We start from the raw sequence: 69,851 nt of genomic DNA, 5'->3' as shown, positions 1-69,851 counted from the left end.
GGATGACACACAGGCCACATTTTTCTCCCCTCACAGCAGGAAAATGAATCTCACCAAGTGTTGCCGACACCATCCTACCAGGTTCAGCATCCATCGTGGACCAGGGCCGCTGACAGAGCACAGGCCCATCCCTCAGCCCGGCTCTGAGCCCGGGGGAGAGGGTGGAGACATTTAGCCTCCCTCCTTCCCTGGTGCTGCTCCTCCTCTCCCCCTAGACCCACCCCCTCCACCCAGTGGCCCCTGCAGCACCCCAGCCTCCATCTTGACGGCACGTGGAAGCAGATGCTCCACGACAGAGGAAAGATGGGCTGTGATCAGAGGAGAGGTGGTGAGAAGGCATTGGATTCCCACCTGACACGGTCTGAAAGCATGATGAAGGGCAGTCATTTCATTGAAACACCTGAAGGTCAAGTCTGCGCAGGATTGAGGCAGCTGGGAAGATGGGATAGTGGTCGGGAGACCTGGATTGGCATCCCAGCTCCTTTATCAATGTACTCTAGGAATTTGGGGGAATCATTCCGTTGCTCTGGGTCTTCTTTTCTTCCAAAATTGAAATCAATTCCTTCCAGTGCTGGTAATGCGTCATGCGCTGGGAATTTAAAGATATGCTACTGATATTCCACCATCTATTGAGCGCTTACTATGTGCCTTAGGCTGTATGGAAAAGATCATTGATCGTCACATGAACCTTGGGAAGAGGCCCGCTTCAGCCCACTTTTACAGACTGAGTAACTGAGATACTGATTTGAAGTGACTTGCAAAAAGTAAATGGCCGAACCAAGATTCAAACCCACCTTGTTAATTCCAAAATCCTTTCATCTTACTAAATGATGTGACTATCCCAGGGTGCAGAGACTCTTGGAGGCCTGGACTTTAGGGAATCTAGAGGAATAAATAATTGAAAGGAGGGATTTGAGAACCTCAAGAGAGCCGTTTGGGAAAGCACTTCCATTCCTGGCCTCAGCTGACACCTAACATAACTCCATCTTTCATCAGGCCCTAGTCCTTCCTCATCCCTCTGCATCATAGTCATCCTTGCACAACCCAATCTTCTTGGACCACTCTGTATAAGTCTCCACTGATGCACGTTGACCTTGGGATACAGTCCAAAGTCTTAGTACGAATGTGCCTGCCTTCCCAGTTTGCTCACGAGCTCAGGGGGAGAACCCTTGTGGGTTTCTCAGATCCTCGGACCCTCTCTTGCTTCTGAGTCTTTGCTAGATTCTGGGTTTCTTCTCTTGCCAGCACGAGTCCTCCTTATGTTATTTCCAGAAGAAGGTTTTGACCTTCCTAATACCTTTTCTATCTCTTTGGCCAATTGGACTTTGTTCCATCCCATCCTCCTACCCCAACTCGCCTGGGGAAACCATCCAGGTGAGACGGTAGAACCTCTTTTCACCGGAGACTGAATCACAGGTAGGGGTGAGCCTGAGTAGTCGAAGGTCGGATTCTTCCAATCTGCTCTTTGAAGACAATGCCTGTCAGGCCTGCATAGTGGCTGTGGCTTGTGGGTGGGCCGGGGAATGTGGGAGTTGCCCACTGTGTAGGTTGGGGACCAGCTGGGGCTGCCTTCCAGCCTCCATGGGCCCCCAGTAGAGAAGAATCAAAGCTGCTGCCCCTTCCTCCCCTTCTAGCAGACAGCCCCAGAGTTCAGAGCATCCCAAAGAGAGTCACGTGCCAATTCATTTCCATTTAATCTGGGAATCCTTTGTGGGCCAGCTGGGGCTGGAGACTTGGTCCCATTTTATTTTGGTTGTGACCTCCACTCCCTGCTGAGATGAGTGGCCTCAGTGACTATAGAAATGCCCCCTTTAGGTGTGACCCAGGGAGAGGTTTCTGCTGGGACCCTGGAGGGTGAAGGAGGGGTGAGTAGGGCCTGGAGTGACGACTTAAACTCTTTCCCATACCTACCTCAAGTTCATGTACCATTTTAGGAGGTCGCGGACTCCCTGAGCCCATCCACAAACTCCCAGCTAAGAAGCCGGCTCTCAGGCTTGAATTCAGACTCCATACCTGGTCCACCTCCCCTGAACCGGGCCCTTCCTTCCCAGCACCCCTTGTCCCCTGGGAGTCTCCCACCCTGCACGCCCCACTGCTGCTGGGGCTGACCTCACTGGGATCCTGGGTCCTTGCTCTTGGCGGTGGGCCCTCCTTACCTGGGAGTATCCCCAGCTGCCTCCCATACCCACGGCAGCTGCAGGGTGAAGCTGCCCCTGGATGAAGCTGGGATGCTGGATTGGAGGCTGGGAGGACCCCTGGAGCTTGGTGCATTGGGTTCCATTTCTATACTGCGAGGGAGATGCTCCTGGTGGTGGACACCAGCCTGAGACAGAGCCTCATCTGACAGCCTCCCTCCCTCGTCTGGGTGTCACGTGCAATAATTCATTTAATCCTCGCGAGAACTCTATGAAGTAGGTTCTGTTTAATCGATAGGCAAGAAACTGCATCAGGGAGCAGTCAGTTCCACTGCCTTCCATGCTAGGCCAGATTGGTACCCCCAAGTTACCCGGGGCGCCGTTTCTCCCCAGCCAGCCTCAGCGGGGCTCTCTCCACCCACAGATGTTTCAGTCTTCTCTCCAGGATCTCTGTCCCTTTCCTCCCAGAAATCTTCTTGGCTTCCATGCAAAGAAAGTCAGCCCAGGAACCAGGGCCCACCTTCTGAATGAAGGCTTCTGGTTCTACCTCACCAGGCATGGGCCCAAAATAAATCATTTCATTAGCGTTAATAACGTAGTCCCTTTAACTGCAAAGTGTTTCCAAATAGAAGGCCCTCTAATCCGCTATAATGAACAGATAAGAATCTTTGTAATTAACTCAGGGATGGCTTGCATGTAAATGGATCCTATTCAGAGAGCTGGGAGACTATTTAGTTATTGTTTGAAGCATGGGGTAAATATGCTCCTGACCTCTCCCTCCAACCAGCTCCTATACAACAACCACCCCTGAAGGTTACCTGTAGGATGGGCAGCCACCCCTGTCTACAGACATCCCATGGGTATACTGGAGACTGTCTTTATTCCTACCTCTCCATCTTGGGTCCACCCATCCTTCACGCACTGCTCTGGACCTGGCCCCCACCCTTGTGACCTCCGCCTTCCCTCCTGGCAGGGTGGAGGGGCTGTGCGGGCTCTGCCCCATCATGTGATCAAAGCACTAGCTGCCTCTGGTTATTACTGCACTGGAGCTACTGGCTCCAACTGCCAGTGTGCATGCGTGGTGTGTGTGTGTGTGTTTAAGGTGCATGACCCCGCTTTTGTACGACTGTGAGGTTGGCAGGTGTGTGAATGAGTAGGGATGCTCGGAGAGTGTGCATTTGTGATGCGTGCTCTGTGTGCGTGTAGGGAGTGTGTGCACGTGTGCTCTATGTGCCCCGCCCACAAGAACCCAGTTCCTTCTAACAAAGGCAGCACTTTAATCGCTGGATGCATCTGGTGCTTTGCTGTGTCTGTTCCCGGAGCAGGGTTTGCTGGGGTAGAGGGTCATCCCGTGGCTCTGGCATCTCTGGAGATTTCCTCGAGATGCTGCAGCTGCTGGAGTGTTCCTTCCTCCCCGTCTTTCCCTCTCTTCCCTCCCTGGGGGATGTGGTCCCTGCCTGGTGGGCGAACCACAGTCCAACTCCCCTTCTCTGGGTCCGCCCCTCCCCTTGATAGAGAGCCATCTCACGGGGGATCTGGAATCTGGAACGGAGCCCGGAGGGGGCGGGGAGCAGACGGCGGAAGAAGGACCCTGTGGGCAAGTGTGTGTGAGGGAGGAGGCCCTGGAAGAGCATCCTGGCTTCTGTCAGTGCTGACAAATTGCATCCCATCCGGGGAAGGGTGGGCTGCACTCACTCTGCCCCTCGGAGGGGCAGACAGTGTGTGTTGAGGTGGCAGTAGGGAGTGAAAGATAAGAAGGGGCAGAGCGGGGGAGGCAGGCAGGCCCCTTCACGTGCTACCTCCCACCATCGGCATCCCGCTACCCTCCCTCCCCCCCGACAGGTCTGGCGTGGGGCTCTGCAGGTGAGTTCCATTTCAGGGCCAGGGCTGGGCTGCTGGCTTCGCTATAGAGTAGGAGCACAGGGGTCCACTCCCAGGACACTGCTCACTTTTCCTTTGCTCCCAGTCTTAACTGGCAGGAACCTTCCTGATGGGAGAAGCTACAGGAAGCAGCCGCAGAGCCCCTGCCCCGGTACTAATCATAGGAGGCCTGTTGGGAGCTTTTGCAAAGGAGGAGAAAGTTATTCTAGAACTACAGAAGGTCGGGAGAGAAAGGGCACCTCCAGCTCCTCTATGAAGCCCAAAGAGGGCTGGGAGGGCTGCCTGAGGTCACACAGAAAGATGGCAGTAGACCCAGGGCCCAAGCCCTTCTGACTTCGCTCTTCTGGGGGCCCCATGGTGGCCTGTCCCACGGGACTGAGAGCTCCACCAGGGACTGAGGCCCCCTCTGAGCCCCGGGGAGGGGTTGGCAGGCACTGGGAATCCTGTGTTTGAATCCACTTGACAGATGGGCTCACGGTTGGGCTCCTGGTGGGGGCGCAGAGGGTCAGCCTGGGGAGGGTCCTCAGAGAGCATGTAGTCCAGACGCCTCGTCTCACAGGGGAGGGCCAGAGACTCGTGCAAGGTCACACTGCAGTGGGGGTGGGGTGGGGGGCACCCAGCGGGCTGGAGGCCAAGCAGCTCTCTCTTAAGCAGCCCAGGACGTCTCCAGGGTCACCCGAGGGAGAGTCCCTTCCTCCCCCTCCCTACGCCCACTCCTCTCAGCCAGGCCCCTGCAGGGCTCCATCCCCCAGCTGCTGGGGTAAATCCATCCCACCTCCTCATCCTCACATGTTTGTTTCTGACTTCCCAGCCATCTGGTAGACCCTTCCTGATGCCTCCACTCAACGCCACCTACAGCCCTGGTCCAGGCTGCCTTTCTGGATCAACTTCCCAGCTGCCACATTGACTTTATTTCTTCTGCTCTGTGGGCTAAGTGCAGGCATAGATTACTTTACGCTTATTAGCACCTGTTTGTGTGTTTCGCTGAATGCATAGTGGCATGTCTCCAGGTGTGTCAGTCTCCCTCCTCAGACTGGGGGCTGCCCTAGCACAGGGTCCGTTCACTTCCCTCAGACTGGGAGCTCCCTTGTGAACTCACAAGCTCTGTCTTAACCCCGAGACTCACTGCCTCTCTGGTGCACACAGGGCTGGTTGCCATTTCCTTCCCCCAAGCGCCTTCATTATGGTCCCCCCCACATTCACAACCAGGCAAATCCCAAACCCACAGGAGCAGCTGCCAGGGGCAGCATCAAGTAGAGGATGTCAGAGAACCGCTGAGGACCATTGAAGCTGTTACTCCACCTCCTGCCCGCAGCATCTGTCTCTCTAAGAGGGTGGAGGATGGAAGGTGTAAACTAGCAGGGCTGGGTGGTGCCCTGGGCTTCACACCTCCAGACCTGAGGACCATCAAGACTGAAGGCACTGGTGGGGCCATCTGGCCCTGCGTTCTAGTTGAGAGTCCTGGCTTTTTCCAGACACGGGCAGTGCCAGGCTCGCGGCCACACAACTAGTCAATGGAAGAGAGAGAACTCCCACCAAGCCCCTGGACTCCCAGCCCAGTGCCCTTCACACTGCAGTAGAGTGATTCTCTGAACTCCCGGTTCCCACGGAGCAGGGCAGTGTGGGGCGGAGGGAAGACGGGAAACTTGAGCCAATGTAACCTGGGTATGAATCCTGGTACTACTATTTGTTTGCTGTGTGGCATGAGACAAGTCATATAACTTCTGAGCCTCAGTTTTGTTATCTATAAAATGGATATAATGATAGCACTTATCTTACTTGGTTATTGTGAAGACTCAATGGAATGATGGATATAAAGTAGTTAGTTAGCATGGAGTGAGCTCTCAGGAAATGTTAGAGATGGCTATTTAATTCTCCTGCTTGCTCTGTGCTTGGCACTCCGACAGTTCTATGACAAGGATTTTCTTTTTAATTAATTAATTTATTTTTGGCTGTGTTGGGCCTTCTTTGCTGTGCACTGAGCTTTCTCTTGTTGCGGAGAGCAGGGGCTACTCTTCGTTGTGGTGCACTGGCTTCGCAGTGCAGTGGCTTCTCTTGCTGTGGAGCATGGGCTCTAGGTGTGTGGGCTTCAGTAGCTGTGGCACGTGAGCTCAATAGTTGTGGCGCCTGGGCTTAGTTGCTCCATGGTGTGTGGTATCTTCCCAGACCAGGGCTCAAACACCCATGTCCCCTGCATTGGCAGGTGGATACCGTGCCACTAAGGAAGTCCCTATGACAGGGATTTAAAAAACATTCACCATGCTACTGTGGCTGGGGTGGGGGCATAAGGGATGGCCTCAGCTTCCCGGTTTCTCTTGCTTATACTCCAGAGGCTGAAGGGACGGCCAGTATCCCAAGGGAAAGGGCAGGTGCAACCCACACCCACTTCCCCGTCTGCGCTGCCCACTCTCCTAACAAGCCAAGCTCAGCCCCTTGCTCAGGAAAGCCCTGCTGGTTCTCTGCTCCAAGGGTGACCACAAGAAAGTTGGATGGCTGTCTGTTGTGCCCGTCAGCTGGGGGTGGAGCTCCTAGTAGGGGAGGGGGCACGTTCCCTCTAAAAATGGGAAAGAGGCTGTAGCGCTCAGCATGTTCCGTCTGCCCGCCAACACGATCCATGATCTATACCTTAAATGGGGGCCCCACAGTTTTGCCTCCTTCACTTGAGTACATCAAACGCTTAGGGCCCCTCTGTGTGCCCATCCCACCTCCAAACCTCTCCAACATCATTTCCCTTCAGTCGCTATTATCAGTTGCTTCAGGATGTAGCAGAAAGAGGGTAGGTGTGTAGCTGCCTGAAGGTTACTTCTAAGCTGGAGACCCTGGACAAGCTGCCTTCACTCTCTGTGTGCCTGTCTCCTCATCTATGAAAGAGGAGTTAGTAGTTCCTATCTTCCTGGACTTTTGTGCAGCACAGGTGCTGAAACAGCAGAGTCCCTTCAGGGAGGTCAGTGGATGCTGTGTAGTAGTGGCAACTTCCATGTTTGCACAAATGGAGAAATGAGGGCCCAGAGCTGGTCATGTACTGGCTGACGGTCACACAGCAAATGCACCGTCAGACCCCAGGAGTCCCTCCCAACCTGTCTTAGAAAGTTTTATCCCTTTAAATGAGAGTTTCCTTTCTTGGCCCATATATTGTATTTTCCAGGTTCTCAGTTGGGCTCCAAGTCTCCCCCCTTCTCCCTGAACTGTTCTTTTAAGGGGGGCACCGTGCCTGGCACGTAGTAGGTGCTTGTGAATATTTGTTGAAGGCAGGCTTGGAGGCGGGTCCCGGGTGCGCAGTGGGGAGCGGGCAGTGTGGGGGTGGGGCGGGGAGCCCAGCACTGACTGGCGGGGGGGCGGGGGGCAGGCTCGAGGTGGTTTCTCTGCAACCCCGCTCTGCCTTCGCCCACCCCTGCTGTCTGAGAAATCTCATTTTGCCAGCAAGCTGATTCATGGGCCTGGTTTCCCGGTGCTCCCTGAGCAGCTTTCTGTCAATAACTATTCTTTACAAGGTCCCTTGATTCGTTTCTGGGGTTGAAGACAAATTTGTAAAGAGGAGTTCCGTGCCAGGGCCATTCCGGCGGGGGTGTTAACTTAATGTCCCGCCTCGTTCCCTCCAAGTTTCCTGCCGCTTGAACCACGTGAGGGTCAGGACTCACCATTTTCTAGCAATTGCTTCTGAGTCCTCGCCTTCGGGCAGGGGGTAAGGAATGAAGAGAAAGGGACAGAAATTACAAGTCAGTGTGGCAGGCAGGGCTCTGGCTCTGTGTTGTGTGTTGCTGTGTGACTGTTGGCCAACCACTCCCCCTCTCTGGGTCCACGTTTTCCGGTTTGTGAAAGAATAGATGCTGACAAACACCGTTAAGATTGCTTCCGCTGTCTTCCCTGGGGAAGCGTGTTTTCTGAGGTTCCTTTGGGAAGGAAATCTCAGTGTCAGCAGGATCTCATGTCCTCCCCTCATCCCCATGTGGGATAACGCAGTCGGCAAATCCTGCAGGGAATGCCACTGTGTCCACCAGCTCTTTGTTGCCACTGCCTTTCTGCTGCAGCGTACTCCTAACCGGTCCCCTTGCCCCTCCAACCCTTCTTTCCTTCACCCAGCAAGAGGGAAATGATCTGAACCTCAAGTCAAGGCTGACTCCCCAATTCATTTCGAACACGCCATTCTCCCTCTGGCCTCCACTCTTGGCGTATATGTTTTGTGTGTTTCCCCATCACCAGAGACCCATAGCTCAGGCACAGGGAGAGCATGTGCGGAGACAAAGCAGCAAAAGAAAGCCCCGGGGTGTCAAGCATGCAGCCTCTGGGCTTCCACAACCACTCTTCTCCCTTCCTGGAATGTCCTTGGCCTTGTCCTCAGCAAATTCAGTTTGGGTATGTCTCCCCCTTCCTTCTTTGCACCCCGCCAACCCAGGGCAAAGCTCCATCATCAATCATCCCAGGCGACCGTGGCCAGCCGCCGTGTGCATCTTCCCCTTGGGGCTGGGGCTTCTTGTGGACAAGCCCATGGTTTTGCCTCCTCTCTTCCTGGCAGGGCCCAGCACATAGTAGGAGCTTCATGCGTTGAATAAACAAATTGGATCCACGTTCCAGCTCTCACATCAGCTCCCCTCCTGTGCACACACACATCCGGGCTGGGGTGTTCATCCTTCCTTGATGCACACCCGTGTCCTCCTCATCTCTCTCTGGAACTCTGTGCTGATAAGTGGTGAGGTGGCAGAGTATAGAAAATCCCCAAGTGGGGGATAACGGGAAAGCCATTGATAATTTGTGTCTGGACTTGAGTTAGCAGATATTTGTGGAGCACTTGCCAATCCTGCCCGCCCCATGGGACCTTCTAGGAGGGCACTGTCAGGACACATTTGAACAGCAGGTACCTGATGCCCTGGCCACTCCAGGAGAGCCCTCATGCTCTGCCCCGCACAGCTTTCTGGCAGCTCCCTGCTTCCTTGTCGCGGAGCTACACCTGCTCTTTGTTGCCAGCACATCTTGGGCAGAGCTGACCTATCTCTAGTCTTCCTTTCAGGCTCATGTCTTACCTGAACATTAAGACCTGCATGTAGCAAACTCCGTTCACTGAGCATCTCTGTGTGCCAGGGTCTGGGCCGGGAGCTTTGTCTGCTGCCAGGCACCTCGCATAGCACTTTACAGACATGATCTCATCTAACCCACACAGCAACCCTGGGGCTGCCCCAATCTGTTGAGCAGAGGATCGTGGCAGGCAGGCTGCCTTCCACGGTGAGCAACAGCCATTTGGGGCAGGTGCCAGTGTAGCACTAGTCCCGCCCCTGGTCCCTTCTGGGACAGATACTGGTTGCTGGAGCCACCTGTCCAGGGTGCTGGAGGCTGACCAGGCAGCCTCAGTTGGACTCTTCCTTCCCCCAGGCCTCCTGTGGTCCCCAGGGCTGCTGCCTTCACTGGGGAGAGGTCTCCCAGGGCTGTGGGGGGCCTTGAAGGGCTAGGAGCCAGTTCATGGGCGGGGAGGGGCTCACCCAACAGCCATTGCTCTCTCCTGCCTGGCTTTCTGACCTGGAGACCCCCAGACTGTCCGCACCAGTCCCTGGAGAGGAGAGGCCTCCCTGGGAGGTGGTGATGGTGACGAGGAGGGATGCCCTCTGAAAGGCGGACTGAAGGCAGAGGAGGACACTGGAGTGAGCTCAGGGGTGCACACAGCCCTCTCACCGCTCTCCTTATTTTTCTGCACCTTCCTACTCCTCTCCTAGGGGAAGCATCTCTTTATAAGGGCACAGTTCTGGGTCAGCGAGTCCTCCATCCCCTGACATGTGCATCCCCCCAGCGCCACACGGTCTAAAGGGACCTGGATGTTGGAGGAGGAAGAGCAGGACCGCAGGTGGTTCAGCCATGTTTCCATCTCATGTCATTTAGTATGACCTCCGCGTGTGTGTGTGCGCGCCTGTGCCCGCGTGCAAGGAAGAGACACAGAGCCGGCCGCCGTGTACTGTCTGTTCTCTGGGAGCTGCCGCCCCCACCCCCAGTCTGGTCGCTTCCATTTATTTCAGAAAAATCCGACACAGTGGTGGGTAGAACCCGAGAGGAGGGCGGCTGTGGGATGGGGTAGGGGAGCTGCCAGCTCCCTTCTGCCGTGCTCTTCCCACGGTCCTTCCCAGCACTGCCTAGTGCCCTCGCCCCTCCCACCGGGTTCCACCTGGTGGGGGGTGGGGGGCGGCCCCTGCAGAGAGGAAGGAGCCGCCAGCGGAGCGGGAGGGGCGGCTAAGGCGTAGGGTTGACCTCGCTGAGGGACGGGCAGGAGGCACCCAGGGCTCCCGGGCGCCCAGACCACAGTGCTCTGGGGTGGACCGAAGACTCCTCCCCCTTGAGGGCCTGCCCACAGCCCTTGGGGGCACAGGATGGAGTCCTGAGATCTCAGAGAGGTGCCTGGCTTGGCCACAGACGGCTCTTTAGAGTCAGCTCCCAGGTTCTGGGAAGGGATGGGGGGGGGCACCCAGAAGCCAGAAGATGCTACAAATATCCCCTGCCCCCCCAAATGTTTTGTCCACAGCAAGATCCTTGGCAAGGCAGGCAGCCTCCGCCTTCCCACCCTGCAGGACAGAAATCCCTGAATAGTGGTTTGAGAAAAGTCTTTGTGCAGCTTGTGACACAAGACCCCCCAGAGCTCCCCCACACAGGGGGAAGCAGGGGACACAGGGGACGGGGTGGGGCATCGTGTGGGCCCTCGGCCCAAGCTTGGCCTCCTTGCCCCCCCTCTTGGGGCGGCAGGTTGTCTAAGACGGGAGGAGGGCTGCAAAGGGTAGAACGAGGGCCGGGATTGCTTTCCTCTTAGCAAGCTCCAGGAGGAAGGCGCCTCCTCCCTTGGGGGCAGAGGAGGGTAAGGTGTGAGGCGAGGAGGATGCGGCCGGCTGGGAGGAGCAAAGCTGCAGGGGCTGGAGTATAAAATCCACGTCAGCAGGCCCCCTTCGAGTGTGAGCAGGGTCCCGGCTGTGTCCCACACAGAGCCCACCCCACGGGGGGCGGGGTGGCTCCTCTATGCAGTCTCTTTGATTCTGCGCATGTAATTGTGCAGGTCGGGGGGTGGAGCGGGCCGCGGGGTACCCGCCACATCCGGGCAGCCCCACCCCAGGTCCTCTTCGTCCTCCTCGTCCTCTTCGCCGGCAGGCACCGCGTCGTATGCCAGCTCCTCCGAGGGCAGCGTGGTGAAGGTGGTAAACTTGACCCGCTTGCGCTTGGAGGTGGGCGAGCTGGCGGGGTCCTCGGCCTGGTCCCGGGCCGAGCCTCCGGAGGAGCCGTCGCCCCGCCCGTGCACCTGGCTCTGGACGCTGGTCTGCGAGCTGCCGCTGCTGTGATGGTCGCCGTGGCAGCAGGCGGGCACGGTCTCCATCGGGTTGCTGGCTGGGGGCGACAGCTCCCCCTGCACCCGCAGTGGCTGCCCGTTGCCTAGGAACACCCAGTGGTGAGAGTGGTCCATGCTGGTCTGGCCCTCGGGCGGGATGCGCTTGTGCCGGTAGCGCAGCACGAAGACGATGCAGTTGATGAGAAAGACGAGGATGGCGAGGCAGAAGACGCCCAGCAGCGCGTACATGCCGATCTCCAGGTCCGTCAGCCCCCGCGGCATCTGCAGGAAGCCGGTGGGCAGCGGCAGGAAATCTTCTGTGGGTGGCACGGCCGGGCTGGCAGTGCCTGGGTGCGCGGCCTCGGGTGGGGGTCCTGCAGTGCCCGGCGGGCCGGCTCCCCGGGCCTCGTCCTCACCCCCGCCGGGCCCTGGCTGGCTGGGGCCAGGGTAGTCGTAGGTGGGGTCCTCTTCATCCCGCCCAAAGTGTACCCGCAGGCCCACGGGGGTCGTGGCCAGCACGCTCTTGCGCTTGGTTTTCTGGCAGCTCTCGGCGATGGTGAGTTCTGCACGGAGCAGCTCCCCGGCCCCCTCGGCCTCAGCCACCACCAGCGGGAAGGCCCGGTCCTGGGTCACTGTGGCCACGTGCTCGTCCAGACTGCTCACCAGCAGCCCGTAGTCCCGGGGGCTGTAGAGGGAGAGTGGGGCCGTGGTACCATCGCTGTAGGAGAGCCAGAGGCTCAGGAGGGCTTCCTGGAGGAGGAGAAGAGGACAGGAGTCAGAGAACTATTCCGGCTGGCTTCCCTGCTAGATCCTGAGCTCCGTGAGGGCCAGGGCCAAGGCGCTCTGGCTCCCTGCTGTGTTCCCAGTGCTGGAACAGTGCCTGGCAGGTGGAGGGTGCTCGGGAATGGTTATTTGGGTGGGAATTCTCCTCTGGAGGTGGTGGGAAGGGTACGCGGCAGGTTATGGGCCCGTACTGCCCTGAGAATGTCCTTGCCCATGTTGCCCTTCTCCCCTGGATGAGCCGATGGTAAATTCTGCCTTGAGCCTAAGTCACATCCCCTCTGCTGCAGGAGTCACACCGTGTCTCCACGCCTGATCACCCCCGGCAGACACATGGAGACTGAGAACACAGACACACTCAACCCCAGCCTTGCCCTCTGTTTGTTAAACCGCGTGAGAATTGACCTCCTTGTAGATGAAGAAGCAGGGCTCAGAGGCAAGCAACTGGCCTGGGGTCATGAAGCAAGTTGGGGCAGAGGACTCCTGTGTCCTGACTTCTGGCTCAGTGCTCAGCGCCCACCTTCTCCCTCCCTGTGCCCCCACCTGTAACTTTTCCACCTCTGTCCCATAGCCAGTGCCCTGATGTATCTGTGGGGGGCTGCAGTTGGGGGTCCAGAGATGGATGCGGGTAATTCCTGGGGGTGGAGGCAGCGATGACGGGCCCTCTGAGAATCGAGAAGGGGGAACCTTCAGCAGGAACATCTCACAGTGGCAGGTGCAGGAAGTGAGACCTCGGCCAGACTCCCGTGCAGATGGCAGGGGGGTGGGGTGGGGCAGGCATGCGGGGCACAGAGGGGAGCTAGGTGTCCCACTGTCAAAGCCCTAATTTAGTGGATGGACGGCCAGAGCCTGCAAGTCCTCCTTCCACACCCCAAGCCCCCAGGCCGGCCCCCTGGGCATCCAGTTACCTGCTTGAGGAAGCTGAGGGTCTGCTGGGCAGCCGTGGTGGCCAGGATGGTGTGGCTGCTCCCGGGGCTGGGCCGCAGGGAGAGGGCGAGGCTGGCCACCACCTGGGCCTGCAGCTGTGTGATGCTGACCTTCTCCTCTGTCACTGTCAGCAGCGTCTCCCCGAGCACAGACTCCGTCAGGGGGGACACCACCTGAGGCATAGCAGGGCGGGGGTGGGTGAGAGCCTGGAAAGCAGGACCACCTCCCCGCCAAATCCCCAACCAGCGAGGAATCCGGGTGCTGCTGCAAAAGAAGCCCGTGGGTGGAGCAGATCGGGAGGCAGGACTCCTGGGCTCTGCCTTAGGTCTGCAACCAGGAACCAGGGTCCAGAGGTCCAGCAAGGGTCAAGGGCTTACAGGAGTCGGGCAGGAACACAGATGAGTGAGGTGGGTTGATTTTAAAGAAAACAACAGCCCCCCGTGGAGTGACAAATAGCAATTGATGATCAGCTTCAATGTCACGGAGACAAAAGGGAGCAGTGGGGACTGGGGCAAATGGGAGAACTTGCGCTCATGTGAAAAAGGCACCAGTATTGACTCCAGCTGACGAATGCCAGGTAGGAATGCAGACCCAGTGTCATCAGAGTCATACTTTCTAAAACCAGAAATTTATATTTCTGAAAAATGAGAAACCTCCCAATTTTTAAATGGTGGATCAGTTGTTTTACAAACAAAATATGTCTGCAGGCAGATTTCAGCCCATGGGTTAAATAGTTATAATTTCTTAGATGGATGGTGTCTACCCAGGCATCAAGGAGGAAGGTCAAAGTTGAGTTCCTAGCTCCCCCGCATTCCCTTTCCTGGCCTCCAGGCTGGCTAGGCCCTGCCACCTGCTCCCCATCCTCATCCACATCTGTTCTCAGGCACCACACCGAGCCATGCAAGCTTGTTAGAGGCTGATGAGGGTCGGAGAGAGAAACTTCCCCAAGGGGAACTTGAAGGACCTTGACCTTTGATGGTACAATTGTAAGCAAAAGGGCAGGTGGGGGAAGAAAGTGTGTTTTGGGGTCTGTCTGGGGCTGCTCACTGAGGCCAAGGCCCTGGAAATCCTGTCTTAGGAACGTCTGTGTCAAGCCTGCCGGCACGGCCCCCTGTACTTACCTTGAAGGGGGTGGTGCCCGGCTCCAGCCCGGCCAGCGTGCTGCTGTCTACCATGCGTGCCACTCGGGGGTCACCCACCCGCATGAAGTCGCTGACCAGGTCGGTGACCTCCACCAGCCAGTCTGGGCCCAGCATGGTGACCACCTGGTCGGTGCCCTCTGACGATGTCGTGTGGAACTGGGTGAAAACCTGCAGGGTGGCGTGCTGGTACTGCAGGGTGCAGCCGCGGCTCGCGCTCTGCCGCCGCTCCTCCTCCTCCTCGTCCTCGTCCTCACTCTCCCGGGCTGATCTGGGTGGGGGAGGCCTGGGGTCAGGGCTCCCCACGCCGGCTCTGCCCTGTGCAAATCCTTCCTCCCCAGCTCCCGTGGGTGGCAGCCTTTCCCTGGCCCATCTCTGTCTCTCTGACAAGCTTGGAGCCTGAAGTCTCAGGCTTTCCTCTCCTAGGAAGGTACCTTCTTGACCCTCCCACCCCCCGGGGTCCCTCTCCACCCCTGCTTGGCCGCACCTACACCTGTGAATAGCTGGCATTGAATTCTAGCAAATACTGCCTCTTTCTCAGCACTAAGCACGTGCTGGGCCCTGGACTCAGCTCTAAATTGGAGCAAAGGAAATCATTGCTCGAGTGCCAGGAGGCTTAGCTCCATCGTGTCCTACAGCTGTGTGGCAGGCAGAGCTTGGATATTTAGCCGATGAGATTTCCAAGCAGGATGTGGGAGGTGTGTCCTGGCCTCCTCTGGCTGCTCAGAGTAAAATGCAAGAGGAGAGACATAAACGGAGGGAGGAACTGGCAAACAAAAGGAAACCAGGACTTGACAATTTGGGAAATTCTCAGCCTATCCAGGTTGCCAAAAATGCAAAAATCAGGAGATTCGCCCGGGAAAACAGGCTGTGGAGAGAGAGAAGGGTGTAGCCAGTGCTTGGCTAGTGCTTCAGAAGGATTAAACCACCAGAATATTCAATCACATAGAGGGCTCTTCTACCTGTGTTAACTAATCCTCACAGCAACCCTTTGAGCTAAATGTTAATGTGTCCATTTTAGAGATGAGGAAACTGAGGCACAGTAGCCTGAGTTTCCCCAGCCAGCAAAGACCAGAGTCAGGATTTCACCTCAAGCCATCTGGCTTCAGCGTTCACTACATCCTCACTACTCAAAGCAGCATCCGTGTCAGCCGGGAGTTGGTCTGAGATGCAGACTCACAGGCATTCCCAGTTTCACGGACTCAGAAGCTGCATTTTAACAGCATCCTCGGGCAATTTGCGCGCAAGTTCAAGAGGCTCTGGTCTATGCTGGCTTGCTTTTCCAAATCTCTGCAGAGTTGAACTAAGCCCAACTCTCACTAGGCTGCCTGCTTCTCTCCCCAGCCTCACCCCTCCCACTCTTAGCTGCCTGCCACTCTGCCTCTCTTCTCTTCCCTGCTGGCTTCTCTCTCCAGCAGCGATGAGTGGGTGAGTGGAGTGTGCTGAGTACAGATGGACCTGCCCCACAGATGGGCACCCAGGTGTGTGAGCCTGTATCCCAGCAAGGGAGCACAATGTGAGTCACCATGTGCCTTGCTGACGTACTCACAAGTGTGCCCCTGGTGTACCCAGGCTGGTGCACACCTGCACAGGTGTGTGTGTGCCTGTGTTGGTGTTTCTGCTCCATTCTGTCTGCTGTTGGACTGCTCTCGCCCTGTCTCTCTGGCCAACTCCTTTCCACTCATCCTTTAAGACTTAGCTCTGAAGTTACTTCTTCCAGGGAGCCTGCTTTGAATTTTCCTGGAGGAAGAGGTGGTTCTTTCCTTTGTGACACTTGATTCCCTGCACTCAGGGCTTCCCGCATGCACCGCTCAGTGGCAGATATGAGACAGCTTCCTTGACGGACCCAGAGCTTGGCTGGGTCAGGCTCTGGCCGCACTGACCCCCTGCGTCAAGCACCCGTCAGTGCCTGGCACACAGTAGCTGCTCAATAAAAGTTTGTCGATGGCATAACGGACCTGCAGACTGTGTACACCTAGGGCCTTATCCACACATGCAGATCAGACTGTGTGTTAGGGCTGTGTCACCCGTGAGTATCGCCAGCATCCGCCGTGTTTGGAGGGGCCGTACCTCCGGTCGGGAAGGATAGGTACCCTCCAGCCCTTCACTTGGCTGAGGCGGGCATCCGAGAGCTCGATGTGTAGGGGCAGCTTGGGCACCCAGACTGTCATTTCCAGGGGGGCATTGAGGACGTCGTAGCGGAAGGTGACCCTGGCGTTCATGGAACCGCGAGATTCCTTTCCACTAACAAACACGTAGTCACAGCTGCTGGATACCTGGGGATGAAGGGAAGAGCTTGGTTGGCCTGTGTTGCCCTACAGGTCATCCTGTGGGGCAGTGCAGGGGACTTCAGTCTGACAAGGAAGGCCAGAAAGCCACTGGATAAAGAAAGTGCCAGTCACAGGAGGCTGAAGGGGAGGGGCCGGGTGGGAGAGGGCCCCTGATTTAATTCCTCTGGGAGGTGTCAGCTTCCACTCCATTTCTCCATAGATCATCTCTTGGTGGCTCCTGTGGGAGGGTTTTTCTCCCTGGCAAGAAGCCATTGTGCCAATATGTTTGTAAGGGGCTGCTTTTGATGTCCCGGGTCACACCTTGGGGGTGTCTTCAGGCTGAGGGTCCCCAGTGCTGGCTCCCCTCCGCAGCATGACCACCTGGGCTCTGGCGTAGGTGCCTGACAGGTAAAGTCCTCCACATACAGAGGACTAGCCTGTCCTGAGCAGGACACTGGGGTGTGACTGGGTGGGGAGGAGGTCGAGGTGGAGGGGTGGGGGAGAGAGGTGCAGGCCCACGGCTCCTCCAAGATGCCTCTGGCACAGTGGCTCCAGGCAGATGGGCAGCTGGTTAATTTCAGGGACGGGGGCTGCTCCAGCCAGGGGTGGAGGTGAGGGAAAGGGAGAGGAAATTCCAGGACCAGAAAACCCCAGGCACAGACAGGTGGATACCTGCCACCGATGGGTGGAGCTTTTGCAAATGCACGCCCACCTGGACCCCACCTTGCATTCTTAGAGGTTCCCTGGATGAGCACATGTTCGCTGAGCACATCGTGGTGGAAAGTGGTGCCCACTCACAGAGGTGTCCCTGCCAGCCCTTCAGGGAGATGCAATGGGTGTACGTGTACGTGCCCACAGATGCACCAGGCATACCTGGCGTGAATCCTGCGTGCAGTGCATTTAGGTGCTCCGACTGGGACACGCCCCGGCGTGCACATCCTAGCATTTGGAGGAGGGTCTGTCAGGTGGCCTGTGGGCTGCTGACACCCGGAAGGCTCTGGTTGGGGTGGGGAGGGGGCTGGGACTGTGGCTTATCTGTGCAGATGAGCCCCTGATGGTTCCTTTGAGCTCTCTTCATCATCTCAGGGGGTGGGTGGACAGGAGTGGGACGGCAGCTCCGCCAGAAGTGCTCCTTTCCCACTTCAAAAGGCAGAGCATTCCAGCTGAAGGCTGGCAAATCCCATTTAGAATGTTGGCAAACTCCAGAAAGGACCTGCGTGCGTTTCACGGAGAACGGAAACGAATTCCATTTAGAATCTTCGATAATTCCCTTTGGTATCTGAGCCGCAGTGACTGTTCTGGTCTGCTCTGGGGTGGGGGTGGGAGCGTCTGGGTGGCAGAGGAAGGTGCTGGGTGAGGGCCCTTGGGGGCAGGCCCGTTTCTCCCCATCCCAGCCTACCAGCAGGGGCAAGCCCTACGGGCCTCTGCAAGTCTTCTAGTCCTTAGGAGGCCATGGGGGTGTGGTACCAAGCTATCTGCTCTGGCTCATTTAGGGGCATTCTTCCTGCATGATGGGATGGAGGAGATGAATCTCGGGCAGCCCAGACCTGGAGGGATCCAGGGCAGAGCATGGAGAGAGACAGAGCACACACTCCCAGGGAGGGAGAAAGACATCCACATCCCCACTCCCCCCGCTGAAGGATCTGCAGGAACAGGAACCAGATTCTGTTGCCCAATCATTTGATTTTGGCACCTGCTGGAGGCTGGCGTGGCAAACAGCTCACCCATCTCACAGGTACCAGGGCTGGATGCCCTCCCACATCACTGCCTGCTCCACTGCCTCCTCCCCGCATCTCACCTCTGAGCACTGTCCAAAGCCAGGGGAAGTCTGGAGGCCCTTCTGGGGAGGTGGCAAACTGGGCCCATCGAGTCAGATCAGTGTCCTGGGCAGCCATGGAAGACCTGCTGCCCAGAGTGGGTCCCTGGGGAGGAGCTCAGGGCGGGGCCTTTGGGAGTTGAAGGGGTGGGCTGGGTGTTCCTAGAGTGGGTCCTTTTACCCAACCTTCACTCCTGGCCTAACTCATGTGCTCTGGAGGCTGCCTTCCTGGGCTGCATCTCCTCCATCCGGTCACCAACACCCAGGTCCAGGGCATGACTCTGAGATCCCCTGGGACCCCCACCCCTATGGCCTTGCCTGGTGTCTGTCACACAGCAAGGGCTCAATAACTATTTAGGGATTGAATTCAAGTTGTCAGCGCTGCTTTCTTCCTTCAGGCTGTCAAAAGGTCTCTTCCACATTCCTGCAGGAAGCCCTCCAGGACCTCTCCTTGCTCAGGCCAGACACGGGATACTTTTCCCCCCACCCCCTGCCACTTTCCCTTCCTTTTGCCTGGGATGTGAATTCCCCGCTGGTTTGGGGTCCCACCCCCCCTGAAGGCCTGAGGCCTTCTTCCCAGGGGCCCCCACCTCCAGGAAGCCCACCTTGATGATGTCCTCATTGTCAGATTCGCATTCCACCAGGGCAGAGACATCTAGGACAAGGCCGGTTACCTCGATGGCGATGACCTTGACAGGAATGGCCACCGTCCGGCCAGTCAGGATGGCTGTGTTGATGATCTCTGTGTCCTGCAGGGAGGAGAGGAGGGCGGGGCTCGGCTGAGCTGCTTGAGGTCTCCTGCTCTCCCAGGACCACCAGCCAAGGCTCCTGGCTGCCCCCACTCCTCAGATGCATGTCCTTCCCATGAGGACACCTGTACACATGGGCAGAGAGATGCATCTACCCAGCCTCACATGCCTTCTCAGATGCTCTGCTCACTTGGACTCCCATGGTAGCCTTCAGGGTCTATCCAGTCTGCTGCCAGAAAACAACGCTTCCCCAATCACTGCGCACCCCCCCCCCCCCAATCTTCTCTCAACATCTTCTGTGCTCCTCTGGACTCAGAGTAATGTCCAGCACATTTGCCTGGCTATTCCACGTGCCCCTGGGCTGGTCCCAGAAAATCATTCCATTGCACTCTTCCTAAACCTGTTCCTTCTTTGAACAAATGATTCCCATTCCCATCACTGCACCTTTGCCCATGGGATCCCCTGCCTAGAGCACCCTCCTCATCTTCTATGACTGTCTGAGTCCCTCCACCATGGGACCTTCAAGGCTCCACTGCATGGTCACCTCCTCCAGGAAGCCCCCCTTGAGTGGCCCCTCCATGATGACTTCTCCCACCTCTGTGCCCCTCAGCAGCCGCTGTCCCACTCCAGCACCAGGCGCAGAGCTCGCCTGCCTCCTGCGAGCGCACTCACCATGGCCAGGGGCAGGATGGCCTGCACATCGCGCTGGATGACGGTGAGCTCGGTGACTGCCCGCTCCAGGTCAGGCAGGGCACCGTGGCCACGGTAGTCGATATGCCACATGATCCTGCGCTTGACCGACTGGCTGGTGAAATTCTCCATCTCAAAGTCCAGCTGCAGGATCTCCAGGGGCCCCTGGCCCTCCCTGCGCGGTGTGGGAGGGAAGGAAGAGCCCAGGAGGAAGGGCTGGGAGCAGCTCAGGAACTCTGAAACCCTCACTGGGGACCCTTGCCCTCCTGGGTGGCCTGTCCCTGGGGCCATCTGGGCCTTCCCCAGCCTGGACTCCAGGGTCCCCAGAAACTAAGCCCCAGCCCTTCTGCCGGCCTGGCCTCCTCCATCAGGAATTCCCCCACCCCTCCCCGGTGTTGTCCTGCAAAGAGGTGGGCAGAGGAGCCACCTTGGCTCACCAGGGGGGCAGCGGCGTCCCCTGGGCCCAGGACACATCCACGGTGGCTGTGGAATGCTTTGCCCCGGTCAGCAGCTCGGAGGTCACGTGCCACTGGCCACTCCGCGACTTGGTTCCTAGAAGGGTCACGCCCTTCTTGGCCTTCACCCTGGGACAAATCAGGAAGAAAAAGAGGGAGAGGGTAAGCCTAGGGTCCAAGGGCTGCCCACCTGCCTACCATCCTTAGGCTGGGGCTGGGAGGAGGGGGAGCAGGTAAGTAAGTTACCCTGTGTTCTAGACTCAAAACTTGAAGCCAATTTGGGGAATCTGGTATCGTGTAGCTTCAACCTCTGGCCCTTACTGGAAGCTGTAGTCCCTTCTGTTATATCTCTGCCTGGTCTTGCCTAATTTCTACTTGCATACTTTAGTGACAGGGGACTCACTACTTCTGCACACATCCCATTACATTTTCAGAAAGTCCCTGAAAGGAGAAAACTCTTCCCTGTATTTAGCTGAAATAGAACAGCTATTAGCAATAAAAAAAACAAAACAAAACAAAGAAAACAAAACCAACCAAACAAACAAACCAGCTGTGGATTCTTTTGGGGGCAAGGGAGTACAACTCTCCTCCACCTGAATAGACACCTGGGGAGGTGAGCAGGTGTTCTCTGAGTCTTCTTTTCTCCAGATCTAAAACCTTCAGTTCCTCCAATTAGTGCTTTTTGCCATGGTTTCAAGTCACCCATATCCTAGTCACCCTCCTCTGGACATTTTGAATACATAAGGTGTACTGTCTTATACTAAATACAACACTTCAGCTGTGCTCTAATTAACACTAACTAAAGTAGAGCAATTATCACCTCCCTAATTCTACATGCTCTACTCCTATTAATGCAGCCTAAGATTTCTGATGACTGATTTAACTCATATTCACATTCAGGTATTAATCACTGAATTAGGTATAACTCTCTCCAGGAATATTTGAACTTTTAGGTAGTACATTCAGGAGAGAAGTCAATACCTAAAGAAATTGGAGGTTAATGGTGCTGTTTCAGACCCCATATATAGTGCTTGGGTTGGTGGGGGAGCATTTTGATTGGGTCTTTCTTATATTCTCAGAGCCACCAAACATGGCTCAAATGACGGATTCCTCCTGTGAGACATCATTATATTTTGTGGGGATGTGATATAATTGAAGGCATTTCTGAATCTGTGAACTGTATCCTCAGGGTATAGAAAGAGCTGGGACTCCTGAAAATTTGTCTCCCAATTCCAGGATTAGCCAAATATCCTGACACATGGACACTCTCCTGTTCATCTTTTGGCTCCCAGCCAAGTGGCTGCCCTCTGATCTCCATGTCTGCTCTTTGGCCTCAGTCTCCTCATCTGTAAAATGGAAGAGTTGCACCCACTAACGTCTAAGGGCCCTTCCAGCCCCAATTCTATCATTCTGGATATCCATGCTTGTGAAAACAGATATTTCCTCTTTACCATGAAACCATTTCTGTGAGATAGGGAGGTCAGGGCTGACATTTTTGTGGCCATTAGGCAGATGAGAACACTGAGGCTCAGATAAGTGAGCTGTCTTCCTGGAGTTGCTCAAGTTATTCCTGGTAGACTGGGATTCGGATGCTGGATGGGTAGGTCTGGGCAAGTCCTCTACAAGGGGTCGGGTGTGCATCTGACCTTGGAAGGGAAGCCAGACCCCAGCCCATCCCCCACTACCTGAGAGTGAAGTGCTCCACGCTGGGGCTGGAGGGAGAGGAGGAGTTGGGGGCCAGATAGAGGAGGATGCTGAGCACCTCCCCCGGCTTGAGGGGCCGGTCAGGCAGGCGGATCATCAGGTTGCTGTCCAGCCTGTGCTCCTGCAGGGTCCTCCTGGGGGGCGGGCGGAACAGGCTGATGCTTCCGATGCGCAGCAGGGGGTGCTGGGTCGGGCTCTCGGCCCGGGCACCCCCTCCGGGCCCGGCGCCCCGACGGCTGCCCCCACAGCCCCCCGACGCATCCGGGGCGTGGAGAGTGTAGTAGAGCTCAGCTTGCTGACTCTCCGCCGTCGCCTCGGGCTCCAGCCCATCCAGAGACTTGCGGCGGGCGGTGGGCGGTGCGGCCGGGGCCGGGGGCCCGAACCAGGCCAGGGGCAGCTCGGCCCGCACGAGACAGGTGGCCAGACCCCCGCTGAGACGGCAGGAGCTCTTGACCTCCCGGGCATCCCGGAAGGCATGCAGTCGGACACAGGGCAGCCGCTCGGTGACACCGAAGTCATCCCAGTCCCGGCCGGCCACGTAGAACAGCACCTGAGCCACGGGCTGCGAGGCGGGGACGCGGGGGTGGACGATGAAGGCTCGCACCTTCCAGCTGACCGTCAGGCGCTCCGGGATGTCCAGGGTGCTGGACGGCTGCAGGAGCTCCCGGGCCACCACCTGGCTGGTGCTGAAGGGTCCCAGGGAGACGTTGAGGACAGGCAGCTCCTTGGTCTGGAACACCACGAAGGGCTCGGAGCGCTGCAGGGAGCCGTTGGCGACGGTGGGTGGCGGAGGCCGTGCCTCCCGCAGGAAGAAGGCCAACCGCGTGTGCGACAGGCGGTAGCTGATCGGCAGCACTGGGCTGGCCTGCGGCCCTGGGGGACTGGGGCTGGCTGGGTGGGAGCGGCCAGAGGCTGGGGACAGACAGAAGAAAGACCCCAGTGTGGTCAGGAGAGGCAGCGCTCGGTCCGCAGGCCATCCCAGCCTCCCACCCTTACAGAGGGCTGCCCACTCCCAGCTGGACAGTGCTCAGCCCGGCTCTCCATCCTCGGGGCTCCAAGCCTGGCCCCACCTTTGCTGGTGTGTTAACTGCCCTCTCGTTGCTGATTCATTTCTTCACCAGCAACGTAGGGGTAATGCTAATCCCGATACAGAGGGTTGTGAAGTTTAAGGAGGTTTTATCCTCTGGCATCCTCATTTGTAAAATGAGTATAAAAATTGTTTCTGCCTCAAAGTGCTGTTGTGAGGACTAACCAAAGTCATGTGCGTAGAGGGCCAAGAGCAGAACGAGGGGCTGAGGCTGTGTTTTCACTCTTACCATTATTAATGGTACAGTACAGCACTATTTAATGATTTAACACTGTTTATTAAAATTAAACAATTACTCATGCATTATTATGACAGGCAGTGGCTTATTTGATCCTCTGGTTGAGGCTTTGAACCAGATGTTGTTATGATCTCCATCAATTCAAGCAATTTTCCATCAGTAACTTCTCTTTTTTGAGAGCCTATTCTTACCTCTTACAAATGAAGGTGCCAGATGCTTAAATAACTTACCCAAGTCACATGAGTGAAAGCGGCCAGCAGTAGGATTTGAACCCGGGGCCACATGGCTTTCAAACCCAAGCCTTTACTGCTTCAGCTGCCTCAGATGGTGCAGGGTCCTCAGGGGTCCCACATCGTCCCCTCCTCCCTCAGTGTACCACCCCACAAATATACACAGGGAAGTTGGTCCCCATCCCTCAAACCCAAACATGGGCCTTGGGGTCTCAAGCTTGACTTCTCCCTCCTCTTGGCCCCTCCCCCCAGCCTCACAGGATGCCACCAAGTTCTAGCAATTCCACCTCTTGGCTCTCTGGTTTTGGGTTTGAAAGCCGGGTGGCCCAGGTTCGAATCCTACTGCGGGCCCCAACCCCAGGCTCCTGTTCCAGCTTTGGCTTCACTCCTGTTACTATGACAACACAACACCGTCTAATTGGGTCTCCCCTCTCCCCAGCTCTTCCCTTCCCTGGCATCCCCTGCCCCCACCCCCCACCATAGCAGCCAGAGGATTTGTTTCTCCTGAACACAAATCAGACCTTGCTGGCTCCTCACTCCCTGTTGGATACTGTCAAGAAACAGGAAGGACAAAGATGGGAGGTTCGAGGTTTAAGAACTAGTTCTGGATCTGCTCATGGACCCCTGAGTCGTGTTCCTCACCTTTGATGTTGTGTGGTCATTTGTTTTCGAGAATCAAGAAATCACTCTATAATTCGCGTAACACCATGCAAACATGTATTATTAAAGACTCTCTCCCTTCTGCTTACAGCACTCACCTTGAGCCTGAGCGTGACATTCAGGGCCCTCTACAGTGAGTTCCAGGCTCCCCTTTCCCCAGTATTCCCCTTCCCAAGCCCCCGCTGCCAGCATAACTGGACAGCTTCTGGCTTTAGCACTCACTGATGCTGCCTTATCGCCCCTCTATGCTCATGCTGTGCCCTCTGCGTGGGATTCTCTCCTATGTGCACACATCCAAATCCAAATCTTCCTCCAAGGCCCTGCTTGAATGCCGCCTCCTCCACGAAGCCCTCCAAGATGTGACCTCTGCTCCTGGGAATTTCCTCAGAGCTTTGCCCTTCTCTGAGGGGACCTTTCATCCTGCCTTATGTGAAAGTTATCTATGAGGTCTTGTACTGAGTTAAACTTTTAACAAATCACTGTTGATCTACACTGACTGATTCACAGACTGATGCTCCTTGGTCCCAAGGAGGAGACGCCTAATCGGTGCTGTGGTGGTCACCTGCTGCTTTTGCATATGACCATGTTACCACCATCAATGAAACCTTGAAGGTTCCACAAACACTCAACCCATTCCTCAAAAACCCAAGGAAATAAAATTCTCTGCTCTTGAGGTTCTGGTGTCTACGTCTGTTTTTAAAAAAATATGTGGTTTCCTCCTCTCATTTAACAAATGAGGCAGCTGGCTCTGGGCACAACACAGGCCCTGGGGCAGGTGTCCTAAGAGGAGTGGCACCTGGTCTGTTGTGACTCCTTAGGGCCCACCCTGAGCAGCCTTTAGGACCAGTTGGGGGAACCTCTGGTTCCTGGTCCTCTGGGCAGCCCATGCTTTAACCATCAGACTGCTCCCTCCGTTCCTAGGAACTCTGTTCTCAGGCCACCCTTCCCCACTAGATGCCCTGCAGCCCTGAAAGGTAAGCCAGCTGCTTGTGATGGGGTGGAGGTGAGGAGCCGGATCCCAGATGAGGATGGGAAGGTGTTTGGAGAGACAGGAGAGCCTTCCTGGCTGGCACCTGGAATCTCTGCCCCACGGTTACCACTGGAGTTTCTGAGAAGGTGTCCCTGCTGCCTGAGGGGAGGCTGGCCCCAGGCACACATGTGGGATCTGGGGTAATGACCTGGGCCAGGGCACAGCAGCCAACCAATTGCTTTGGAAGCAGCAGGAAGCAGGCAAACAGACAGAGGCTTCAGGATGCAAGTTCAAGGCTTCTCCCTGCCACACTCACGAGGCAACTTGCTTCCCATTCTCGGTTTCCATCTCTAAAATCGAGGTGGTGACCTCAGCCCCTTCACACGGTTGTTGAGGGTGGCTGAAAGACCAAGAGGAGAAGGGGGGCACTGCTACACGTGGTGGGATGTCCAGGGCCTGTGGGTACTGAGCCGGCATGGGGAGAGGCCACCGTGCTTGTCCTGCTGGGGTTGGAGAAGGACAGCCGCTGTCACTGAGCTGTAAGTGTTCACTGTCCAGGCCGGGTGGACAGGGCAGGGACACGATATCAGAACCACCGGCCCTGCCTCGTTTACCATCCCTGCCTCGTTTACCATCCTAGGAGACCCCGGAGGCTGCTAAGTGGCACTTCGTCTCCTTTGACCCTCTCACCGTCCCCGTCCCAGCCTCACGGCCGGCCATCTGGATCCCTTGGAGGCAGTGGGGGCGGGGCCACCAGATGGGTAGCAGACTCAGCGGGGCCTGGAGGAAGGGGCTGGAGAAGCGTGCTTGTGTGCACCCCTCCGCCCACAATGGAGTTTTGCTGAATGATTGCAATTTTCTGAATGAGCCGCCTCACACCAACTGGGATGCCGCGGGCTCATGAGAGCACCCTCAAAGGGGCATCCCAGAGGAGACCGGATGGCCAGTGAAGGCAGGGTTGCTGGTGCTGGGCTGGGGCATCTTGACCCCTCTCACAAGCTTGCAGATAAGGAGACCGAGTTTCTGAAACAGGAAGCAACTTAAGAAAGCAACTAGCACTCAGAAAAGGGAGCAAGAAATGATGGTATCACGGTACTACGATGTTTGTACTGATGTCATTGTGACACATAGCGCCCCCCCCCCCATCCCCACCGGGAATCGTGCCATCCTCTGGGGCCCGGAGGCCCCCCTGCGGGCTGAGTGGGGGCGGGGGTGTCCCTAAGACCCCCCGCACTAATCTCTGCTCTCCAGCTCCCTTCCTCTGGAGCCTAAAGGAAGTTGCTTAATGTTCCCGGGCCCCAGTTTCCCCAGGGAGGTAGGGGAGGCCCTGGAAGCAGTCTGGCATGGCGGGGGCTTGGGGGAGGAAGGGGAGACAGTGGAGCTGCCAGCAGATCAAGTTTTCAGAGACACTGTGTGAGGATGTATGTGCACACGTGTGCCCCGACGTGCACCCTGGCCTGCATCTCACACGGAGCTCTAAGCTCTGGGCATCACGGAGTGTGGCATGGGTTTGGGAAGGAGAAGCTACTAGGAGGTTCCCTGAGGAAGACAGATGGGGTAGGGGCGGGTCAACGCAGCGTCGAGGTCGGGCCAGGTCCAGAGGTGGGGGAGGGGTGCCGCAGGGATGTGCCGGCCCGGACGCACCCTGCCTTGGACACACTCAACACAGCCGCCTCCAGTCTGAGTGGGGCGTGCACACACACACACACACACACACACACACACGCGTGCGCACACACACCTGCCCGTCAGGCTCCACACCGGGCAGCTTGTGGCAGGTGGTCCTGAACCCCGGCCACCCCCGGCCTCCCCCCTGCTCCACTCGGCTCCCCCGACCCCAGGCTCCCCCTGCGGACGGCTGTTTCGGCTCAGCTTGCCCTGGGGACCGGACTCAGTACCACTGCCCTCCTGTCCGAGGCCTCCGTGCTCCCGGGAGCGTCAGCTGGATTCCCCTTCCATCCACACAGCCTCAGGCCTAAAGAATCATTTGGGTCCAGCTCCCCTGCCGCTGTCTCCCTAGGGAAGGGGCTCTCCCTGTCTCCTCATGTCTCACCGTCAGCTTTATGGGCTGAGTTGCGTCCGCCTCCCAAATTTATACATCGATGTCCTAACCCCCAGTACCTCTGAATGTGACTGTGTTTGGAGATGGGGGTCTTAAGTAATTAAACTAAAATGAGGTCAGACTGGTGGGTCCTAATCCGATATGACGGGTGTCCTTAAAAGAGGAGATTAGGGGACTTCCCTGATGGCGCAGTGGTTAAGAATCCGCCTGCCAAGGCAGGGGACACAGGTTCGAGCCCTGGCCCGGGAAGATCCCACATGCAACTCGGCCTGTGTGCCGCAACTACTGAAGCCCGTGTGCCTAGATCCCGTGCTCCGCAACAAGAGAAGCCACCACACTGAGAAGCCTGCGCACTGCAACAAAGAGTAGCCTCCGCTCACCACAACTAGAAAAAGCCTGTGCGCAGCAACGAAGACCCCATTCGGTCAAAAAAAATAAATAAATAAAATAAAATAAATACATAAATTAAAAAAGAGATTAGACACACAAGAGGGAAGACTATATACAAAGGCACAGGGAGAAGGTGGCTGTCTACAAGCCAAGGAGAGAGGCCTCAGAAGGAACCCACCCTACCGTCACCTTGATTTGCAGACTTCCAGCCTCCAGAACTACAAGAAAATAAATTTCTGGGTTTTTTGCCACCCAGTCTCTGGCACTTCGTTATGGCAGCCTGAACAGGTTAATAACAGATGGGGATGGACTGTTTCTGCCCCTCATAGCCTCAGTTTCCCCAGTAAGATGTGGAGACACCGTGTGGGGGTGGAGGAGGAAGACAGGCCGGGATCAGGCAGCTTTTATCCGCGGGGATAATGACGGCGCCTGAGGCATCCCCAGGCCCCTGCCCTGACGTTTCCCAGCTGAGCTGGGCCAGCTCCTTCCTCCCGCAACCCTGGGAGGGCACGTCCAGCTCTTAACAGCTTGGTAACTAAGCATGGGGTGTCTGTGGATGTAAGAGGTCTGAATTCCCATCGTCCCGCCCTCCACCAATGCCCTCTCCCACCAGCTCCCCTAGGCCCTCAACCTGCCCAGCTTTGGGGACCCTTCGGAGCACCATCCCAGAGCCACTGCAAGACTACGCTCAGCTGAGAGGCAGCAGCCTTCATGCTTCCCTTTTTGTTCCAGGAAGAGACTAAGGCATGAACAGAGGCTTCACTGGTGCTAAGGAAGGGCATCGGACCCACCAGCACCCAAGAGACGATTTGCTCAGGAAGTGGGGTGTGGGAGTCCCCTCATCCTTCCATGCCCGGCTCAGGCATCACCTCCTCCCTGAAGCCTTCCTGGATACCTCCGCTGCCACCACTGCTTTGTTCTGTTCACCTCTGGCTCTGGCTGATCAGGAGCTTGGCCCTGGTATAAAAGTGAGATGCAAATAATCAACAATCTGTCTCATTAGTCACTTCTGTGACTACTCCCTGGGGGGCAGGACGCTGGCCCACGTGCCCCTTTGCACATGTAGAGGTCTCTCAAGTCACCTCCAACACAAGAAGGCAGGTACTTGTTTATGCGTTTGCCTTTCTGGCTGGGTTGGGATCTGGGCAGACCCTGGGTCTGGACAGGCTCTGCACAGTGCACGGAGTGACACACAGTAGGTGCTTAGCGAATGTCAATTCTACCCTCTTATAAGGTTGGGGGCACCTGCTCACAGCCACTAGCTGGACAGAGGCCCTCCCTTTTCATCTCAGGCCGGTCCTAGGTGTCTGGGAGTGCAGCAGGGGCCTTTGCCCAGCCCCAGATAAGCTTCACACCTTCTCTCCAGGCACAGAGGCCAGTCCCCTTCCCCAACATATAGAATAGATAAATGAACCTGTGTGGGGGCTAGGGCTTGGCAGCCTGGGGGAGGGGGCGCCTCTGGCTATCTCCCTGCTTCTAATCAAGATCAGATGCCTCCCACTTCTAGCTCTAATTGTCCCCAAATTAAAACTAATCGCTTTCAAATTAGAAAAAAAAAGATTGTCATTAGCTTTGGTGAGTTTGAGGCTGAGGGGCACAGCAGGGCATGCCAGGAGGGCCAGAGGGCGCGGGGCTGTGCTGGGAGAGGACCTGGCCTGCTCACCTGTGTGTGTGTGTGTGTGTGTGTGTGTGTGTGTGTGTAAGAGCCACACCTGATATCCGGTGCTTGCGGATCCTTCAACACTTACTCCTGAACTTGCCTAAATGTAAGAATCAGCCAGAGAAAACAAAACAGCAAAGCAAACAGACTCTCGGGCTGGACCCAGGCAGATGCAATCACAGTGTCCAAGGGAGAGCCCTGGTCATCTGTTTGTTTATTAAGCATCCCAGGAGGTGATATTATCATAGGAGTTTGGACCACACAGCGCTAAGCAGGAAGGTTTGGGAGATACTGAAGGGGTCGGGACCTGCATGGCATAACATAGTGATACTGACGGTGCAGGATGAAGCACCCAGAGCCTAGAACAGTGCCAGGCACACACTGGTGCCAAGTCTCCAAAGGGATGAATGAGTGAATGAGAGGAAGTGAGAGCCGGGCTTGACGCAGGTGGCGAGGATCCTAGTGAAACCAAACAGGACCCTGCAGGGCCCTCCCGGGTACAAAAGCCTTTCCCCATCCCCCATTTCTTGTCTGTAGGAAAAAGGCTTCAGTCTCCTAGGCCTTCCCCGAGTTCCAAAGAACAGGCACAAGCAGTTAATAATTTGGACAATAGAGTCCCAGGGCTCCTAGCTCCTCCTGCAAGGGTGCAACTAACAATATGATGCATGTCTTTGAGTTGTTCTGCAGAAACTAAGACCCCCACTGGGCGGGGGGAGGGGGGATGGTGACTACACGCTGACCACAAGCACACAGACCTCAGAATGGCTGGAACCAGAAGGTTGAGATTCTGGAAACATCACCCTATTACCTCAACACCAACCAATCAGAATAAGGTCCATGAGCTGATCATGCATCCTCTGACCTTATCCCTTAGCACCGTCTTTAAAAACCCTCACCTGAAAGCCATCAGGGAGTTCGGGTCATTAGAGCACAAGCTGCCCATTTTCCTTGCTTGGCCCTTGCAATAAACCTTTCTCTGCTCCAAACTCTAATGGTTCAGTTTGTTTGCCTCACTGGGCATCAGGCACATGAACTTGAGCTTGACAACACTGGGGCCATGTGGTCCAGGATCAAGAGGCCAGGGATGGGCTATGCCCAGTGGCCTCTTCCAACCCAGATCTCCAGGCCCACAAGGAGGGGTGTGACCTATGGGGTACATGCCCCTGGCCCAGGACAGCAGCAGCGGAGGAAAGTCTCCACTGAGGACCCTGAAGAGCTAGAACAGGGCTCTGACTAGCGGGAGGGATGCTTGGATTCCAGCCCTGCTCTTCCTTGGCCGATGGGTAGATCTGACCCAGGGCAAACATGTCATTTCCACACTCTGAGGCCCTGTTTCTCCATCAGCAAAATGGAGAATTAGCAACCAATATACCAGTTACTCCAGAGCTGGGTGCTGAAGTGGGAAAAACCTACATCTCGAGAAAGGTTTTGTTTTTTAAATTAGTGCTATCTGGTGTTAGTAAGGGTTTTAAGATATGGGGCAGGGGCTTCCCTGGTGGCACAGTGGTTAAGAATCCACCTGCCAATGCAGGGGACACAGGTTTGATTCCTGGTCTGAGAAGATCCCACCTGCCACTGGGCAACTAAGCCCACGAGCCACAACTACTGAGCCTTCACTCCGCAACTACTGAAGCCCACGCACCTAGAGCCCGTGCTCCACAACAAGAGAAGCCACCGCAATAAGAAGCCCACACACTGCAATGAAGAGGAGCCCCCACTCTCCGCAACTACAGAAAGCCCACGTGCAGCAACAAAGACCCAATGCAGCCAATAAATAAAAATAAATAAATAAATAAATACATTTATATTTTAAAAAAGATATGGGGTGTTCATGTGACCTACTGTCAGAGGGTAAACTGGGCAAGCTTTCTAGAAAGCAATTTCAAAATATGTTTTAAGAGCCTTGAAACCATTCATGCTTCTTGCCCCAGTAACTCTGCCTTTGGGAATCTAATAAGCAGAAATCGGCTCAAAGATTTATGCGGAAAGATATTCACCACAATGTTCTGTTTATTAGTAAGAAAATTAGAAACAACCTAAATGTCCAAAAGCAGGGTATGGTTAAATAAAAGCAAGTGCCTAAGCATGGAGGTTTTCAAAAAATATTTATTCAGGTGGGAAAATGCTCCCAAAATAGTTTGAACTAAGCAAAGGAGGGTGTAAAACTGGCTATGTGGCGTGATATCAATTTTTTATAAAAATATGTAGACACTGGTAGGAAATACATCAAAATGCTAATGGTGGTTATCTCTGGGGGGTGAGGATTATGCGTGATTGTTATTTTTTACTTTATGCTCTTATGTATTTCTAGCTGTCTGCAAAGAACATGTATTGCTTGTAAAATTAGAAAGAAAACACTAAATGTCATTAAAAATGAAGGAAAGTGTTTGAAGCTGTTCCAAGAATTTTTTTAAAAAAGGAAATGAAAAAAAAAAAAGAAAAGAACAAAGTACCTGTGTGGTTTGGGAGTCACAAAAATTAATATACAAATCCCAGATCTGACATGTCTTAGCTGTGTGACCTTGTGCTAGTTACATAGCCTCTCTGATCCTCTATTTCCACACTTGTAAAATGAGGATAATAGAATCTATTTCATAGAGTTGTCATGCCTACATGAGCAAATTGCTTGGTGTAGTTCCTGGAACAGAGTCAGCGATCAGTGTTCATTCATTCATTGATTCATCCCTTATTGGTTATTTAGCTCTGAGAGGAGGGAAGCACTGACCTGCTTTTCTCCAGCACTTGGTGCATTGTTTAGCTCATAGCAGGTCCCCTGTCAACGTCTGTTAAGTTAAATAGGACAAGTATAGAGGTGACAGACACTCGAAGCAGAATGTCCCAAGGACCTCGAAAGTGGCATCGAGGCTGGAAGGAGGGCTAGTTGTTGGGGGCCCTGGATCCCAGCCCAGGAAGCTCTGTCACAGACCTTCTATGTGACCTTTAACAGTTTCCTCCTCTCTCAGGGCCTCAGTTTCCTCATCTAGGAGAAGAGGATAGTCCCTGCACTGCCTGCCGCACGGGTGACCCTAGGCCTGGGCAGGGGCTGTGTGTGCAGGGAATCCTGGTGGGTTCTGAACCAGGCAGGGGCGGCTGGATAAAGGGGGGTTGGTGACAGCTGGGCCCAGTGGGCCCCAAACACTGCCCTCCCCTCTCCACTAGGACAGGGCCTCTACACACCGTTGAGCAGTTTGGGTCTTGCACAAAGATGCTAAAATCCAGCCCCAGCTCTGCTCACCAATCCCAGCACCTAGTGTGGGGCTGCTTCTGTCTTTTTCCAAGCTGACAATGATGCCCGAGTCAGAGTCCACCCCCACCCTGAGCGCCCCTGCACCTCCCTCCCCAAAGCCGCTCCCTCGGGGCAGGGCTGTGTGCCCCCTATCAACATGGAGGCTCCCTGTCCCCGTTCTCCTGGGTCCCTAACACTGAGGGCCCCTGTGTGCCTGCAGCCTGGGCTGGGCTGGGAGCAGCAGGAGCTGCTGGGGTGGACGTCCAGCCAATGAACAGGTAGTAACTCACTGCAGTGTAGGGGTGGGGTCAGGGCGGGCCACTGAAGGCTCCAGCCGCCCACAGCCCCCAGCAGCTCCTGCTGCCTCCTTGGAGGCTGTAAATCCTGGGGAGACAGCTTCCCAATACTGTCCCCATCCCCCATGGGGCTGGAGCACAGCATTGGAATAAGTAAGCGGGGGGAGGGGCCAGCAGGAGGGACTCCCTTCCCCCACTTTGCCCTAAATCCCCTTCTGCCTCTTCACTCCCAGCAGCACTGGTGATTGGCCAGGTCATTTCCTGCCATCTGCCTGGGAACTCCCCGTGTCTTAGCTGAAGGGATGGCAGGATCCCTACCCCCATATTTTACAGATAAAGAAACCGAGGGTCAGGAAGGCTCCTGTCAGACTGGGTCTGCCTTTTATTAACTGTGTGACCTTAGGAAGTGGCTTAGCATCCTTCTGCTGGGCTTCCTAAACTGTAAAATGAGGTGATAGTGGCCCCTCTTTGAGGGGGCTGCTTTAAGAATGAAATGCTTGGGACTTCCCTGGTGTTCCAGCAGTTAAGACTCTGCCCTCCCAATGCAGGGGTCCTGGGTTTGATTCCTTGTCAGGGAACGAGATCCCACCTGCTGCAACTAAGACCCTGCACAGCCAAATAAATAAATAAATAAATATATATATATATATATAAAGAATGAAATCCTTATATAATAAGATTACCTGCAAGGCACTTCAACCATGCCTGACACCCAGTTAGCCTTCTTCAAAGGTTAGCTATCGTTTGGGTATGATTACCACCATCATGAAACAGATCCCCACACAGCCTCCTGAGTCAGCAGAGCTTTCCTGGCCACTCCTTTTGCTTCCTCAACCTAAAATCCTTCCTTCCACCAGACCGGATGCTACTGCTCAGCTATGACCCCTTGTCTTGGAGAACAAGGGAGGAAATCAGAGAGATGCAGGTGGAGGAAGAGAGGAGGGAAGGAGCAGATACTGTTGGATGAAGGAAGGAACCGAGCTCAGCTACCTTGGGAGCTAGGGATGCTTCCCGGGTTCAGAGGAGGACCAGGGCACCGGGAGATCAGGCAGCCATGGGTCCCCAAGAAGCTGTGGCTGGGATAGCCCCTGTGTGCTGGGAACGACCTTTCAGTCCTGCTCCTGAGCACCTGGAAGGCACCTGAGGCCCCAGGGTTCGGGAGGGGGAAGAACTCCTGGATACACAGCAAGGTAGATCACAGACCCACGGGGACAGGGCTCTCATTTCCCTGCTCATCCCAGGGACACGATCTTACCTTCCAGGAGCCTCGCTGCCAGACGGAAGTAATCCCAAGGGGAGACTGAGGAAATGTCTCCTGGTCCTGAGAGACAGGTTGGGCCAGGGATCACTCCCTTTTCCTCCAGCTTCTGCTCTGTGGGATCCTGTAAGCTACGCCTGACACTGGGGTGCAGAGCCTCGGGGCCCATGACAGAGAGAGAGGGTGAGAAAGGGTAGCCCAGGGGCGGTGATACAGGCCTCTTGGGGGTGAGGACCTCGAGATGAACAGCTCAGATGGTGTTCCTGGGCTGGAGAAGCCTGAGCTGGGAGGCAGGGCTCCTGGAGGGGGCGGGAGGGAGGCCAGGAGAGGAGGGGTATCAGCTCCAGGGACAGAAGCCCTGCCCCTTCCAATGTGTCTGTCTGTCTGCATCTGTGATCTCAGGATCAGGACCAGAGGCTCAAACAGGCTCCTGAAGACAAGGAGGCCTTGTATTTCCAGCCAAGCATCCCTCAGCCTCAGGAACAGCTCTTTTATGTGTTTCTGAGAATCTGGATTTTATTTATTTCTAAAAATCATCCTCACCCCTGCCCCCAGCAACAACCGGCAAGGCCAGGGCACACCTCTGGCCACAGACCTCCCTCCGCCTGCCCAGCCTAATGGGCCAGATGTGAGGTCCCTTCTGTGACGCACAAGGCTGGGCTGGGGCTCAGGGGTGGAGGCAGAGGGTCTGTGGCCAGGCCTGCTGGTGGCTGTGGGACCAGGGACAGAAGGCAGCTGTGGGAACAGCCCCTGGTCCCTGGTAGACGGACGGCCCTGCTCCCACAGCCCTCTGTGAGCTCCCACCCTCACCCCCAGACACACTCGCCTCTCATGGGGCCTGGTTTCTCCGATTTCAGGAAAACCACGCGTGAGTTGGAAATAGGGCAACGGAGCCACACTGACGTGCTGTTTTTGGGAAGGGACGTTTTGAGACAAAGGCCTGCCTTTGCCGGTCCAGTCCTCAGGCAAACAAGTGCCAGGGACCTCGGGCAGGGAAGAGGGGCAGACAGCAGCGGGGCGTGGGGGGGGCAGGCACCCTCCAAGGGAGAAGGCCCGAGGGAGGTCACCCTGCACAGGACAACTGGCCCCACCCCAAGGGCCTGGAAACCGGGACTGGACCTCCTGGGCGGAGCGACCTAACCAGACCGCGGGTCAGGCTGCCAGGGAGGGCTTGGGGAGGGAGAGAGAAAGAGAAGAAATAAGGCACAGATCGGGGCAGGGAACTGAGAGGTACGGAGGGAAAGGAGAGTGGGGGGGAGAGAGAGGAGGTAACCCCATCTTGGTGGGTGGCCATTGGGAGGAAGAGTCACGGTCCCTCGGAGGAGATGAGCAGAGGGCGGGGTGGGGTGGGGGGGGGTGAGGGATGGGGTAGGAGGGAGGCTGGGGAGCCGGGTGGCCCAGGCCTCCCCAGGAAGCCTTGCAAACCTGCACAGCCCGGCCTGGGAGCGGAGAGAGCTGGAGCAGGAGAGCGGGGGAGGGGAGCGCGGGGGAGGGGCGGCTCTCGGCGTTACACTAAATGACTAATGTACATTATCCTAATTATAGCGGAGCAAGCTGAGCCTTCCCACTGGCGCAGCCGCCTGCATCTCCTAATAAACAATTAGCCGCAAACAACAGAACAAGAAAGTGTGTGTGTGTGGAGAGGGAGAGAGTGTTTCGAGTGAGCCTGCGGTGGGTGGGGGTGGCTTTGGAGCTGGGCCCTGAGACGGGAGGCTCTGGGGGAAGCTGGGGAACTACATCACCCTTCTAGCGCATTCCACCAGGTCGGGGGTCAGGGCTGCCACAAACAGCAAGGCCCCAGAGGTGCAGGGCGGCCCAGCTCACGTTTAGAGGCTGCTTGTGGAGCGCAGGCACTGGGCTGGATCCCACCTTCCTCCCAATAACCCCGGGAACCAGCATCCTTGCTTTTGCCAATGAAGGAAGCAAAGCTCAGAGAGGCTAAGGGGAGTGCCCATGGACACACAGCTGGGGTTAGGCCCCACTGACCCTTTCAAGTTCCCTGGGCTCATTTATAGGGAGCACTGAAGCATGGAAGTTGGGGACCAGGCGATCCACTAACCTATGTTCCCAGACCAGCACTGGAGGTGGGCGTGATTACGAAGGTAAGATTTTCTTGCTGGTCCACAGTGCATTTTTATGTGACCCTTCTCTGATGTTTTGACAACAGTCCTGAGATGGGAGCCTTCTTCCGGTCCCCAGATCCACATTTTAACGGAAACTTAGAGATCGGTGGATATTTGTTTGAGGTCTTGGAGGTGTGGTGGTGGTTTGAGGTTTGGAAGGCACTCCTGCTCCCTGGGGTACAGGTGGGGAGCGGGTCTGCTGGGGCTGCACAGCTGGGCTGTGGGAGCACGGCGCCACTCAGGGAGTTTCCATTTGGGGAGGGGAGTGAGGCAACCCACTCAGAGCCGCTCCAGGCACCCCGCCCCTGGAGGAGGGCTTGTCCAAAGGTTTTGAGCCTCGGCTTGGTGTCCCTGACTCAATTACAGGCTCGTTGCTGCCTTCGGGGCCAGGCGGCAGGAAGCCTGGCAAACTGGGCAGTTGGAAAGGAGGAAAGTGTGTGTGTGTTGGAGGTGGGGTAAACTCGGGACCAGGGCACTGCCACCTGCAAGGACAGACCTGGGCCCCCGTTCACTTCCTGCAGAATGAGCGCGGGACCAACGTGTCTGGGTTTGCTTGGGACTGTCGTGGGTTTAGTCCTGACAGTCCCTCAGTCCTGGGCAAACTGGCACCGTTGGTCACCCTAAGAAGGAGGCCAACCATCCCTCTCTCTGCCCACAGGGTGCTGACGGGGCCTGAAAGAGTAAGAACTGCATGTGTGCAGGGGTGACTCTGAGGCTGGGCCAGGCAGGGGGTGGGGGATGGGAGCCCCTGGAAGATGAGCTCTGCCTGCCCTTTGGGGAGAGACTCAGAGGATCAAAATCATAGCCTTGGATTCAAGCTGCTTAACCTTTGAGCCTCGACTTCCTCATCTGCAAAATGGGGTTAACGAAACCTACCCAAATATGGTGTCCTGAAGAGTAAACGTGGGAATCCATGCTGAGGGCTTCACACAGGCCCTGGCACACAGGTGCCCCCCATGTCCCCCACGGAGCCCTCCCTGATCAGCTCTGTCTGGCCCTAACCGCCCCTCAAAGCCTAGGCCCTGTTGTACCCGGTTTCTTTTGGCATCACATTGTCTGACTGATGCTCCATTGGTATTTCTAACTCACTGCTGGATAGAGGTCTTCAAGACTGGTTCAAACCACCCACTTTACAGATGAGAAGACTGAGGTTCAGAGAGCAGAGAAGCCCTGCCCAAGGTCTCACAGCTCCCTCCTGCCCCACTGTAGCCCATTTCTCTTCCCTGTGGGATGCTTCCCTTCCTGCTCCCTAGCCCAGTGTTCCCATGAATGTTTCCTTCTTCCCACAGGGCTCTGCGTGCTCTGCGCTACCTCTTCCCACTCCCCAACCCTCACACCTGGGTCTGGGCAACTCCAGCCACGCTCTCTCTGCCTTCCGTGCCTTTGCACATGCTGTTCCCTCCGCCTGCTGTGCTGTTCCCCACACACTCCACCTGGTAGGTGTCACTTGTCCTTTGACTTCTCCCAGGTGTCACCTCCTCCATGAAGCCTTCTTTGACCATCCCCTGAGGCTGAGTTAGGCCCTGACTTAGGAGCTGCTCACATCCATCATTCTGCACCTTTTTTTCTCCATACTGCAACTGTTGGTTTACAGATTTTGCTTCCTCTTAGACAGAAGCCTTGCTGAGGGCAGGGAGTGGGCCTTTTGCTGTGCAGCGTGACTGCCTAGTGTAATAGTAGGGCTTGGAACCACCACTCAATAAAGATATTCAACAAATACATGTTTTTTCAGCCCTTTCTCTGCTCAAGACCCTGCTGGGAACTGCCAGAGAGACAGAGATAAAGAAGATGGTTTCTGCCCTTAAGGAATTTGCTGGCTAACGGAGAGACCAGACAAGTACATAAATAACCACGTTAAAAGGTAGGAAGTGCTGTAAGACTTCGGAGAAAAGCAGAGCTCCCTGGGCGTTCGAAGAAAAGCCAGATGCCTACACAAGAAATGCTTGAAGGAGGTGGAGTGATTTGAGTGCAGGGTCTTGAAGAATATGTGGAAATTCAACAGCTGCCTGGGTGTGATGGGGCCTGGGGCGGGGGTCGGGGACCTTTCAGCTGGAGAGAACAGGGTAGCAAAGGGGCCAGGGGTTAAAGGCAGCTTTGGACTCAGTGTCATGTCTCAGGGATAGCTGAGACTGGATGGGCAGCAGGGGGCAAAGGGCTCTGAATGCCAGGCGAAGGCATCTGTGGATTTTATCCAAGCGTGTTTCAAACTGTATTCCGTGGAGCCCTGAGGCCCCATGGAAGGGTCTCGGGCCCAACAGGGGGAGGGTTCACAGCCATCCTGATCAGCTTGTGTAGTCACAGATTTTCACCTAGGCTTATACACCAGTAATAGCTCCTATGCCTTTAAAAGTCTGCCCATCATGCCATGGGCAATAGGGAGCCACTAGGGTTCTTGAGCGGGGAGTGATGCCAGGAGGTGGTACCTGGCCCTGTCTCTCTGACCACCACCCATACGCACACCACGTATACTCAAGACAGAGGGGCAGAAGCAGGGGAGGTGGGTAAAGCTGCTGCTGCGAGGGCCTGAGACACAGCGTGAGAAGCAAGTGCTGTAATTAATTTCTTGAGCTGATGTTATCGCAACAACCTGGCAGGTCCACCTGGGCTCCCTGCCCCGGGCTCAGCTCCTGGCATCCTGAGGTGAAGGGGCAGAGACCTTTGGCAGGCACCTCCCCCAGTTCACCCCTGCCCCACACCTGATGGCCCTTTCTGCTCACAGTCACCTTCCTCTTCCTTCTTCTCCCATCCCCATTCCACTCCGCTTTACTCCATCCCTTTCTCTGGCCTTGCCCAGCACCTGTTATGAGGCTGCTGAGACAGCAGAGCAGCCGTAAGGCTTCTCCTCCAGCCCACATGCAGAACTGAGCAGAGGACGCTCTCCAGACATCCCCCAAACTCTACACCTAGAACATGCTTTCCCTACTTCTGCTCACTGTGATTCACCCACCATTTAAAAAGATCCTGAAATCCCACCTCTTCCAGGAAGCCTGTCTGGGCTGCTGTAAAAAAAAAAATCTGAGCCGAGAATGATTCTGAATCCTCACTCAAGGGAAGAAGAGATTCATGATCGATGAACGATGCCTGCTGTGGGTACTGGATGGGAACAGTGGCTTCTCTGTCACATCTTTACTGTCTTTACCCTCTTGATACCCAACCCAGCATCAGATGGGGGTATTCAACTAGACATTTTTGAGGTCCCTACAGCCCTCACATTCTGGAAAAGGCTGCACAAAAACACAGGATATCCTCTTCAATGCTGGGGCCACCTGCTCCCTCATCTCTGCTAAAAAGATCTGCGCTAACTCTTCTGTGGTCTGATCATCCACAGCTGGGGTCTTGCTGCTGGTCCTCATTTCTGGGAGGAAGCAATGAGAAGGCAGATAACAGAGTCACCTTCCCAACAGTTCTTTGCTCAGTCCACCTCGGGGGCAAGTGTAAAGTCCCGCTTTGAAGGTCAGAGTTTTAACTTCATGAGTGCAGATGTACTAGATGCTAATTCCATCTTGGGGTGTGCAATTAACAGTAATAGCAAGGACAATACCATTCATGCAGCTCTTCCATGTGCCAGGTGCTTTCTGTCCTCTACCTTCTACTCTCCCACGAGAGCATGTATCCATTATCCCAGTTTTATGCAGAAGGATGCTGCAGCCTAGCCATGTCCAAGGTCACAGCTAACAGATGACGGATCTGGAATTCAAATCCAAGTCTGACTAGCACCAAGGCATCCTGGGAAAGAGCTCTATTGACCCTGAAAAGTTAGATCAACCTAACCACGGATCCCCTACCTGTCACCTTGCACCCTTGTCTGCCTCCTCTCGTGGTCTACGGCCCCTTAAGCATGGGGTCAGTGACTCTCATCTCCAGATCCCCAGTTCCCAGCTGACATACAGTAAGTTTTCCCTAAATATTGGCTGAATTAAGATCAGTGAATAGAATTTTGGCAGAAACAGACTTGGAACTAAAAATGAGTTGGTGATTTCTTGGGATCAGAGCTGCCCAGCAATAGAAGGGGGCTGCCTAGGGAGGTAGTGAGCTTCCCATCCCTGGAAGGATCCCAGCCACCTGAAACTGACGCTCTCCATCAAGGATGCTGTGCAGGGGCTTCTGTGCAAGCAGAGGGTTGGCCCAGATGACCTTTTAACTGTGAGATTCTGTGAGGCTGCCATCCCTGGCAATTGCCGTCTGCTATGTGGAAGGCACGGGAGGAAAGGAGGCAAGAAAAGGAGGAGATAGGGAGGGGTGAGTGGGAGATGCTGTGTTGGGGAGAAGAGGGCCCCTGTGCTGTCTTTCGGGCAGGGCAGGTGTAGCCAGGGAGGGCAGACAGGACTGCAGCTGGAGAAAAATAGCCACGTGTCTGCTCATTTGGAGAGGTCATGGGACTGGGGTGGTCCAGTCCCCCCCCTCTCGCCAGAGGACACAAGCGCACACGAAAAGTATGAGGCTGGGTCCCACGGCTCCCTGGGCACGCCTCTCCCAGGGACTGGGCCTCAGAGAAGTTCCTGAGGATGGAAAAGCAGGGCCGGGAGGCAGAACCAATCTAGAACCCTGAGTACCCAGCTCTGCCCGGCCCCTGCTGTGTGACTCGGGCACGTCCTGTCCCCGCCCTGGACCTCAGCTTCTACGCCTGTAGCCTCTCTGGCTCTTTCCACTTCTTACTCTGGACCACTCTCTCCCTGCATGGTGGATGGAATTATCCTCTCCATCCTTCTGGGCCCTGGAGTAGTATGACGCAGCCACACCCCTGCCCTGGCCTGTGGTGGGTGGGGTCTACTTTCCTGATTCGGGGCTTGGCCACGGGACTTGCTTGAGCCCATGAAATTTTAGCAAATGAAACACACATAGAGGCTTGAAATGTGCTTGCACAATTAGGCTTTTTCACCAGAAGACGAATAAGCCTCAAGCAGCACCCGGTCCAAAGAAGATGTGAGAAACATGGACAGGAGGAATCAACCAGCAGCTTGGAGTCCTGCCAGCCAAGCCCCATCCTGAACAGTCAAACCCCAGACACCTGCAGACTTGCAAGAAATAAATGCGAGGTGGTTGATGCCACTGAATTTTGGGGCAGTCTGTTATGCAGCATTATTGTGGGAGTAGCTGACTAATAAATCTTTTCTGGATGCATTGAATGCTGGTGCTGATGAGGGGCTTTGAGGGGTTATCTCAGCCCTTCTTCTGCCTGGAGATAAGGCCACAGCTTATTGGAGGCTCAGGGCGGTTCCCTGCAGCCCACTTGGGGCAGCAGGACAGAGTTTGGCTGCTCTGAGGTTGGGGGTGTCTTTGGGGGAGGCTGGCTCAATGGGGCCTGCTCTGAGTGATGAGGGAAGGGTCTCCATCGGAGCCACTGACCCCACCACTGAGGTCAGGGTGCTGAGGATACCTGGCCTTCTTCCTCTAAAAGGAGACACCTTTGCTGGGCTGATCCTTGAAGAGCCACGTGGTTCTGGAGCTGAGCTGAGCCTCACTCATCATACAGTTCACGCTCTGAGGACCCCAATTGCCCGTGTGACAGTCAGGGACGAGGGACCTGAGTCTGCTCACTTAGGACTTCACGGCTGATTACATAAGGAAATACAAGCAGCTCTTTAGGCAGTGGGGAACAGGCACGTCCCTCTCAGTGCTGCCTAGGCACCCGCTGGCCCTCCAGGCTCCCCCCGGGATGCCGGGCAGCTGGGGTGTGGGCAGTAGAGGTCTGCAGCTGAGCTTCCAGACTCAGATGAACCTGACTTTGAATCCTGGTCCTGCTTCTTTCCAGCTGTGTGACCTTGAGCAAGCTGCTCACCCTCGCTGAGCCTCCGCCACCTCTCCTCTAAAGGGCCCACAACAGTAGTAGACGCTCCACGGGGTTGCAGTGAGGATGATTGCAAGTCCTGTGCGTGGTGCCTGGCACAGAGGCGCTCGGTCATACAAGTAAGCAGGGGTATTAATAATAAATCACTCTCATTGGACCCAGGACTTTATCTTCCTCGAGATGCGTTCATTCCTTGGTGCTTCAAAGGCTTTCCATGTGCCGGGTGGGGCACAGAGAGGTCACAGTTAGTCTCTGAGGGCGATAGATCCATAGGCAGCTGACTAAGATGCTAAGGGCGCCCAGAGCGGGGAATGATGGAGTCTGCCTGGAAAGGTCAGCAGAGCCCTCAGCTGGGAGGGTGAGTAGGACTCTGCCAGGAAGAACAAGAAGTGGGTGGGGCCGTGGGACAACTTGGGACCTGGTGAGTTCAGGCACTAATGGTCATCTGGGTGGGGGGAGCCACTGAGTGTGTGTGTTTGGAGGGGAGGGGCAGAGATGGGTGATGACACGGGAGAAGGAGCAAGGCCAGATCATGGGGCCTTGGGTACCGCTATGGAGAGCTCAGAGGATCCCTCCTACACACAGGTGATGGGAGGTGGAAGCTATTAAAGGTGGAGGGGAGGTGGTGACATGGTCAGATTTTCATTTGGAAAAGAAGGTCTCCTGGAGGGTGGTCCCAGGGGAGAGCTTGGGACCAGGCAGAGCACCACGGATGCAGTTGCAGTGGTCCAGAGGAGAGATGCAGGGAGCTGAGTGGGTTGGCGACAGAGAGGAAGAAGAGGACCCTTCCTGAAAAGCCATTGTGAAGAGCGCAGACTCAAGGGCCTGTCTGCCTGAGCCTGGTCCTGGCTCCACACTCACCAGCTGCTGTGTGGCTTTTGGCAGGTTACCGCCCCCTCTGGGCCTGCTTTCTTGTCTGCAAAGTGGAGACAGCACTGGTACCCACCTTGGAGGGTTGTTATGAGGATTACACGAGTTAATATGTGCAAAGCCCTTCGAAAGATGCCTGGTAGTGGGTAAGCGCCAGTAAGTGACAACCACTTTTGCTGTTACTTTAAAGTAGCGCAGTCAACCAGACCCAGGCGTAGGGAGGGATGGGGGAGGGAGAGGTCGGGGGTGACAGGCAAATTTCTACTTTGGTGTGTAGATGGAAGGAGGGCAGGTCCACTGAGTGAGGCAGGGGAACAGGAGGGGGACCAGGCCTGAGGAAGCCGTGGGAAACCCAGAGGAGATAGTAGATGGCCTGGTGCTCGGGGCTCTGAGCATGGCTGAGAGGCTGCGGGGAGGGGCTGCCCGCAGGGGCCCGTGGCTGAGGGTGGTGGGTGTTGAAGAGGAGCCGCAAGGGGGCTGAGAAGGCAGGGTCAGAGGGCATAGGGACACCCAGGGGAAAGAGATGGCCAGAGGAGCATGCTACAGACCACACCCAGGGAAGGACTGGCCCCTGAGGGCTCCCTCCAGGGTCCCTGCCAAGGTTCACTCAGCATCACTGCCTGTGCTGCACACCGTGTCCCCTGTCCGCTGGATGCCCGTGCAGGAGCAGCACGGCAGCACACATCCCCTCTTCTTGCGGTACTCGGCATGGCACGGGGAGGGGTGTTGAATATGACCGGGAAAGCAACGCTGGACTGAGCCTGGGGCTCATCAGCTGGCCTCCATGGAGCACATCTGTACAGTGTGACCTCAGACGGGCTGTGTCCTGACTGGGTCTCAGTCTTACCACCCGTATTACTAGGAGGGGGCTCCCTGAAAACCCTTCCAGCTCTGATGACCTCCGCCCCAGGGCTCTGGGTGGTCTGTCACCTTCCAGCCTCCTGCCCTGGTGGACCCTGCACCCACAGGCTCGGAACTCCAAGGTCATACACATCTGAGATGCAGCACTGGCTTATCCTCGAAGGGAATAACCCAGGAGGAGATGACCGGGTGGGAAGGGTCTCCTTCTGGTGTCACCATCCTGCACCCTTACTCATCCTACTATCAGCCAAGATGCAGCCACAAAGAGGATTTAATCTAAGAACTGGATTCCAGGAAACTACCTCTCTGGGCCCTGCACAGGCTATTTGGTCCTCCCCCCTCCCATGCAAGCCAGGCCACGGCTAGGGGGGCACATCTTGCAGGCAGACCTCCCGGGGAGGCAGTCCCCCCACCTGGCCCCCTTGCAGCTGCTTCTGGTGTTTTGTACCAGCACTTCCGGGAAGATCTCCTGAGAGGTGGCTCTCATCGCTCTGCAGACAATTCACTTCCTTCCTTCCCACTTGGACCTGCTTCCCCATCTTCTGTCCTTGGTGTACGTGATTCTGGTCACAAGATGGGTTAAGGCAGCCAACTGGTAGGGTCTGAAAGGGAAGCTCAGCTAATTCTATAGTGGATGCTGGCCCCGCTGGGGCACGGCTCCCAGACCCTCTTCCCTCACTGACCTCTCCCAGAAACCGCTGCCTGGGTCGTGCCCTCCCTCTGACCTGAGCATTAGGCCCAGATTGGCTCGTGGGGCTGAAACTTGAGCTGCAGGCGCCTGCAGGGGCCACTAGGAAGCTCTGGCTCTTCCTCGTCCCTGCCAGTTGCTCTCACCTGCTGGGAATGGAGTTAGAGAGGCAGCCCTCCATCTCCTAGCCCCTTCCCCCTCCTCCGCCATCACCTCCAGAAGGTCTCATCAAATGCAAGAGCTGTAGGGTCCTAGCCTAACTGCTTCAGGCCCTGCAATGCTATAGATGGGAAACTGAGGCCCACAGGAGTGAAGGGGCCTGTCCCAGCTCACACCGCTCAGGGTGAACAGAGCTGTGCGTCAGTCTGGGGATCTGGCCTCTGATTCAGTTCTCCCCTGCTGCTCCCACCCCTTTTGTGGGCGAGGCCAGGCTGGGCCACCGCCTCACTAGCCCTGCTCCAGAGACAGACAGGTCCTTGACTCACAGGGCCCAGCTTCTAGGCAGCACTCCTACCCCTCCTAGAAGACCAACCTCTCCTTCCCTGGGAGGCCCAGCAGAGGCAGCTGGCTTTTCTCCGGAGACACCAATTTTGGTCCTGCCTCCCTTTTCGGTTTTTTATTTTTTAATTTTTTAATAAATTTATTTATTGTCTGCCTTAGGCATTCGATGCTGCATATGGGCTTTCTCTAGTTGCGGTGAGCAGGGGCTACTGTTCGTTGTGGTGTGTGGGCTCCTCATTGCGGTGGCTTCTCTTGTTGTGGAGCACAGGCTCTAGGCACGTGAGTTTCAGTAGTTGCAGCACACGGGCTCAATAGTTGTGGCTCATGGGCTTAGTTGCTCTGCAGCATGTGGGATCTTCCCGGAGCAGGGATCAAATCTGTGTCCCCTGCATTGGCAGGCAGATTCTTAACCACTGCGCCACCTAGGAAGTCCCCTGCCTCCCTTTTCTTGTGGAACGTGGAGCCTGATGGGGTGAGGGAGTGGTTTCCCAACTGTGTTCCTTGGAACCTCTCTGGGGGCTGTGGCAGTAGGTCTCCCCTGGGGCCGGACCACAGACTGAGTACCTGGAGGAGACTGTTGCATTCAAATGACACAGTGAGAGGAGCACCGGCCCAGGGCGCCGAGTGCTGGGCTCAGAGCCCTTCTCTTCTGATGACCTGGAGCCACTTCCTCCCTGGAGGACCCCCAGCTGCTCATCTGCAGAAGGATTACCCCTGCCTGAACTCCCTTCCAGGGCAGCTGCAGGAGGACACTGGGGAGGCCCTCGGACAGTGCTAATGGCAGGAGTCACAGGTTCAGGAGGCTCCCTGAACCCGGCAGGGCTTTGGGACAGGTGGGAGAGAGGCAGCCTTGTAGCCAGGGCACTGCTCCCTCGTTCCTTCCTTCCTTCCTTGGAGGCCCCAGAGGGGCCAGAGCCATTACAGAGAAGGGACTTCAAGTCGACAAAGACAAATTGGCTTAATTGACCCAAATTAGCAGCAGGGAGGGCCCCAATGGCCCAGCTGCTGGTACGTTTAATCACTGTCACCCTGTGTGGTCAGGGACGGCCCCCCTCCCCCAAGGCCATTAGGGTCATCTCCCCTGTGAATGCCGCCTCTCTGGAGTCCTCCATCAGCAGGAAGTAAAGCTGGGACTTTGGGGACAAAGACAGCCTTCGTCCAGAGGTCAGAGCGCCCTGCAGAGCTGAGCCTGGCTTCAGGAGAGGCAGCCTGATGGGGGAGGGGGACAGCCCTGGGAGCTGGGGGTTCTTCCCAAGCCCCTCATTCTGAGCTCAACGGCCGCCCCTTGGAGAGGGAGGGCTCCCCTGGGGCCGACTGACCGGCAGGCCTTCTCGGAGACGCTGCCTGGCTCCTGTACTTTACAGAGGCTCACAGAAGGGAAGGCACGCCCAGGCCTCTGGCCCCGCTTTGATTCTCTTTTTCTGCTTTCCACCGTGATGGCCGGGGTGATGTTGGGGTGATGATCAAACCAGGATCTCCTGCAAACCCTTAGAAGGTTTCAAGCCAGAGCCCTCCTTGCTCTCTGGCGACACCCTTACCAGGATTACTGTTGGCTGTTATTGCCAAATTCCTACACCACAAAAAGGCAGGAAGGTCACTCTTCCCACCCCAATCCCCTGCTGGTGTCTGCCTGCTGCCTGGTGGGGACTGTCCCTCCTCCCTTCCCGCAGCAAACACTGATAGAGAACCCACTGGGAGACAGGCCTGGGCCCGGGAGCTCCAGGTCAGCGGTCCCGTGACTTCAGGGCCTCCAGCTCATAGCTGCCCCTCTCCAGCTGCATCTGTCTTCTTCCTGCTTGGAATCTTTGATCTGCCAGAGCTGTTCTTGCATCCCCGACGGAGGCCATGCGGAAAGTAACCTGACGCCCTGTGTATGTCACAGCTCCATCCTGGGCCCCCACTCTGCCCCGGCCACGCTCTAGCCCCTGCCACTCCCCACCAGGGCTCTGCCTGCCCTTATGCATCAGCCCTTCTCTGGCTCTTCCCTCCCGCTTCTCTCCTCAACCACCTCTCAGGGCCCCCTCCCTCTGACCACGCTCCTCTCCTCATCTCCATAAATCCTCCACTGGGTTCAATCTGGGTGCCGATGTTACACAGTGCAGACCCCCAAGGGTGGAGTCTGTGCTAGGTTCATTGAGAGCAGAATATTCTCTCTGTCTCTCTCCCCCTCCAAGTTATAAATGGGCCACTTATCAAAAGTGCATTGAAATTTGGCTGTTAGAACTTGGAAACACATTTCCGCACCTTTCTCTATAGAAGACCGTATTATCAATAGCAGTTACATTCCAGGCCAGCCCACCAAAGAGGTGTTACCTATAATTCATTCCCTCAATATTTACGGAGCACCTACTAAGTGTGTGACGAGACTGAATAGTGGTTCTAAGTGTGTCACCTTGAGTTCTGGGTCCCGGGACAGAGGACGAAGTGAGGGAGAGAAAGGAAAGGAGGGAGGAAGTGAAAAGAAGTTTCTCTGCAAATTATTTAAAAAATAGGATAAGTCCAATCGTCAACACCCTTCCCAGATGCCTCCTCCTTCCCAGGGCCTCTCTCCTCTGGGGCCTCCAAGTGTCGCCTCCCCACCGGGACCCCCAGCATTGGGGCATCTCCCCAGGATCATCCCAATTCCAGGAAGCTTTATAGAATGCAGGTTCCCAGGCCCCTCCCCAGCCAAAGGAACCCAGAAGTTCTGGGTGGGTCCTGAGGGGTGACTCTTATTCTGTTCCCACCCCCTCTAGCATGGTTAGGGAGCCTTGCTCTAGCAGTGAGCCTCAATCATGGCTTCCCTTTAGAATCACCTGGAAGCCCAGACCGTACCCCAGACTAATGAATCCAGAATCTCTGGGGCTGAGACCCAAAGCACCGGCATTTATTTTAAAAAAATCCTGAATGTGTAGGCAAGATTGAGAACCACTGCCTGGGCTGTCCTATTTCTCAGGAACGTTTTCCCTCCCCACCCCTGCAACCACCGACGATCCACGCCCACACCGGCCCTTTCTCTCTACGTCTCGCCCCTCTCTGTTTCTCCTTGGGACCCACACCCGTGCCTCCAAGGTGACCCTCATTTCCATCTGCCTCTGTGGGACCTGGGATGCTGAGTCCACATCTTGAGTCAATACAGTTCGGCTGAATGTGACTATCAGAGACTGGGGTCTGAAGCTGCGCCCCCGGCAGCAGGGGCTGGACCGGACTGACCTGCAGCTCTTCCCGCTGCGGGGTCAGGAGTTCTGCAGGTCACCGCTTCCCCACCCCGTGCAAATGCTAAGCTGTTGGGCCCGGGCCAGGTCCCACCCTGGGTCGCACGGACTCCTGCTGAGCGCAGGCTCCCATCCCCAAGTTGGTGGAAGGGGATTTCACGTTTGTAACAATTATTCACTTAATTGGGTTCCAATTAAACCAGAGAGGAAGTGGAGGGCTGTGTCTGTGTTTGTTCCCCTCCCTCCGCCTTCTGAACATCAAAGAGAGTGCAGGGAGGCTGACAAATGGGCTTCCTGCATCTGCCGGGGGGTGGGAAGGGCTGTCTTGGGCTGGGCCCCATCTGCTACCCGCCGAGGCTCTCACACCTGCATTTCTAACCGGGGGCTGGACTCATTCAAAGGTCCTGGGGGTGCTGGGTGCCCAGGCAAGAGTCGGTTATTCTCATGGGCTTCCCTCCCAACTGGGAAACTGAGTGGGGTCCCAGGGAATCGGTAGCAGAAGTGAAGGGACCACCCCCCACCAAGCAGCACCACCCAGATTCCCCCAGTGGCAGAGTGGCAGAGCTCAGGGATGGGCTAAGTGAACCTAGGGCTTGCCAGCTGGGCTCACTGGGGGTCTCCAGGGCTGCCACGGGGTGACAGGGTGGGATAGATAAACTCAGCGAGACACCACTGCTCTCCATTCAACCAGCAGCTCTGCTTTCATCTGCATTATATATCATCTGGAGTCTATATCGTATATATTATATACTATAATGTATTATATATTACATATATTATGTACTTCTCTGGCCAAAGAAGAAAAAAAGAAGAAAATCAATGATTGAGCCTACTTTTATCACAGCTCAGAAAGGGAAACCGAGACCCAGAAGGGGGAGGGGGCTTGCTCAAGGCCACACCACCATTCCTGGGGCTAGGTTGCTTGGATCAAGCTGTCCTGGCCCTGATCTCAGCCCCCAGTGGCCAGGAAACAGTGGAGCTCCATGGGCAGGAAGTGAGGAGGGGGCTGATGGAAGGGTGAGCCAGGCTAGGGTCTCGTAGGAAGCACCTCCCTCCCACCTCTGGCCTCTGCTCCCCAAGAGGGACCCCTCTCTGGTCCACACTGAAAAGAGGCCAGGAGGTCATGATGGTGACCAAGGGCTGAGGCTGGGTTCGTGTCCATGGGGCCCTTTGGCTGGATGCCCTACCCCATGGAGAGCCAGGCCATGTCTGGGGGCTGTGGTCACAGGAGCACCTCAAAGGGGCCAAATCTCTAGAAGGACACGTCTGGTCAGCGTCAGGAACACAGTAGGTATTGAGGAAAGCTGTGCAGAATGAATGAATGAATGAATGAGTCCATCCATCCATCCATCCATTCATCCACAAAACAGATGTCAGTCTAGGACTCACGACCAAGATTTCTAATCCAGGGTGAAGGAAATAAGGCCCTGCAAGGGAACTGGTTGCAGAACAAGGAAGTCAGAATCAGAGGGGCCGCTGAGTGCCCCCCGGAGCCCCGCCCAGAGAAGATCCCCTGACTGATGGGGCAGGCACAGGCTCTCCTGGGGAAGCCCCTAGTCTGATGAGAGAGGCACAGTCTTCTCTGGAGGAGCTCGAGTGATGAGGGAGGCCCATCTGTCTCCTGGGAGAGTCCGCAGCCTGGGGACGAGGGAAAGGAAGGGAAGGATGTGGCTGGCGGGGGAGCTCCCTGTCTCATGGGGGATGCCCTTGACGTGGGCAGCCTCCTGCCTGAGGGAGGAGGCAAGGCTGGGTCTCAGAGGATATGCATCCCTTCCTGGATTGGGCGCAGGGGGGCATGCGGCTGGGCGCCCAGCAACAGGGAGCTGGGAGCCGCAGCCGGGCAGCGGGAGAGCCATCGACATTCCGGTCAGGCAGCCAGTCGCTGAGTTATTATTATTTCTTTTTTTTTGAGCTACTTAGAGCAATTTACAGAAATCATTTAGGGGCCGTTTAGGGAGAAGAGAAAAGATGAAGACTTTTAAAGGCAGGGCCTGGGGATAGTTTTATGCAGATCGGCTTTGCAGGGATAAGGAGGAGGAAGGAGATTCTGGATTCTGAAAGGTGTTGGTGGGGGAGGAAGCCCTCTGGTCTGACAAATCTGGCTGGGAGCCCTTTCCAGGCAGCAGCCAGGGACCGAGGAAAAGGGATGGGTGGGGAGTGTATCGTGGGCAGAGACGGCTGAGACACATGAGGAGGAGGGAAGGGGGCATGGGTGGGTGAGCCAGACGCCCTGCCTCAGTTTCCCCTTCTGTAATTGGGGCGCCTGCAGGGGTGAGTTGACCACACTGGGACCAAGCTGAATGAGTGTGTCACTTCTTCTATGATACTGGGGCCTGGAGGTGGGGGCCTTGGGACCTAGAGCTACAGAGTCAGGAGATTAGGACCCAGGAGGAGGGGAAGACACAGTCTCTCTGCCTCTCCTCTTCTGTGACCCGAGCCAACCACTCTCTAAGCCTCAGTTTCCTCATCCACACAGCGGGCATCATGATTATCAGCTTCACAGCGAGGATGACCTGTGATAAGGTCATAAAGTGTAGCCATGTTTCAACTGCCAATGGTTCCAGACGCCTTGGTCATGGTGGGGAACAGGGGGAAACCTCAAGGTTGAGAATCTGACCTTTAAATACCCCCTCCACCTGCCGACCCCCCAGATGGAGAAATTGCGCTTCTAGGGCTGGACAAGGACAAAACTGGCCTGTACTGGGCTGGGATCAGAGGCCCGACTGCGATGCCTGGGGAATGCAGGGGTGTGTGTGTGTGTGTGTGTGTGTGTGTGTGTGTGTGTGTGTGTACATGTATGCATGATGCGGAAGAGGAGAGGCACGGGTCCTAGGGAGGGGAACGGAGGGAAAATGAGAAAACCAGTTGCACATTTAGCAAAGTCTTCCCCACAGTTCACATTTCATGCTGTTTGTGATATGATTATTGGAGATAGAATCTGGTTACTCTGTGTAAACATCATGCCTGCTGGGCTCGTCCCCCATGTGCCCCTGGGGAAGCTGAAGGTGGGGGGGTGGGGCGCCATGATCTGCGACCAATCAGCTTCCTCCAGCCATGGCTGGCCATGCCGCGCCCAACCTCCAACACCCTCGTGTGAAACCTCTGAGGAAGCAAGCCCTCTGGCCTGGAAGCAGGGACCTGGATCTCAGGTCCGGCTCTGCCACGCCTGACCGCCTGACCGCGGTGTGTGCCCTGAGGGCTAAGATGGGTCCTCTCCCTGGACCTTAGTCTCCCCATCTTTCAGATAGGGATGGTTCCAGGATGAGAGGGGCCTGAAGCTCCCATCTACCTCCCCTGACTTTAAGTATCTCCTCACACTAAGGGGCCCCTCTGTGCCACAATCCGGGGAGGAATTCAGAGCACAAACCAGATTCCAGTGCATCCAACAGGCACTGATGGAGGGCCAGCTGCACGCAGGGTGCCGCAAAGGGCTTCACACTTTCTCTCTTCCTTTGGCCAGTGCTTCAGCAGGGAGGGTACTGATAGCATCTCCTGTCTATCCAGCCTCTGGGCAGTGCTGGGTACTTTACATACATCAGCTCATTGAATCCCTGTGATGTGAGATGCAGGTGCTGTTTGTTATTAGCCCACTTTACAGATAAGAAGTCTGAGGCTTAGGGAACAGAAGTGACTCCCTCCAGGTTGGTGACAAGGTGGAGGTTCCCTGGCTGCGGTGCTGTAGCAGGTGGACAAAGGTTACCCCATTTGGCTGCTAGAGCCCATTGCTCCACGTCACAGAGATCTCGGCAGTGGTTGCTCCTCTCCAAAGCCCAGGTGAGCCAGCCTCTATTTGCCTTCAGCTCTGCCCCCCTGCACTGAAATTGTTTGCATTCTCGACCCACATCGGCCACTAACCGTATCTTCCTGCCGCATGACCAGTGTTTGTCCCAGTGCTTGGCATGGACCAGGTGTTCAAAAACACACACTGAATCAACCTGTAGCTACTTTTTATTGAGCACTGACTACAAGCCACGCTCTGCTCCAAGCACATTCCATGCATTAATTATTTATTCATTACCACAACCCTATGAGGAAGGTACTCTTACTATCCCATTTTATAGATGTGGAAACTGAGCCACAGGGCAGTGAGGTTGTTTTTCCAAGACTGTAAAGCAAAGGTACGGCAGCTGAATGTGCAGATGAAGGCAGGCAGGCAGGCAGGAACACACATCCCCACTCTGGTCCCTGGCACCCATTTAGTACCCAGATGTTTCTTCCTGGAGGCGCCCTGGGTGGAAAGGGTGGGAGGAGGGGAAGAAGCAACCTTTCTATTCATTCATCTCACACAATAGGTACTGAGCATCTTCTCTGGGCGAGGCACTAGCCCAGGTGTTGGGAATATAGCTGTGAACAGAACAGATGTAGCCCCGCTTTCAGGACTTCCATTCCAAGGGGAGTGGGTGTCCATCTATGAACAAGCAGAGACATAACTGTACAGTATGTGTGTTGGGTGGGGAGGAAAATGGTGCAGGGTCGGGGCAGAGTGAGGGGCAGGCAGGGCTGTTGTAAGTAGGGCGTGGCTGGGGAGGACCACTCTGGTAAGATGCGTTTTAGAGCAGACCTGAAGGAGGTAGGGGAGCGGTGACTGGTGCTTATTTGGGGGAAAAGGCCAGGCAGAGGCATAGCAAGGGCCTGAGGCTTGGCAACCGGCACCGGTGAGGACAGCAAAAAAGACAGCGTGGCTGAAGCTGAGCAGGGGAGAGGGAAGATACAGTCAGAGGGGTATCGTTGGGAAAAGGAACAGTCACGCGGCCTGTGAGCCCCTGAAGGACTCTGGCTTTCACTCTCAGTGAGCTCAAGTCTGCTGAGCAGGAGGGTGACTTGAATAGACCTACGGTCTATAGCATCTCCTGGCAGAGGGGGAAGGAGCGTGGCCTCTGGGAGGCAGCGGGGAACTGCTGCCTGCATGAATGGGAGTCCCCAAGGCCAGCATGAACCATGCCAGGGCTGGGGAGGAGCTAAGTGGGCTCTGGGCTGGGCAGGGAATCTCCGAGAAGGACCGCAGGGAGTCCCGAGGGGTCACCGGCCCCCTGCGCACTGACTCCAGGGCCCTGAAAATACCTCTGAGGGGAGAATGTGGTAGGGCCCTTGGGGATCACCCAGCCCCACATCTTCCAGGATGGTGGCCACTTGCCATGTGTGACTATTGAGCAGCTGAAATGGGGCCAGTTTGGAGTTGTGATGTGCTGCTGACAGTGTAAAATGCATGGGGGATTTTGAAGACGTAACACAAAGGAAAAAAAGAAAGAATGTAAAAAATCTCATTAACAATTTTTACATTGATTACATGTTGAAATGATCATCTCTTGAATATTTTGGCTGAAATATACGAGCAAAATTCATTACACCTGTTTCTTTTTACTTTCCTCATGTGGTAACTAGAAAAATTGGAATTACATATGTGGCTCCTGCTATGTTTCTGTTGCACAGCACTGGTCCAGCACGGCAACCCTGCTCTCACGGGCAGGAAAACTAAACTCCAACGGGAGGAAAGGATTTGCCTGAAGGCAAGCAGTTAGCTGAGAGAACACCCAGGGCAGAGGAAGAACCTGGTGGGAGGCTGGGGAGACGAGGGCTCTCTGGGTGGATTTGGACAATTGAGGGACTCCTAAGGGCTCATGATGAATTACAAATGGTTACAGAGACCATGCACTGAGTTCTGCTTATTCTCCTTACGGAGCCACCAACACCCCTATAGGATGGGTAGTGGGAGGAGTCAGCTCTGGGACCAGGGTGTCCACGAGCTTTCAGGCTGCAGGATGCACCAGAGGAAGAGTTTCAGGGACGCCTGGGCTCCATCAGAAACTCCCTATGTCCCTAGACATGATTTCTGGCAGCGGCACGGGCTGCCTGCCCTGATGGTGTGCAGCTACCCTTTATGCCCACCTTGGGGGCTGCCGTGGAGGAGGTGGAAATATTGGGAAACCGTGGCCTTGAGGGCCAGGTACTACCCCGGCATTGTGTGCACTGGGGCCAGCCGCATTCCCAGGAAGGCCTCCTCCGCCCCGGGACAGAGAGACCCTGGAAAGTGGGGGCGATGCTTGAGGCTGCTTTCCTGGGAAGGGAAGGAGGGAGGCAGGGAGGGAGGGAAAGGGGCCGGCAGCTGACCACTGCTGTTTTTAAAACAAGCAGCATGTTACAAGGAGGCATCAAGAGTAAAAAAAAAAAAAAATAAGACCCCAAACAAAACAAAACCAAAGAACCCAACCACCAGAAAACAGCTCTCCGGGAACTCTTTGGCACTGTCTTAAATATGTTTTCCGGCAGTGAGGCCTGGCTCCAGGCTAGAAAGGAAGGAAACAAACCTGCTGACTGTTTCCTGAGCCCCTTGGGCAGGGATACAGCTTCTGTTCTGGACACATCCATGCACACTGGTTTCTTATCCTTGCAGCAGCCCAGAGGAGAGAGCTGACACTATTACGCCCATTCTGCAGATGGGGAAGCTGAGGCTCAGGGAGACAAGGTAGGCAAGCGCTCCCGGGTAACCTAGCAACACAGCAGCAAGGCTGTGATTCCCATCTATGTTTCGTCTGGGGAGACGTGAAAACCCACCACAGTCTGACGTGACTGGCTTCTTCTGAGGCTTTCTTGGAGCCCAAACACTGACAGTGACCCTGGATAGATCTGACCCTGAAGCGTCTGGCTTCCAGGGTGAGGGATGAGGAGGGAGGCTGGGCCTCTATTAAAAATCATGAGGGAGATCCCATCTGTCTCAGTGGTCCCACTGGGCCACCTTCCCCAGGACTCCAGGATGTAAAATAAAGATACTCCTGTCCCCACCCAAGGGGGTCAGAACTGGCTGTGAGCCACAGGGCTTTAGCTGCTAAAATAATAATAATAATAAAAGCTCTAAATGCTGAGCCATGTGCTATAGGCTCCCCATTCACCATCCAATGTTACAGAGGCAGAAACCAAGGGGTAGAAAAGAGAGGTCAGGCTGCTACTAAGAGACGATGCCAGTGCTCAAATCCGTTTCCCCAGTTGTAAGAGTGGGTTCTCTGCCATATGGTGGTACCTCTGATGACTTCTGATGGTCATTCCCTATCCCAAGAGCCCTCCCTCCCAGGTCAGCTACTGGAACAGCTTCCTTCCACATTGCTCCAGTCTGCAAACTGCCCCCAGCCAAGTCACTGCTGCTTGATCCCTGCTTTGATCAAGACACTCCCTCACTCCACAACACTCCACAGCTCCCCAGTGCTCCATGGAACACAGGATCAAAGTTCTCAGAGGTCTTAAGAGATCATCCAGGTAACCCTGCATTTCCCTCCCCAGCCTGCTATTCCTCACAGGCAGCTGTGGCTCTCCTCATGCCAGACTCAGAGCTGGTAAGCCAGGGACCATTTTTGCCCTATGTTTCTGTCTTCCCCAGGGTCTCAGACACAGAGTGGATGGTGACTGATTAGTCTCTCGAGAGGCAGAATTCTTGAACTTGGGTTAAGGCCGGCTGCAGCGGCACCTCCTCCATGAAGCCTCCCCTGATTTCTGTAGCAGATACGAGATTTCTCCCTTCCCAACGCTCTGTATCCCTTCCAACATGTCTGTGGCAGAATTTTATCACAATCTGTACAGAAATGGCTCAGCTCCCCAGGACGCCACCTTAGAAGCTCCTCATGGGACAGGCCCTGAATTTTCTTCCTTTTCACAATTAACACAGTGCCCGGCGTGTGCTGATGCTATTAATACCATTAATACCGAGAACTATCATTTTCAGACACTCTGTGCCAGGCACTATTCTAAATATTTGACTTGGAATGATGACTCACTTCATCATCACAAAAACCCTCTAAGTTGGGTATTTTTATAATCATTTGCAGATGAGGAAACACGCATAGTGGTTAAATGACTTGCCCAGAGATCACAAGGGGATGGACAGAGCCAGGCAGTTTGGTGTCAAGCCGAGTGCAGGGAAAAGGTGGGGGTGAAGGAGGGGAAACGTTAGGAGAAACTGAACAGTAGACTGCTGGCTCCGAGGGTGCCCAGCACTGGGTGCGGCGCATATTAGGTGCTCAGTTAGTAGAAGTGACTATTAAGATAACTAGATAGTTCAATGGTCGGTGGGGGCTGGGTATGGAAGGGCTTCCCAGACAGGAGGGCTGCGGCCAAGTGGGGAGCCCAGCCCTCTGCACCAAGCCGGCCCCACCCCTACCCCAGCCTCTCATCCTACCACCTCCCCCAGCTCCAGCCCCCTTCCCACAGCATCTCAGCCCTCTCATGCATGCTGGCGGCTGGCAGTTTTTCTCCTGCCGAGAACAGCCACAGAAAATTGTGATCATTTCTCTGCTGTGTTGGCAGCTGAGAAAATGGCAATTTTTCCGATTTCCAATCCAAGAGTTCCTGCCTATTGGACAAAGGCCCCACAGGCCTGTCTCTCCCCAGGAGGGACAGGGCAGGGGAGAGTGTGGGTCAGCTCGGGGCAGGTCACCTCATTGGCTGAGTGGCGTGGGCTGCTGTGGTCTTGTGATGGTAGGGGGGCTGGTCTTGGGAGGAGCGGGTAACCAACGAGCACTTGCAGACAGAAAACAGGGACTGGCAGAGAGGTCAGAGCAACAGGTAATCCGGAGTTGCTGTGGGACTTCTCAGAGATCCAGGCAGACTGGGTTTTACCGCAGCCCCATTTTACATACAGGAAGCTCATGCCCATGGAAGAGGCCTGGGTGGCCACATAGCTAATTTGGCTGGGCGGGTCTGGAAGCCAGCCTTGCAAATCCTTGAGTGGTCTCTGCAGCAGCCTGCCCGCTGCACGCCCTGGTCCTGCCCGGGATTCGGTGGCTTCAGGGTGACAGGAAAGACAGCCACAACCAAGATTGTGAGGGGCAAGGGGCTAAAGCGAGCAGACAGAGGTCCCCTCTGTGGCACGGGGGTAGGGGTCCCCATTCCCACAGGTCTGGAGCTCTGAAAGCCTGCAGCTGCCGTCAGCTCAGGTCACTCGCACTCCAAACCCTGCTGCGGCTCCCCATGTCACTCAGCCTACCAGTTTATCTTCTAGGGCCTCCCGTTCCTACCTAATCTTCCTGCCCCCTGCCCAGACCGCACTGTGCTCCACCCCTCTGGCCTCCTTGCTGTCTTGAATTCTCAAGCTCTCTCCTGCCCAAGGACTGGTTCCTCTGTGATATTTGGATATTTGCTTAGTTTGCTCCCTTGCCTCCTTCAAGTCTGCTTAATGACACAATCATTAATACTGCACAAATCGAGATACCTTCCTTCCCAAGTGGGCAGACAGCAGAATCAAGCAGTATCAGCAGTATTTCGTCTTGTGGAACTGAAAACCACAGCCACAGAAAGACAGAGAAAATGAAAAAGCAGAGGACTTTGTACCAGATGAAGGGACAGCATAAAAACCCAGGAAAACAACTAAACGAAGAGGAGATAGGCACCCTTACAGAAAAAGAATTCAGAATAATGATGGTGAAGATGATCCAGGACTTTGACAAAAGACTGGATGCAAAGATCGAAAAGTTTACCAAAGACCTAGAAGAATTAAAGAGCAAACAAACAGAGATATGCAACACAATAACTGAAATGAAAAATACACTAGAAGGAACCAATAGCAGATTAACTGAGGCAGAAGGGCAAATAAGTGACCTGGAAGACAGAATGGTGAAAATCACTGATGCAGAAAAGAATAAGGAAAAAAGAATGAAAAGAACTGAAGACAGCCTAAAAGACCTCTGGGACAATGTTAAACACGCCAGCATTCGCATTATAGGGGTCCCAGAAGGAGAAGAGAGAAGGGACCCGAGAAAATATTGGAAGAGATTATAGTTGAAAACTTCTCTAACATGGGAAAGGAAATAGCTACCCAAGTCCCGGAAGTGCAGAGAGTCCCAGGCAGGATAAACCCAAGGAGAAACATGCCAAGACATATAGTAGTCCAACTGACAAAAATTAAAGACAGAGAAATGTTATTAAAAGCAACAAGGGAAAAACGACAAATGACATACAAGGGAACTCCCATAAGGGTAACAGCTGATTTCTCAGCAGAAACTCTGCAAGCCAGAAGGGAGTGGCACGATATATTTCAAGTGATGAAAGGGAAGAATCTGCAACCAAGAATACTCTGCCCAGCAAAGATCTCATTCAGATTTGGCAGAGAAATCCAAAACTTTACAAACAAGCAACAGCTAAGAGAATTCAGCACCACCAAAGCAGCCCTACAACAAGTGCTAAAGGAACGTCTCTAAGCGGGAAACATAAGAGAAGAAAAGGACCTACAAAAACAAAAACAAAACAATTAAGAAAATGGTAACAGGAACATACATATCAATAACTACCTCGAATGTAAATAGACTAAATGCATCAACCAAAAGACACAGACTGGCTGAATGGATACAAAAACAAGACCCATATGTATGCTGTCTCCAAGAGACCCACTTCAGACCTAGGGACACATACAGACTGAAAGTGAGGGGATGGAAAAAGATATTCCATGCAAATGAAAATCAAAAGAAAGCTGGAGTAGCAATAGTCATATCAGATAAAATAGACTTTAAAATAAAAAATGTTACAAGAGACAAGAAAGGACACTACATAAAGATCAAAGGGATCCATCCAAGAAGAGGAGATAATTATAAATATATATGCTCCCAATATAGGAGCACCTCAATACACAAGGCAAATGCTAACAACTATGAAAGAGGAAATGCAGGGCAGAAATAGAGCCACAGGTGTAGAGAACAAACACATGGACACCAAGTGGGGAAAGCAGGGAGGGTTGGGGGGGGGATGAACTGGGAGATTGGGATACCAAATTGTACACTCTAAATATATGCTGTTTATTGTCTGTTAACTGTATCTCAATAAAAAAAAAAAACTGCACAACTCCTCCCAACACACACACACACACACACACACACACACACACACACATACACACGCACACACACACACACGCTGGAATTCCTAATTCCCATACTCTACCTTTTTCTTATTTTCCTTAGCCCTTGTTGCCTTCTGACATACATCACTTACTAACCGTATGTATTTATTATTTACTGTCTGCCTCCCCACCGCCCCTGCAAGAATAAAGGCTCCATGAGTGCAAGGCTTTTTGCTGTATTCGTGGAGTAAGACCAAGTGCCTGAAACAGTGCCTGGCCCACAGTAGGCACTGACTGAATATCTGCCGAGAGACAGGAAAGGGGTCTATGTGTACCTGTATGTGCACGAGCGTACATGTCATTGACTCATCTGACAAATTGTTAAATGCCTGCTTTATTCCAGACATCCCAATGGACTCCGGGGGGATACAGCGCAGGGAAGAGGGCACATGACTTCCAGGTCTATTCAAGTTTAATGCTAGCAGGGGGGCCAGGCAGTGCAGTTTACAAAGAGGGCACATTGGAAGTGAGTGGCAGGGGTTGGTGGGTCTTTGTTTACCTCAGAATCAGGGCAGGCTTCCAGGAGGAAGTGTAGATAGACTCCGGCCTAAAGGCTGAGTAGGAGAAGGGGTAGAAGTGTTCTGGTCAGAGGGAACTGTCTGTACAGAGGCTCTGACATGGAAAAGAATGTGACCTATTTAAAGGACTGGAGAGATGAGTGGGGCCGGATGGGTGGGCCTCGCTCAGGGACATGGGCGTGTGGCTGTCAGTCACCATCTGTGCTTATTCCCTGTATGCATGCAGCAGAGGGATACGGCAAGAACATATGCAGGGTCCGAAAACCTGACCTCAAGAGCTGGTGTGGTCAGGACTTCGTTGAGCCTCAGCTTTGCCCTCTGTAAAATGGGATCATAGTTTCTGCCTTTACCTGGCAGCCTCTGGGAGAATCAAATGAGATCATGGATCTAAACTCCAAAGAACTGTTGGGACCCTCAAGTGTTCGGGTGGGTGCCCGTAACTGCGTGGGTGCGCGTCTGAGCTCACTGCACTGCCAGCTCCCACTGACACCGTTCTCCTGACATGACAAGTCTGCTGCATCATCTGTACCAAACTACCAAAAATATACTTGCTCCTGGCCCTGAGCCAGGCTCCCCAACAGCCTTGGAGGCCTGGGGAGGGAGGGGGGAGGCCTGCCAGGTGGGGTCCTACAACCTCTGGGCAAAGGCGGTCATCTTGTCTCTCACCATTGGACCCTCAACGTGCAAGAGGACAAAGGCCCCCTTGGAGGGCTGGGGCTGCACTCCCTCATCAGAATGCGGCCTCTCTGAAGATGAGACTCTCCCTTGTCATAGTGGGCACTCCCCGAGGGCAGGAACCATTTCCCCTCCTCCCCTTCTCTCCCTCTCAAAAGCAGAGAGGTTGTCACTCAGTGCGACTCTGGCCGACTCTCCTTAAGGGCTGGCCACCTCTGGGGCTGTGTTCCTGGCGAGGGGTTCGGGCTTGAGGGTGTCCTGGTTGCCTGTTCTCTCCCAGGGTTAAGGGCCCACCCCGTAGGGTCTGATGCTGTTCAGGCCTGGATCCTGGGATGGGGATGTCTCCGAGAACCTGGACCATTCTGAGGGGCACCCATTTATCCAGGTGATCCTAGGCACGTCACTCTCCCAGCTCTGAGGATCCTGAGAGGGGGTCAGGAAACAGAGACAAGCTGAGAAAGTCCTCCAGCAAGCCCATGACCTGACCTGCCTGCTGCCCTTCAGTTTGAACTGAACAGGAAGTCACTCGAGAGAAGGGAGTCGTCAGCTTCCCACCCTCTCGGACCAAAAAAGGTGTGGGTGAGAATGCAGCAGGAAGGATTCAAGTTTGATAAAAAGCAGAACTTTCCAAAGGCAGATAATTATCTAGATAATTTGGACAAAAAAGGATTTTCTTCAATTACCTTTTCTACCCTTTTTTTTTTTTGCACTGAATTATTCATTCTTGCATTCATTCATTTGTGCAACAAGCATTGAATAATCCAGGTAATTGCTTCCATTTTCCACTTCATCCTGCTGGGTTGTCTGCCAGCCAGCAGGGCCTGGGGCGGAGGTGTGGGGGATTGGGGGAAGAGCTGGGGGAGGCGGTGGAGGAGGAGGGGAAGGGGCAAACATGGCAGATTAAAGGAGATAATGACTTTTGGACCCTCAGCCTGTCTCCCAAGAGGGGCTTGTCCCCTCTCTTACCGCACTGGCCTCACCCGTCTTAGCGCATCCCTGCCCCCCAACTCTCCCCCCCCACCACCCTCAGTCTGTTGGTCCTCCAAAGATGGAATGTGGTAGCTGGCAGAGAGTTGGCGCTTCCTGCTACACTGCCCCATCCTTGGGGACCGCTGGAGGACGGCACCGCCAGCTGAATTGATGATAAGGAGGCCCACTTTTCATTTAAAAAGACAGAGCAGGAAAATAGAAAAAGAAATTTCTTTTCCAAAAAAAAAAACCACCCCACAACTGGTTCATTAATCTCTTATTAAGATTCTGTGCTGAGCCCTGGCAAGGAAGAAGTAAGGAAGACCCTGGGGAGTGAACGGGGAGGAAGAAGCATATCCACTTGTTAGCATCTGCACTGGCTCCGTGGATGGAGGCATGGGTGTGGGCTGGAGAGATGAGGGAGGTGACAAGAGACTTCTCCGTGGCAGAACCAGTGAGGTGGAAGGGGGCTTGGCGGGCATCGCCCCCCTCCCTCCGCAGAGGAGAAAAACAAGGCTTGGAGAGGGAGGGGACTGTCCTCCCCAGCAAGCTGAGGACCAAGTCAGGATTTGAACCCTTATCTGCTGGGTCCTGGAGACTCTGATTCCAAACTGCCTTGAATTTCAGAATCGGGGCCTTTTTCTCATCTCCCCAACTGGACTTCGAGCTCACGAAAAGGAGACGAAGATCAGATTTTGAGCCTGTCCACGTGCCTTCTGTAGTGCTCGGCAAGGTTTACTAACACTCCTGGTGACTGATTATCTTGACTACTTGGGACCCAAGGCTAGCTCGAGGCCAGAAGTGTATCTTTGTATGAAGCCAAAACCGCAGACAGAGGGGATGACAGAGGTGGTAGAATCTCTGCCGAGGGGCCTGGAGCAGACTGCCAATCTAGGAAACCCCTGTGGGCTCTGGCGCTAGTCCTGGTTCCAGAATGAACTAGCAGGATGACCTTGGCCGGTCCGTTTCCTTCTCTAAGTGTCCACGTCCATATCCGCACGAGGGTTGGGTTTGGAGGTCCTGTGACCTCTGTTAGTTTCAGTGTTGTGAAAGGCCATCATTGTGGGCAGGGCAACAAAGAAGGACCATCCCCCCTCTTCCCCATCCCCTCTGCCCCAGGTCAGAGTTGGTGCCTCTCTGGGTTTCAAATTCTGCATCATCGCAAGCACTCACTGCCGATCTCAGGCCTGGGGTCTATCAGTTTCAGACAAGCCCCCAGGGAGGGCCTAGGAGATGCCCGGGTCCCACCCTGGTATTCCAAAGTGGCCTTACCTCCCGCAGCCAAGCATTGAGCTATGCTCAGAATGGATTCCAATAAAGCTCATTTTCTGCCACCAAGTTTATAACACATCCCCACCTACTGGTCTTAAACATTAACAAGGCTGTGTCGTGGTGTAGGGCTGCATGTGGCCAGGAAGATGGGTGTGTGTGTGTTTGGGGGCGGAAGCATCATTCCTCACTCCCAGAAGCAAGGGAGCCTCCCAAGGCCAGCACTGACCCTGTCCTCCTGCTATGTCCTTCCTCCATCTCCAAGGGAGCCCAGAGCTTGGCTAATCAGTGGGGTGGGGAGAGCATGGACACATCCAGAAAGAGAAACCAGGCTGCTGACCACAAACGTGAGGATACATGCGTTTGAGATCACGTATTCAGAGCATCATTGGGACACTACATTCACATCTGTGTTATAACACGACACCTCAGACACGTGCATCCTGTATGTGCCACTCAAGGGGTGTGGCACGGCCCTGCCCCATTCCCTTCCGCTCTTCCTGGTGTCCCTGTCTCCTCACCTCCCCTCTTCTGCCCCACCCTCCAGAGAGCTCCCTTTTCAACTGACACTGGGAGGGCCCCAACAGAGCTGTCTTCCCACCCCATTCATTTCTTCTGAGTGTCTATTATGTGTCAGGCACTGGAGAGTGCAGGCAAAAACGAAGAAGACATGGCTCTTACCCTAAATGCAAATATGTGGGGATCAGGAGGGGTACATGTATAAATACGCCCATAAAAATGCCCACACATACCCTTCACACACACGCTGCGGTCCCTGAGAAGAGCTGGGAAGGCAGCATGAAGGGCCAAGGCAGCACGGGAAGGAGACCAGTTACTTCTGCCAAGGGTTAGGAGCTGCTGATGAGAAGCCAAGGGGTAATCTAGGCAGAATCCCTGGAGGAGGTGATGTTTCAATTGGGCTTTGAAGGCAAGGTAAGGATTTTCAGAGGCAGGATATTCCAGATAGAGGGGCTGGTGGGTGCAAAAGCAGAAAGGCAGGAAGGTGAGAAGAGCAAAAGCTCATAAGATCTATGGAGGATGGAGAGGGGGCAGTACCACAGAAGTGAAGATGTAGATTGAGACAAGATCAGGAAGAGTCTTGTATGTTGAGGGGGCAAAGAGTGTATCCTTGATCCTACAGGAAATGGGGAGCCAGTGAAGGTTACCGAGTAGGAAGCTGACATAATCGGTCCTCTAATAGGTTAAACCACCATCATGCCTCGCTAAACTCCTATCCAAACTAAAAATGGAGCAGACCGCCTCCCTAGAGGCCAGATGCAGGAAAGTGGCCTTCTCAGATGGTTCCTGGCAGAAGCCTTGAGACTGACAGCAGTGTAGGGGCTGCCACCCCAGAGGCTAAGATGGGCCCTGAAAGGTAGTGGGGCTCCGTTCATACACGGTATCTGCCCAGAAGTCCTGGCAGAGTGAGAAGGGGCGGGATGGGCCAAGGGCTACACTGCTTGGGGAAGCTGGGGAACATGAGGGAGGCAGCCCAAGGTCGCCCTGCCCGATGGCGCCAGAGTGAGAAACCCAGGCTATTTGGCTCCCAGTCTGGCTGTGTGGTCAGAGCCCTGCGGCCTCAGTAGCCTGCCAGGCACAAAAAACTGCAACAGCACCCCCACCCCAGCATCTTCCAAGAGCCCAGAAATCCCAGCTAAGAGCTAGCTTGAAATGAGACTAAATCCATGTACCCTTTTCCTGAGACAGGCATGGTTTGGGTGGGTGGGTGTTAGGTATTCCTGAAGGAGGAAGCCCAGGCGAGATGGTGTTTTTCAGGGAGGAACTTCCAAAGGCCTTATCCGTCTGGGGGTGGGGGGATCCCCAAGCTTTGAGCATCTGCTGGTACCCTTCCCTAAGGAAGGGGAGATGGAGGCATTGACTGAGGATTCAGGGAAGAAACTTGGAAAGGGAGACAGATAATCAGGAGGGGAAATGCCTGCCCAGTGGGGGATCCTCTCTCCATCTCCTCAAATAGCTTCCTTCTAATCACCAGCCAATCTTGGGCCCTGGGTGTCTCTGGCACTGTGCTAAGCACTGGGTGTATAGGGGACACAGCAGAATAAGCCTACCACCTGCCACCACCGACTAACTGGGCACAGAGAAGACACCGGCATCTAAGGGGAAGAGGAGGCAAATTTACTCCAAGAGAAGCAACGGCAGGACAGCCAGGTCCTACCAGAGCTGGGTTTTAGGAAGCAGACAAGATTCCAGCAGGTGAGGGAGGGGAAAGGATCCTTAATACAAGGCTGAGGGGTCAGGAAGGTGGGCTGTGGGAGCCTAATAAGATTGTCTGAGCTGCCTGGAGGTGTCGCCGCGGCTGGGCTTTTGGAAGGGAACTCTGGTAGCAAGAGGCAGGGGGTGGGGGCAGAACCACGCCTAGACCCAGGCCTGAGCTGGGTTTCCTCCTGCTGCGCCCCCAAACTCCCTGCTCACTGGGAACCCGACACAAGCATAGCCCCTGCTGTTCCAGTGCGCAGACATCCGGAGTCCCCCTCCCCGCCTCCTCCCACCCTCGGTCTTGCACACGGAGCCCGAGAGATTTCTGGTTCCCAGCTGCACGCCCTCCGCCCATTCTTCTGAGAAAGAACTGAGGTTGGCTGTGCCTGGTGAAATGAAGGCAAAACAGCCCCCTACCCCGAGCCACCCCTCTCCCCGAAGCCGGGGAGGACCAATCTACTCGTAGAGGGAGGTCCCCCTCTTCCACCCGCTCCTAGCCTCAGAACCCTAGAGTCCCAGAGCCGGTCCTCTCATTCTCTCAGCCTTGAGGACGCACCTTGGTCGGGGTGAGAGAGGCTGGGGGTTAGAGACCTTGGGCGCGCTCACGGCCCGCCTGGGCAGGCTCCTAGGGGCCCGGCAGACGTGTGCAAAAGCTGAGCACGGCACATCGAGGGTCCTCCGCCAAGGCGGAGAGCCCACTGCCCCCGCAGGCTGTCCTGGCTCAACCCTCGGCGTGGGGCAACCAAATCGTCCACCCCTTGCTGGTTGGGGAACTGTGTCCCAGCTCTGCTCGTTTCCCGTTGGGAGGGGGCTGAGAGCCTCTCTTTCTCGATTCTCCCTGGCCCCCGCCCCTCGCCGCAGCTCTCTCCCTCCCTCCTCGGTCAGCGCCCCTCGCCTCCCCGAGCGCCTCCAGCTTGCGGAAGGCCCGCTGCGGCCTCCTCCCGTCGGATCTGAGTTCCCACTCTGTGGGGGCTGTTGCGAGACCCTCGGTCCCCCACCCGTATCCCTGCCGTCCCACTGCCAAAGCGCGCCAACCCCGTCTCCGCCCTCTCCCACCCCCTCTACCGCGGAGCCCCGGGCGAGCCTGGGGAGCAGACGCAACAGATTGCAGACCGCGAGAGTGCCGAGCCCGCGCCCTCCGCGCCGGCCTGCGCCTGCTGCCCAGACCCCCGCCCTCCGGCTCGGCTAAGCCGGCCATTTAGATGCTGCTCACAGGACGGCAGGCGGGCGAGTCGCCGCGGCTCCCCGGGCCCCTGTCGCTCCGCTTCCCCTCTCCAGGACCGCCGCAGGAAGCGAGGCAGCGGGCCCCGCACCGGCCTGCGCGCCAGGGGCGGGAGCAGACACGATCCCCGCGGTCCCCAGCAGCCCCCAGCCCCGCCGGCAGCCGGGTTGGGAGCGGCAGGAGGGGCGGCCGGGACGCGACCCAGCGGATCCCTCGGGTCCCTTTCTTTCTACCCAGGAGAGGGTTCCAGCGATACCCCCTCCCGCCCTTTTCCGGGTCCGGATTCGGTCCCCAGGGCGGGGCTCGCCGCCTCCGCTCCCGCCAAAGGGTTTGGGGGCTGGAGGTAACTCGAGCTGCATCCCGAGATGCTAGGCTGGGAGCGGCGGCGGCGAGGCCCGGCGGCGGGGGGTGCGCCTTCTCCGGGCTCCTCTCGGCCCCCTCCAGCGGCGCCCGCCGCATCTTCGCTCCGGAGTCCGCGCCGCGACACTTACCGTGGGCGAGCAGCGCCGAGAGGCAGAGCAGGGCGGCGCCGCCACGGCCCGGCATCCCCGGGGCCATGGCCGAGGAGCGAGCGGGAGGGGGCCGAGGGCGCAACGGGCGACGACGACTTGGCCCCGCGCTGGGCTTGGTCACATCCAACTCAGGGTGGCCGTGGCGCCTGGCTGTCTCTGCCGAGGCTCTGGGGGCCAGGGAGTGCAATTCGGGGACACTTTGAGGGGAGGGGGCGTCCCAGGCGCCGCCGGCTACACCCTCGGAACGGGTGGGGGCGCAGCTCCGGGCGGGAGGAGCCTCCACCTCCCCCGGCTGGTGCCCCCTGCAGGATCCGTGCGGCTAGGGGGGAGCCGCACGTGCGCGCCCGGAGCCGGGTGGCCACTGGCGTCTCGCGGGCTGCCTAGAGCCAGGGGTCGCTTTCCCCGGCCCCGCGGCCCAGCTCGAATCCCAACCCGCTCGAGGGTGCAGCTTTCCAGCGCAAGTCCCCGTTTCTTCGGTTTCGGTAGGAAGGCCACATGGACAGCACGGCTTCCTTCCTTCGAGCGCCCTGCAGCCGCCGCAGCTCCAGCAGAAGAATCCCAGGTTAGGTGCAAAGAAAGGATTTCTTTCGCAAAGAAAGAGAAAAAATCCAGGCAACTTTAATCCATCTGGAGAAGGAAAAGTTTCCGTGCGGTGCCGAGCCCGGCGACGCGGGTCGCCACGACCCCAGGCAACGCCCGGACCGAATGCCCGAGGTGGGCGGCCAGCGGCTTGTCCCCTCGCCGAGCTCCCGGCTTGGCTCCAGCGCGCTCTCTCCAGTCTCGACCAGGGCCCGGGCTCCACGCAGGCAGGCTCAGCACCGCCTGCCCGGGCAGCGGCACCGCGGCTGGGGCGAGGGTGGCGCGGCCGGAACGGGCTGCCCCATGGAGATCGGGTTTGGAGAAGCCAGGGAGCGGGAAAGCCGGCTGCTGCGCCTGACCCCAGCCTTTCCTGCCTCGGGGGGCCGACTCCAACCTCCTGGCCGTGAGCGTAGTAGGATGGAGAGGGGCTCGGCCAGTCCGCGGCAGCCCCGGGTCGCCCCCCCTCTCCTCCCAGGTCTCGCTGTCTCAGCGGAGGGGCGCGCTGCTCCGCCTCGCGTCTCGCCTTCCCCGGGGGAACCTGCACAAACCTTGAACTTTTCCGGGGTTCAGAGTCTCCGACTTCTCCTTCTCCCCGCTGCCCCCGCCCTGCCCCCGGACGCCCGATGTCTCGGTGCAGCCCGGCATCTGCTCGCGTGCGCGCTCTCTCTCTCTCTCTCTCTCTCTCTCTCTCTCTCTCTCGGAGTCAGTTTGGGTGAGAGGAGCGCCGCGCCAGCCCGGGCTGCGGGCAGCGAGACCCGGGAGCCACGCCAGGGGCCGGGGCACCGGGCGCCCGCGCAGCGCGCGCAGCCCGCGGCCAGGGAGGCGGCAGCTGGCGTCTACGGGGCCGAGTGGAGAGGAGGTGCCGGCAGGGGGGCCGGCTCCCCATGGACGAGTGTTGGGGGAGAAGAAGAATCAAGGAGCAAAAAGGAAGAGGAGGTGGGGGGGAGCCACAGTTGCACGAAGCAGCCGCCGCCGCCGCCGCCACCTCCTTGGCGATCGCGCCGGCTGCTCCGCCGTAAATGACTCAAGAGAGACACACACACTCGCGCTCGCCCGCCCTCCTCCCCCGTCCGGGATTCAGCGCCCACCCCGGCAGCGGCGGGCGCCGAGCCTGGCGCGCTCGCTCCCCTCTCCTCCCCTCCCAGATTCCGCGTGGTCACGTGGCCCCGGAGCGCGCGGCCCACGACTCGCGCGCCACGGAGAGCACCCCCACCCTGCCCGCCCCAGCTCCCCCTCCCCTGTCCACGTGTCCATTCCGCATTCCCAGCCTGGGGGCGCGCGCGGCTCCTTAATGACATTTGGGCAAGGGCCGACCTCACGATTCCGCTAGCCCCTGTTTTATGTTTTATTTTTCCTCCCCAGTGCAGGCTAGCGCTGGGGCCCGAGTAGCGCCGGCCGGCTGCTGCGGCCGCCGCATTACCCCCGGGTAGACGCAACCGCAGCCACTGCTGTCCCTTTTCAAAGGATGCTCGCTCCTCGCCGGGCGCCAGAGGTGTTTTACAGCCTCTCTGCCAGAGGCGCGGGTAGAGGGTACCCTATCCCCACCCCCAGAGTCTGCGTGGTGCTCTCCGAAGCCCTGGGTGGGAATCAGCCGAGCTGCCGCGCCCAGCCCCTCTAAGGGCATCGCCGGAGCTCGCCCGCTCAGCTCCGTTTGGGGATGGGTCCGGGGCGCAGCTCCCGGAAAACCTGTCCGCTGCTGGGGGTGGAGGGGCGCGGAGAGGAGGGGACGTGCCTTCTTACAAGTTGTTTTGCAAACCTTTAAAGGGACTTGGGGTAGGGTGCGGAACCGCCCTCTTGCACACTCACCCAGACACCTGCTGACGAGGGGGAAGGGTGGCTGGGGTGGCGTTCTTTCCCACCGTCAGGCCCGTTCCATTAGAGCGCAATCCAAATCAGACCAGACAAGTCAACCGTCAACTGTCAGCCAGGCATTGGATCAATAGAAATGATTTTATAGCATCGTTGGGTATCACGCCCCAACCCCCAAGGGCCGGGTCTCAATCCCACTGTACTGTGCAGGAAGAGGCCCTTCAACCCTATGGACATAGCTCTTATGGGGGGGGGGGGGAGGGGCGGTATGGACCTTGAGGGTCAACCCCCCCCATACCTCTTCACTCAACCAGACTGAGCATGTGGGAAGACGTAGGTCAGAGCAAGGCCAGCTGGGGAGCTTAGTCTCTGTCCCTCATCTGCCTGATTCGGTCCTAGACCTCTCGACACTGTGAGTTTCCTTTTCATCTAGAAAAGTGACATTTTCCTTTTGGAAAACGGGCTTGGGCCGTTCCTGGAAGCCTCCCTCCTCCCGGACTGCTGGCTGTTGCTGCCTCAGCTTGATACTGGGCCCTGCGAAGAGCGGCTCTCACCCCTCCCCCACCCGCACATCTGTCTGGAGCTCGGAGGTGCAGCGTGGGGAGGGCTGGCCGGGCTCTTGGAGGCCCTGGGGATAGAAGGTGCTAGAGTCGTCAAGGAAGATGATTCTCATTAGGTCCTAATGCCTGATGGCAATTAATGTCACCCAAGGGCTTATTAACCATCCCACTGAGAGGCAAGCCAGCAATCAGGCTGTGTGTGGGAGAAAGGGGGAAAGAAACCACCTCCTGAGACCAGGGCCGGGTGGGGGATGCGGGGTGTCCTGGGAGGAGGAGGAGGGAAGGGAAGCAGGGAGGTCTTCTGTCTCTGCCCACCTCCTCACAAGGAAGGGGCACCGAGCTTGTAAAGAGTAAGTCCAGAGAACAGACACAAGTTTGCTTTTCTGAGCTGAGGACCCACTGCCCCCCGTGAAGTGGGTCAGCAATTTCAGCCCACTCTCCTGGCCTCCTCTGGAGGCTGGGCACCGTCTCTCTACTCCCCTCCACCTATTAGACTCCAGCCTCCCTTTGCTCACTCAGTTCCCCCTAATCCCTCCCTCCCTCTCTTCCTTCTCCCTCCTTTTCACAACAGTATGGTGAATATTTCTGGTATCACAGCCACTGCTGACAACAGGGAGCGAGACAGACCTAGCTTGTCCTCATGGAACTTCCATCCTAGAGGGGAAGACGGATACTAAGCTTGTAATGATTTCAGTTGTGATAAGTTATG

General features: G+C 55.9%; 1 protein-coding gene across 1 annotated transcript; it reads right to left on the bottom strand.

Moving 5' to 3' along the window:
• Positions 1–9,974: 9,974 nt before the first annotated feature.
• TMEM132E (transmembrane protein 132E) lies at positions 9,975–66,305 on the bottom strand. The gene is made up of 9 exons (XM_057713898.1): positions 66,174–66,305; positions 21,816–22,746; positions 20,113–20,259; positions 19,658–19,850; positions 18,842–18,985; positions 16,221–16,426; positions 14,133–14,421; positions 12,993–13,184; positions 9,975–12,054 (listed from the first exon to the last, which is right to left on the bottom strand). Exons 1-9 carry the CDS (start codon positions 66,238–66,240, stop codon positions 10,999–11,001), a joined length of 3,225 nt encoding a protein of 1,074 aa, XP_057569881.1. The 5' UTR covers positions 66,241–66,305; the 3' UTR covers positions 9,975–10,998.
• Positions 66,306–69,851: the final 3,546 nt, after the last annotated feature.

The sequence above is a fragment of the Hippopotamus amphibius genome, chromosome 17 (assembly GCF_030028045.1).
Source record: "Hippopotamus amphibius kiboko isolate mHipAmp2 chromosome 17, mHipAmp2.hap2, whole genome shotgun sequence".
In the NCBI taxonomy this organism is placed as follows: domain Eukaryota; kingdom Metazoa; phylum Chordata; class Mammalia; order Artiodactyla; family Hippopotamidae; genus Hippopotamus; species Hippopotamus amphibius.
This window is presented reverse-complemented; position numbering and strand designations above follow the sequence as displayed.

Excerpts from the sequence above, each read along its gene's own strand:
- TMEM132E (XM_057713898.1), bottom strand. The coding sequence starts at position 66,240 with ATGGCCCCGGGGATGCCGGGCCGTGGCGGCGCCGCCCTGCTCTGCCTC. Across the intron at positions 19,851-20,112 it reads GGGACGCCGCTGCCCCCCTG|GGAGGGCCAGGGGCCCCTGG; the intron begins GTGAGCCAAGGT and ends CACACCGCGCAG. Across the intron at positions 18,986-19,657 it reads CCATCCTGCCCCTGGCCATG|GACACAGAGATCATCAACAC; the intron begins GTGAGTGCGCTC and ends TCCTCCCTGCAG.